The sequence below is a fragment of the Bidens hawaiensis genome, unplaced genomic scaffold, assembly GCF_021521415.1.
Source record: "Bidens hawaiensis isolate Kalapana, Puna unplaced genomic scaffold, B.hawaiensis_p1.1 tig00008407_1, whole genome shotgun sequence".
Taxonomy (NCBI): domain Eukaryota; kingdom Viridiplantae; phylum Streptophyta; class Magnoliopsida; order Asterales; family Asteraceae; genus Bidens; species Bidens hawaiensis.
In genome coordinates this window covers 1,923-74,011 of record NW_027491597.1, presented here as the reverse complement: position 1 = coordinate 74,011, position 72,089 = coordinate 1,923, and the positions used below count along the sequence as shown (strand labels likewise).

Here is a 72,089-nt window from a genome sequence, read left to right as displayed (position 1 = left end):
CTTTGACTGATCTTCAATTGAAAAGGATCTCGGGGGAAGAAAAGTCGGTTAAAACTGATGTAGTTGATAAAGAGAATGACCTGTGGTTTGGTTTTTCACAGGATGAGGTTATTGAATATGATAAAGAGGAAGGGATTAATACAACAGAGGAGGAGAACGCTTTAGTTGTGGAAGAGATAAGAAAGAGGTCTTCCTATACTTTGAGAGATTTAGGGTTTTCATCCGATGAAAGGTTTATCTTTGGTTATAGCAATATTATATTTTGTTGCTGATTTTGTAGTTTTTTTGATTTTTTTGTTAAGAATGCAATAGTTTTTTTATGTTTTTAAACTAAGTTCTGTGATTTTAAGGGAAAGTAGGCTTTGAAGTAAATTTTTTTATATTTTTTTAGAAGCAATGCTAATTTTTTTTTGTGTTTGCAGTTCCTAAGAAGCAGTGAGTTTTTGTTCAAGGGCGTTGCTGGTTTAGAAGTGTTATTTGTCTTCTTTTTACTGAAGCGGAATAAGAGACCGGTTGGTTTGTTACTTTGATGTTTTTTCTTTGAGTACTGCATTAAGGTTTTTGTAACGGGAAAAAAATGATTCATTGTTGAGCTTCTTTTAAAGCTAAACTGATTAGAAATTGTTCTTGGATAACTTGATGTACACATGAAAGTTTTATGCTTGATAATTCTTCAAAATCTTTAGATGGTTTACATCATAGAAGGCTACCTTTGAAATGGAATTTTGTTTTAACTAATAGATTGTGTTTTATGTTTATTACATGTTATACATGTTTGAGTTGTTTAATCTAATCAGAGTTGTTCTGGTTGACTCATTAGCTTATTTAGTTAAATCTTTCGGTTAACTCTTTAAAACTAAAAGGAGCAAAAATATTTTTTTTAAGGTGACCAAATTTTACGATCCATTTACACTTTATCCATGTTTTACAGTTGTTTATAATTTAATTTTAAAGCAACATTGTTACATGTCAAACCGTTTATGGCCTGTTTACAGCAGATTACAGGTCATGTACAACCCATTAAATTAAATAGGTCGACTCATATTAGAGTAAAAATATTTTAAAAAGCCAATCTGTTTGTTGCCCATTTTCAGTTGAATAAAGATAACACTTCATTTACTACATGCCAATCCGTTTATGGCTTGTTTAAAACTTGATTACCGTTTACAACTACTTAACTTTCAACATGTTTCTCGTTTATTTAAATCGGTAACAAGCGAACTTTTATAAAATAAAGTTGAAAGTGGGGATGACACTTTAAAAGGGAAAATCCTCAAAATGTCCCTTTGATAGAAGGAGATTCCAAATTTATCTCTTTAAATTCAAGTTTCTTGTTTTGTCCCCTACCTATCTCGTCTCCGGCGACGCGTTTAGTATTCCAAGCGATGTGTTAGTTAAACCAATTAGATAATGATGTGTGGCCAGATCAAGCAGTCCACGATGCGTTCTCCAACCCATCTCCCCGCCGACGACATGTTCTTGTTCACGTCGGGCTGCCATATCTGACACGCGTGTTCTCGTCAACGCGATGTGTTAACGTTACATGTCACCGGCGCAGAGTTTTGAAATGTGTCTCCCCCGTTTTATGTATAAACGACTAAACGAGCCGTTGCCACCGTGTTTGTTCCGGCAGCGGCGGTGGAGTACGTGACTGTGTAAAAAAAGAAATGAGAAAGTAGGTAGAAAATAGATTAAATATGTGGAGGGGAGATTGTTTAGGTGGGGTGGTGATTTCATTTAACTTATTATAGGTTTTGTATATTAAATTTGGTGATTTTAACTTAAACTTTATAATAAACAGTAAACAATCTATTTATTATATTTAACTTTTTAGTTTCAGCGACTAACAAATAAATTTTTATAAGTACTTGATATTCTTTTTCAAAAATAAATAAACTTACTTGATATTAAATTTTATCTAGCAATAACTGTAACATATATTAATTAGTGGCCGTTACAAATACCTATTTTTTTTATTTGAATTGAATATTAACTCTTAATAAAAAAATTTAAATGTTGCCTTCAAGATCAAATGGGAAAATTTTTAGACGGCACCATTATTACCATAGGGTGGTATCAAAACATGTCGTTGGCGATGCATTACGGGGAGATGGGTTGGAGAAAACATCGTGAACTGCTTGATCTGGCCACACGTCATTATCTGATTGGTTTAACTAACACATCGCCCGGAATACTAAACGCGTCGCTGGAGACGAGATAGGTAAGGGACAAAACAAGAAACTTGAATTTAGAGGGATAAATTTGGAATCCCCTTCTATCAAAAGGATATTTTGGAGATTTTCCCACTTTAAAAAGGAATAAAAACATTGACCACGGAAACATGATCGATGACGTTGTAGCTATAGAAGAGGGCTTTCGGGATTTGTAAATTGGAATATGGATAGATTACCCACTGGAAGGAAAGTTGATTTGAACTCACATGATTGCTATTAAACTTTAGCTCTGGCTCTTGAAATTATGTTCTTAAAAGCATGCACGAGAAACTGGGCTTTTTGGATTTGTGCTATGAATGTTGTTGTTAAGTGTGATTAGGGATAAGATCAGGACCGTACCGACCAGTTCCGGTCCCGAAAATCATAAATTTTTGGTAACGGTACCGGTAACTAAATATTCGGTTCAGTATCGGTATTGGGAAAGTATTGGTATTGAAAGGTAAATTTCGGGAACTATTGGTACCGAAACTCTCTTTGGTATCGATTTCGGCACCGGTACCAGTACCGATTATGCTCATCCCTAAGTGTGATTGATAGATGGTGATAATAGACCCATATGTTGAACTAGGGCTTTAGGCCCACATTATAATACCTGTATTCAAAACGATAACTTTGTTTGTCTGTTCGTTTCAACTGTTAAAATGTATATGTTAGAGCATTCTTATCACTTCCCGTCTCTCCAAATATATAATTACACTAAATATCACTATTTTGTCTTTTGCCAAATCAATTAAAATATCTTTTTTGTACATTTATCATAACCTAATCTCTCTTTTCTAATCACTACCACTTAAAAAAAATATTAAAAAATTTACAAGATGCTACAAAAACTTTTAAAATATAAAGAAAAATCACAACATTTTATAAAAACCTCACTTACATATTTTGATGGATGAATTGTGAACGTTGTTACATTTTATTGTTAATTTTTGTTATGTTGATTAATCTGGTTTTCTTCTATATTAAATTGTTAACTGTGCTTTGAGCGAGCTGGGGAATATGTGGCCTCATGGGCTTGAATAGAGTTTAGGTAAATTATAGAAAAAAACTTATGTTTTTTATTTTTTGATTGTGTATTATTCTATTCGGTCTGGTTAAAAGTGTTCTTATTTTCATTTTTGTTTGTCTCATTACAAATGTTTACTTTTAAAGTTTTTTAGCCAATTTCAAATTTACCCTTAAATACGCACAACTAACATTAATAAACAATATTGATAGACCCACTTTCTAAGGGCATTATTGTAATTTAGTAAGAGAAAAAAGTAATCATTCAAGCCACCATAAACTTTGTGTTTTTTAAACCATAACACTTATAATGGGACGGATGGAGTATTATTATTAATTTTTTTTTGTTATAAGTGGTTATGAGTGAATGTTAGAGACATGCAATAAAAGTAGCATAAATAAGTATGATTTAATTAGATACGGGGATGATATGTGAGATGTTTTTTTTTAAGATGTATAAATTTTATTATTTAGTTAAGTTAAAGGTATGGGTTTAGGGAAAATACTGAGATTGCTCTTAGGTCCCGTAAGCACATTTGTTATTGGAATGGAAGTGGCTCGCAGTTTACAATCCCTGTTCTTTCAACTTCGTTTCCATTCATGAGTTCATCTAGCGTCTTCAGAAACTTCTCACTAATTGTTTGTTTGTTTTGTTTAGATCGATATTTTGTGCTTGTATTTTGTATGGATTTAAGTTTGTAATACTTTGTAGCGATCTCACTTGAGAGGTTTCTTCTTAACATGTATATGGACAACGGATCAAGCTTTTCTAAAAGGAAGTTTAAAGGAAGCTACAACAATAATATTTAACTGTGAAATGAAGAAAAAGTGCCTATAAGATTTTAATAGCAAGATATCTAAATTTAACTTGAAATTTAATCTATAGATAAGCAAGGTAGTGATTACATCGAAATAAAAGACAAGTGGACAACAAGCTGTGCCGCTACCCCTAAGTGTTGTTATTGGAATGGAAGTGGCTCGCAGTTTACAATCCCTGTTCTTTCAACTTCGTTTCCATTCATGAGTTCATCTAGCGTCTTCAGAAACTTCTCACTAATTGTTTGTTTGTTTTGTTTAGATCGATATTTTGTGCTTGTATTTTGTATGGATTTAAGTTTGTAATACTTTGTAGCGATCTCACTTGAGAGGTTTCTTCTTAACATGTATATGGACAACGGATCAAGCTTTTCTAAAAGGAAGTTTAAAGGAAGCTACAACAATAATATTTAACTGTGAAATGAAGAAAAAGTGCCTATAAGATTTTAATAGCAAGATATCTAAATTTAACTTGAAATTTAATCTATAGATAAGCAAGGTAGTGATTACATCGAAATAAAAGACAAGTGGACAACAAGCTGTGCCGCTACCCCTAAGTGTTTTTATCCATTTCACCATTACTTTAACATGAAGTGGGTTTATGACTTATATAATGTAAATGCATGTCGATGTTTTGTACATGATATTGGGTAGAATACGAAATATATATATATTTTTTAACAACTATTTGTTTTTTTTAATTCTCCACCTTGACTCTTGTGAGGCTCCATTCTTAACTGAGTATTGAGTAACACCAATACCTTTACGACTTTATCATCACACCACAATAGACATGGCAAGAAAATATATATATAATGTAAAATGTTATATAAACCAATGTTTTTTAAATCGAAACATCAAATATATGATGTTTTAATTTAAATAGCGTTGGTTTGTATAACATTTTACGATATTTTTTTTCTCTAATAAACAATGTAGTTTACTAACAAAACATTACGTGAAGAGGAAGCAAAAACAAATACCCTTGTAAGAAATTGATATAGGGATTTTCTAACATATGCCCTAAAGCACATGTGAGAAACATTAATTAGATGGATATTATTGTTAAAACTATAATTTTATATTAACGACATTCATCTCTTAATAAGTATCATATTTAACATTATATTTTTCCATTCTAAATCTTCCCTCCATTGATTACTACTAAATAAAACTTTTCCAATTCTCTCTAAAATTACTATTATTCAGTTTCTCTCATTTTTATATTCATTATGTTTAAATAATATTCAAATATGAAAATAACTTTTTTTTTCACTTACGAAAATTTTGTTTTTAGGTATGCGTGCCACGGAAAAAATAAGGATAACAATTCATCAAGAAATGGGGTATTATTTTCGACCCATTACATTGTCTCTTATTGTCTCTTATGTATGGATTAATTGGGTTATGTTTTTATATCTAACGTATAAGTTAGAGGTTCAAATGGGGTTTGTATCAGTGTATCACTAATGTGTCAAAATTGGTAAACGTTAAAAGACCACCTTATTAACAAATGGGTGAACTGATTTGGGTTTTGGTTCTATGTGTAATGGGTCAAACAAATTGGTACAAAAAAAAAGCGTCGATTGTTTGAATATTTTTGTATGTTTGAATGTTATAGACTAGCTATTTTTCTATTCATTAAATGGTTCACTTGTGTATTAATTTTATTTATGTTTATATGATTTTGAATTAAGTATATTAATTTTATTTATGTTTGTATGTGTAATACCCGGTCTTTTCCAAACATATAACAATAGAACTAGAATTATTATTATCATCCGAGTTAGAGACAATTAAATTTAGATAATGTTAACTGTTTATATGTATTTTATAATAGTTATAGTCTTGCAATATGTTACTTTTGATGATCATTACTAAGGGATGAAACATTTATTTACATTCTCTAATTTTAAATAATAATACTATACTTTGAGTTAGTTTTGCATTTGAAATGTATTAAATGAAATTTGTTGTAGCCGTAGGAACGTTTACATCAAAATTGACATAAAAACTAATTTTTTGATTTAATTGTTTAAAGAGTAATATTTAATAAAGATGTGCATAATTTGAAGTCATCGGCTAAATAAAGAGATAAATGAAGGCTTTAAATTTTGAATTCAAGTAACCTACTACTTTTCCTATTATGATTTCCCTTTGGCTTTAAGAAACTGATATACATCTCTAAACTATTTAAGCACCGGCCATTCTTGTTTGATATCAAGCCTGCATCTCCCAAATACATATATCTCTAGCTATCTCGAATTCCGCTACCACTTGTTTATATATACAACCAACGATTTTTCCATCGCATCACACCATCACCGCCACCTCCACGTCAGTTGGAGCTATCGCCGCCCTTCGTCACCTTTCAAACGCCACTCAAATCCATCACCGCAACACCAGTCACATCCACCACGCCCGCCGCGTACCGCCACCCTTCTGACATCGCCGCCCCGTTAATAAACTGCCGCTATTCTTCTTCGGCTCCGTTGCACCGCCAGCCTCCGTTCGCGACTGAGTTTAACCCCACCATCGTCCCACAACGTGTCGGAAGCTACCGCCACTGCTATTGATTGCTGTCGGAGACGACTATCATCAGCCCGCACGCGTTCTTGAGTTACGCCGCTGCCGTCTCAGTCCTCTTATTCGCTTCGCTAAACCATTGAGGTGAGTTTTAATAATTTGTTTTGTGTGTTTATGTCATATACGTACACCACCTTGTTTGGTTCCGGCCGGCAACTAATACTCACTAATATGAAGCTTTGTTTTACAAAGGAGAAGTAAGGTCACGCTCTACACGTCTGGTAATCCGCCGCCTTGCACCGTTGATGTTGCTTCTTACCACCTGACTTCTCGCTCCGACGCATCCGTGTTCGATTTTGATACGTTCGGTCTCGCGGCTATTGAGGTAATAGTCGGCTCTCTGTTAATCGTTTGTTTGCATGAGTAGTCGGGTTGAGTTTATTTCAATTCGTTTCCGGCGACTAAGATGTAAATTTGATTTGGTGAACATAAACAAACATGATAATTATGTCACTCAAGAGTTTTTGTTTGTTCGTTTTATTATCAGTTTCACACTTAAACCCCCAACAAAGTTTTGATATAGAGTGTGTATATATATATACATGACTGTATAATAACATATAAGCTTTATATTTACGTTGGAAAGTATTTAAATCAATATATGGAGGAAGTTTTAATCCAATTAATTAGGAGCAATCACATTTAATAGGAGGATAAGTCAACGCCATGATCGTTGTATATATATATAATACATATATATGGTTACAGGTAATCTGCAGGTTATACGATAAATTGTTTTGAGCTGAAATATGTTATCAAATATACGATTTAATTGGAATGATTAAAAGCTACCTACGACTAAATATTTATATTAATTATATTATTCTAATTAATTGACTAGATGAAGCCTTAGTCAAAACTGAGAGGTTCAAATAAAGTACCTATAATGAATGTTTACAGACAAGAGTTCTTGTTTATGTCGTCGGAAAATCACTCAACAGATAAATAAGATATATAGGTTGAACTCCGTATATTTTAATCCGTGTAGGTTTTCTTTGTTGTTAAATGGCGAGTTGAGTTGTTTTGCTTTCCGTGCTAAACCAAGGTACGGATTCTGGTTTCTGTCACTCATAGTATAAATTTTATTTTGTTACATTGTAGTACGGTTACTGTTTTTGTTCACTTTTAGTATTGACTCTATTCCGTTACTTTGTAGTACGGATTTTCGTTACGCGTCGGTTATATTTTGAGTTCAGTTATTTTATATAATATATTTTAGTTATACGACTTTAGTTCAGTACTCTGTTACCCGAGCATTTCTGACTTGTCGTTGGGGCGTCAACGACATGGCACTTATCGTGACAGTGCGTAATCAAAGTTCACGGCGTCTCTGAAAGTACTCATGTAGTACCTTGGCCACTTAGAGGCGTATAGATCGATCTTAGCTCCGACTCCTGACTCCTGACTCCTGACATGGCACTTATCGTGACAGTGCGTAATCAAAGTTCACGGCGTCTCTGAAAGTACTCATGTAGTACCTTGGCCACTTAGAGGCGTATAGATCGATCTTAGCTCCGACTCCTGACTCCTGACTTCTGTTTGAGATGGAACAATGTGTGCACGCCACCCACACCGTCTCCTTGGTGCATGGACTAGCTAGCTGTGTACCCCTCTGTTTAGGCTCTGGGTGCTTCCGTATTACACGACCTATTTATTTTAACATCATCGTCGTGTATTTTAGTAATTATATTTTGTTTCGCTATATTTCTGGTCCGTTTTGATATGTGTATACGCATTTGGTTAAATTTGAGTATATTCAGATTACGTCCCGATCGTGTATCGGATTATGTTTCGCATTTAATTATAGTTCAGTTAAATGTTACACGTTATATGTTACACGTCACACATTATATGTTACAAGTTATATGTTTCTGGCTCTGGGTGTTTTTGTTATAGTCCTGATATATTTCCGCATGCGTTTGACCATGTTCTGGCCAAGTGTCGGATCATACATCCGAATTTTATTAAGTATATGTTTAGGTATAAAGGGTTGGTTTCGAGTTTGAATTGAAGTTCGTATATTTATTCTCTTACGTCTGTCCTTACCTATACTATTGTTCTTTCCGTTACTGGGCAATTTTTGGCTCAGCCGTGTTTTCTTGTTTTGTTTTTCTTATTTTGTTTTCAGGTAATCCGGGATTCTGGGAATTTAGTGATGAGAGATAAAAAAAAAATGAAGTTCAAGCTTCTTAAAGTTAATTCATTTTGTTTAATAATATGACGTAGGTTGCATTAATTTTTGTTGTATTTGGATTGTGGCGTTGATTTGATATCTGTAATAGTAACACGTTAGCCCGTTCCGAGTTGGGGTGTTACAGTATGATTTTAAATTAAGTCATAGAAATGGTGAAATGGTAAACTAATACATGAATTAAATATGAAACTGAATTACAAAGTAGGTTCAAAATAAGGTGGTTCTGTTTAAGTATTATTAGGTTCAAATAAGACGCTTTTGTTTTAGACTTATTAAGTTCCAATAAGGCGATCACATTTTAATAAAAAGCTTTTGTTTTAGTCTTACTAAGTTCAAATAATGCGTTCACATTTTAGTAAAAAATACATATTGGTTTTTATTAATCTCAACTATTGTCTTTTGATCATTGCTGGTCTCAACTAATGAATTGACTACTAACGGTCGCAACTTTTAACATATTTGTTCCTAACAATCCGCAATTAACAGAATCCTAATGTCGTTAGTTTCAGGTAGACGGAAAAACGTTTTTGGCCGGAAAAGTCAATTTTCTTGCCTAAAAAACATTTTCGTTCCAAACATCTTGGTAACTTTGTATCGGACATTTAGGAATATTTTTCTAGTAAAAGCCGCAATTATTGAGGTCGCCGGAACCCAAGAACCTTCGTTGGAATCGGTTGATGGTGCTCAAGTGGTGATGGTGGTGGGCTGGCGGTGACTCAATTGATGGTGCTCAGGTGGTTTTTTTCTGGCAAAAAATTTAACTTTTCCGGCCAAAAACGTTTTTTCGACGACCTAAAACTAATGGCGTTAGGATTTTGTTAGTCGTGAACCGTTGAAACAAATACGTTAATAGTTAGGACCGTTAGTGACCAAAAGATAATATTTGGGATTAATAAAATCAATACCTAAAAAAGACGCTAGCTTTTAAGGCGGTCAGTAAACCGTCATATTTGATTAAAAATGTCATATTAGCTCTTATTTTTTTACCTGTGATTTCTATAACTTAGATGATTCAATTACCATGAAGTACAAAGCTTGGTTATTATGTTTTCACAACAAAGACGTGAATGTTATTCGTTTATGAACATAATACATAAGTCCCACCAACATATTAAAATTAAAATTGGATAAGAAAATAAAATTAACCAACAGCAACAAAGTATTATACTAAATTAAATAATTTTATATCAAAGAAGTCCATGTTATATCCATACGAGAGGCCTTTTATGCATACACAGCATCTTCCTCGACTTATTCATCGTCCTCTTTCTTATGTCGCCCTTGGCACCGCTTCAACGCTCACATAAGCTTCCTTCTGCCCATGTCAAGCATTGCAAATGTACACAAACAAAAAAGAGACAATTTAGTATCGACCTAGCAATGGGTATATATCAAATTAAATAATATAGGGTTATGATAAAATAAAAAGTTATAAGTTGAGAAAACTCATTATCAAAAGTCTGAATCTTGTGGTTCACAACTAAAGTTACTAAAAATTGTAAAAGTAAATTTCTCTATTCAAAAAAATATGTTTAAAAGTTAAAAAAAACACTAAACATTTTTTTATTATCTTTCGATATTTTGTATTAAATTTAACAACATATATTACATATGGTTAAAAAAATGATATTACATTGGTTTTCATGAGTTTTCTCAACTCAAATGGGTTTTCATTCTATACATGCCCAATATAACCTTCGGCACCACTTTCACCTCTGACATGCCCTTGGCACCGCTTTCACCTCTGACATGCCCTCGGCACCGCTTTCACCTCTAACATAACCTTCCTTCTGCCCATGTTGAGCATTGCACGTGTACATAAACAAAAACGCGACAACTTAGCATCAACATAGGAATGGGTATGGTATATAATATATATGGGAAAATCATGCGAGAAAATATATTACAACGAGAAGTAAATGGATCTGGACCAAGAATGAGCAAATAGTACCAGTACCAATTCGGTACCGCCTTTTTTAGGTTTCGGGATCTGTACGATACAGGTATTTTATCAAATTTTTGCCTTCGGTTCATATACCCTTTTTTTTGCGAACTTCGGTACTAGTATATTCGGTACTGGTACCAAGCTCATCCTTAATGTGGACCATTGATTATGTGTAATCAATGAACTAAAATAATAATGGTAACCTTGTAACTAGCAAAAACATATATAACAAGATTTTATTAAAAATGGTAGTTTGGTATTTTGTGTGTAAGCTTTTTAAAGTCAAAATGAGTAAACTATAACATGTACATATATAGAAAAGACATAAAGATCAAACCTTTGCATTCTTCTTTCGTTCGTTGCAATGATTGTGATTATTATCATCATGATTAACATGAAGATGGGGAGATAGAAGGCTTCGAACAAATATACCAGCACGAATATAGCCTCCATTGATTGGCACAAGGTTACCATCATCAACACAATCACATCCCGTCAATTGTGAATTTGGCGTAATTTGCACGTAGTGTGCAACATCATACCTGCTCTGACAATGATCATCATTATATAGTTGCCACTTGTTGTTTTTCATTACCACCCATATCTTAGTTGATGAAGAGGAATAATTTGAATATATGCATAGACATCCTTCTATAACCCCTAGTATTTTAAACAAATAAGCATGATCATGTAACAAATCAGCACTAGGTATAGGTAAGGGGATTTTTTTAACTTCCTCTGTAGATAAATCCAAAGAAATAATTGTTTTTTTGCCACGTGTATCGCTCATGAACCAGTGAAGCGCCCCGCCGCATAAGATACCAGTTGCACCACCTGCACTCTTATAGTTTAAGCCTCCAATAACTTTCCAAGTATTTGACTTCAACGTAAAGATATAAAAAAGTGTCCGATTTGAATTACGACTTTTCTTGAACCCTACTATAACCTTGTAATCATCTGTGCACGAATCATAACCAAATCCCCAACATAATACTTGCCTGATCATTGAAACTTTGGGCATATGTCGTGGCGTTGGCAGTTTCCTATGTTCCCTAGTGGAAGGATTGGTTACTACAAGCTCACTGCCTCTAGGAGAAAAGCATAACAATCCATTACAAGAACCGACAATATGAATGCAGTCGAAGCAAAACCAAGTGTCTTCGTTGAGAATATAGGGAAGGCAGACCCTTCTATGGCCGAGTTCACGATTGTCACGATCACTCTTGATATTATGATTCAAGTGAGCTTTAACAAAACGAGGACTGGATATTAAAGAAAGCCATGACTTGCACACGCTCTTGCATCGGATTAGATCTTCAACATCCATTCGTACCAGTATCTGCTCAACCACATCAAACGCAAGCTCCGCCATTCCAAACCTTATATGCATACATACATACATACATACATAGTTTCATATATAAGCACAAAAAAGTGGGAAGCAGGGGTTTTTACTATAAATTTCAATTCGAATTGGGTGATTGAATCCAAATTCGATGAAGGTAGTTTATTTAAAAATACTATATGCAGAATTGCTCTTAATTACTGATTGAACAGCCAGCCAATAATAAATATATAAAATTAGATACCTGATTGAACTGCGGATCTGGGGGATCAACACCGGCGGATTAGAGTTTAGGGTTAAACAAATAAAAATAACAATACGAACTAGTCGTGAATAACAAGGGTGAATTTAATTACAAATAATGTTGGGCCTGGCCCAGAAGTCGTCAACATATAATGATATATCCCCCTCTAAGCATCTTCTTTTTTTTTTTTTTTGAAAATAAAGACCACGAGTGAGGCCCGTAAACAAACAGTATTCTTACTAGGAGTGTGTTTGGGTTGGTTTTGGGTCAAACCCATAACCATAACTGATATATCGGTTAATCAATAACCATAACCGAATTGTTATCGCAGTTTTGGTTAATCGGTTTTGAAGATTATAGCGAATCGGTTATGGATCAGTTAACCATGACCAAAACATTGTAATTGTGCCTAAAACTTTGGTAGCGAATATACCGTGTGGGCATATTTATTTACATTATTTCATCAAGTTTATATAAACTATGCAAGCATGCGTATATATGTGTGTGTGACAATACCTTATACGATTAAAAAACTAGTTTCTGAAGATTTTCACTCACGAAGTTCGAGTTCTTTTGCCAACCCATGAGCAACTAATATGCATATATATAGGGGTGAATTAATTGAGAAACTCCAAAAAAGTGAAAAACTAGGAAATTCTTTTCCCAGCCCTTGAACAATTCTTCACATCCTTATGGTGCATCATAAATCATCTACATCACATCATTTTTGTAAAAGAAAAAAAAATCTTCTATAAAAAATCAAAAACTGTTACACAAATTATAAAACAAAATAATAAAAAACCAAAATGTTTATCTAGCGTTTCCGGTAAAAAAAGATCTTCAAAGAAATCGAAAAATTAGTTTTAGAAAATAAAAAAAAATTATATCTAGCATCCCCCATTTAAAAAAAAAACCATCGGTTTAGCCTTCGAGTTTAGTTTAGTTTTTAGATATAGGTTTTCCAGGTTGAAGGTTAGGTTTTTTTTTTTGGTGTGTGTGTGTGGGGGGGAGGGGGGGTTCTTGTACACGTGATGATGGAAAGATTGCAGGAAAAGAAAATTGCATAAATATACTATAACCGTCACATTGAAACTCGCATTATGTTCTACAGGCGTAAAAACATAACTTGAAAATGTTCATGAACACTAAATTTCGTGAGATAACCGTAGGTTGGTTTTTAATATATATATATATATATATATATATATATATATATATATATATATATATATAATTGTTGAGTATGCATTAAAATTATAACGAAACGTGTGGTTTTAGATGTAAAATTTATAAGAACTGTTTTTTACATGTAAAATTTTAATGAGATGTGTTATTTTACGTATAAATGTTAATGAAAAATGTTATTTTACATGTAAAATCTTAAAGAACCGTTGTTTTACTAATAAAATGTTAATGAGATTTGTTGTTTTACGCGTAAAATGTTAATGAAAAGTGTTATTGTTTAATTGTTTTACATGTAAAATATTTATAAGTTTTGTTGTTTTACGTGTAAAATGTTAATAAAAAATGTTATTTACATGTAAAATATTAATTTTTACATGTAAAATCTTAAAGAACTTTTGTTTTACATGTTAAACGTTAATGCGATTTGCTGATTTACGTGTAAAATGTTGATTAAAAGTGTTATTTTATATGTAAATTGTTAATGAGATTTGTTGTTTTACATGTAAAATGTTAATGACAAGTGTCCCCCTCCCCCCCCCCCCCCCGGCAAGCTAAAAAAAACCTAAACCCGCTAAAAGCTAAATTAAGTTTGAGTTTTTTTATTGGAACGGGGATGTTATATGTTTTTTTTTGTTGTATTACTTTTTTTTATATATATTTTTCGTCTTTTTATTTTTCTTAATTAACTTTTTTGAGTTTTTGAAAGTTTTTTTTTGGACTGTGGATGCTAGATAAACATTTTGATTTTTTTACTTTTTTTTTATTTTTTGTTTTTTTTATTTCTATAATTTTATAATTATTTTTTTGGGTTTTTTTTTCTCCTACAAAAATAATATGATATAGGTGACTGAGGGTGCATAATAAGGATGTGGGAAATTGATAAAGGATTGAGAAAAAAGTTCCTCAGTTCCTCACTTTTTTTTATATATCAACGGTTGTTATTGATAAATATGATAACATTTATTTTAATAATGATACACATTTTATCATATTAATATAAATTAAATATAATCATAAAGAAAATGGTAAGTCCAAACAAAAGTGGATAATATATGTGCTTTGATTATTTGTATATAAGTATATAAATGGGGTGGTTTGTGGGTTGAATTTTAAGTTCATCAAGAGGTTTTGGTCTCTATTCGAGTTAGATTTTTTGAATCTTTTGAATTTCTTTCATAATTCTGCAGGTCTTAACCAAAAGTGTTGCTCCTCTTTCATTGCTTTGGTTCCCAAAATTCGGGACCCGTCTAACATCCAAGATTTTAGACCAATAAACCTCATTGGCGTGATTTTCAAAGTTGTGTCCAAAGTGTTAGCGAATAGGTTGAAACCTGTTTTAAAGACGGTGATTTCTAATTCTCAATCGGCCTTCATTAGCGATAGGTCGATATTGGACGGTCCTTTGATAATCAATGAAGTTATTTCGTGGCTGCAAAAGAAGAAACAAACAGCTATGCTATTCAAAATTGACTTTGAGAAAGCGTACGATCACTTGAATTGGAGTTTCTTGGATATGGTTATGGAAAACATGGGGTTCCCTCCGAGGTGGAGAAGTTGGGTTATTGGGATTGTGTCGTCAGCTCGATCTTTGGTCTTAATTAATGGGTCTCCAACTTTTGAGTTTAATTACTCAAGAGGTATTCGACAAGGCGATCCCATTTCTCCTTTTCTATTTATTATAGTTATGGAAGCCTTGTCGGTCTTGATTAGAAGAAGTTGTGAGTTGGGATTGTTTAAAGGGTTTCAATCGCCAAATGACGGCCCCTTACTTTCTCATCTTCTTTTCGCCGATGACGCATTCATTCTAGGAGAATGGTCGGTGAATAATTCTAGAGCGTTGGCTAGACTTTTAAGGGTGTTTAAACTGTTATCTGGGCTGAATATAAACCTGAGTAAATCTGTCCTATACGGTGTTAAAGTTCAGCCACTTGAGGTTAAATCAATGGCTGAAGTTTTGCATTGTATTTCTGGGGAACTTCCCTTTTTTATTTAGGGATCAAGGTGGGAGCAAACATGAAGAAAATAAATAATTGGCAGCCGGTCTTAGACACTTTTGATAAAAGATTATCGTCTTGGAAAGCCAACTCTCTTTCGATGGGTGGTCGTATAACATTGTTAAAATCGGTGCTCGAGTGCCTGCCCAGTTATTATTTTTCGCTTTATCAAGCCCCGGTTAAGATTATTCAAATATTGGAGGCTAAAAGAAGAAAGTTTCTGTGGGGGAGAAAATGGTTATAACAAAAAGACAAGTTGGGTAGCTTGGGATCTTGTGACAACTTTGAAAGCTGATGGGGGTTTGGGGTTGAGTCCGCTTAGAGACTCTAACTTAGCCTTCTTGGCAAGGTGGTGGTGGAGGTTCAAGGTGGAAGAGGGTAGCCTGTGGAGAAGAGTCATTGAGGCTGTTCATTTTACTTCAAGAACTTGGCCGGCTCTCCCATATAATAAAAAAACTAAGTGGAACATAGGGAAATATAGCAAAAGTCGATAACACCCTTGCGTCGCTTCATGTTTCTATCTCTAAAGAAATTAAAGGTGTTGTTGGAAATGGGTTGAAGATCCGTTTTCGGCAGGATGTTTGGCTTGATGAATATCCTCTAAAAATGTTATATCCAACTCTTTTTTCTTTGGAAACCTCTAAGTGATGTTTGGTGGCAGAAAGATGCAAAGAGAGAGGTGGTGAAATTACTGTTTTGGACAAAAATCAGCTAAGGATCAAGTATCCAAATCTGTTATGTGAGGTAAGGTGCCAATTCGATAATAATAAGTGTATAAGCGTGATATCGGTGAACACAATGGTTTGATCACGAGGGAAAAAGCCCTTAACCAAGATAGTCTTACTTCGGTCAAAACTTATCAAGGCAATCGTTGGTAAAATAGCTCCGGTCAATGATTAATAAGATAATCTTTGGTCGAAGCACTTTAGTCAATGATCAACAACGTAACCTTTGGTCGATGAGTATATGGTTATCTCGGTCTCCGGCACAAAAAACCCCCGGACGGTGAAAACTATCACCATCAAGTTTATTAATGAACAAAACGCGATTACAAGTGTGTTGGAGAACATGATCGAGATTACAATGAAAGCTAGTGTTGAGAGAGTGTTTAGTTCTGCTCAAGTGTGTGTGTAAGTACATGTGTGTTTTCTATTCGATCATTACTCGATTAAATAAGAAAATATCAATAACAACATTTCCTATCTATCCGGAAGTCTTCCACCTAGCCGCTCCACGACCTTTGACCACGTGCCAATAGTCACCCAATAGCGAAATAAGCGGAAGAATGAGTCACACAGCCGTTGATGATATTTAAACTTCAATCTTCTAGAGAGTTCGTCCATAATCAGCTATGTTGAATTAGGATCCTATATCCATGTTCCAGCTATAGGATGTCCCATGAGGATAATTGATGCAAATTCATCTTGGAGTTGATACACCTGTCTAACACATCACCATATTAAATGCAATCATTAGTTAACAAACAATACCGAGGATCGTCGATTCTTTATATCCTGACATAAATTTCAAGGATAAACTATCCATAAGATAGTTAAGGATAAAGGATCCTCAGTATAAAAATCGTGGCCTAACAATTTCCTCCAAAATGGCGGGTGACAGTGGAGCACAGCTGTCATTTTGAAATTCAAAATCCTGCAAAATAGTAGATGATTAGACGTGTGTCAGGCGGTTGATATTCATAAACCATAATTACAAGCCGCCTATATATGTGATAATTATAATCCTTTTATAATCACACACTTTAATCATCTCTCAGGTATCCTTTCATCTTTTTATTTATCTTTATCCGATAAGTCGACTGCTTCTACATCTTCTTCCTCCTCTTTTTTCCTTCATGATGAACTGTATTCGCAAAACATCCTTCAATCACCTTCTTCCGAAGTCTGTAAATTCACAGACTCGAAAGTTGATGAGATTCGATCATGTTTTCCAATCAACACGGTTTTCCGACCTTTCGATTCCACAGCTCGCAGTGACAGCATCTTGAAAACCTGGGTTTGCTTTCCGGCCCAGCCGTTTCTCATAGGTTATAAGTACCCGTTCCTCAATTTCACTCAAAGGTTCTTCAACTTGGCGGGAATTTTTTATATTCAGGCTATGCCAATGTTGTGGAGAGTCCTTCACACCATAGAAAGGATTACCGTAGAGGAGGGAATCGAGTTTGGCTTAGCGGAACTAGCGTATCTGTACAACCTTGTTACCCATGGTTCCAAACGCTTCGTCTTTAAATCGAAACCTAATCAAGAGAACCCCATTTTTAAAGTTACCTTTAAAAATACCCTCTGAAAAAATCAATTTTTCTTCGTAAGACGAGACTCTATTCCGGGTGGAACTAATCTTCCCAAAAAGTGGATAACAAAGGGTAGGATCCAGGATCCTTAGATAACATACATAGGATACTTTATTGTTTCGCTAACCACTTCTATTATTTGTGTAGTTGAAAACTTTGATTTGCTGATTGATCTTCCAGGAGTTGAAGATAGAGTAAGGAGGTTTTTCTCACTGGATCCTGCAATCAGAACTTTCCAGGCAAAGTCTGTTGAAGCCTTTCAAAGACCAAAGCCAGAATCAATCATGTCAAGTAAGAATAATAATATTCAATAAATGTAAGGCCCCGAACCCGGTAGCCCTACTTTAGCGTCGGATTTACTCATAAACACAGTCCTTCAAATCAGAGTTTATTAAAACTTTTCGCGGAATATAAAACATCAATCATTTGTTACAAAACATTAAATCTTTTCTTTGATACCATAACACAAATCTTTATTTTCAAAACATCTTTACTTCTTTCTTCAGGTGCCAGCCGTTCAATCCATGCCATGTGTCATCCTCATGCTAACTCTATAATCAGCTCACCTGCGTGCATACTAAAAGTCAGCTACGCTGAGTGAGTTCTAGTTAATCGATCGCCATACAATACATACACATACATACATATCCGTAGATGCATATCCATACTTCACTAGTTACCCTTCTGTTCTACATACATACTTGCTACCACACATACATACATATCTACGATTACTAACCTCAGTCTACCGAGAGTATGTTCATAGCTCACCGTCTATACCTGTACTCAAGGTCGTGAACACGTACAAGGTTCGCAGTCCTTACCTATGTTCACCATTTATGGTACGTACAAGGTTCGCAGTCCTTCCCTATACCATAATACATCCACAACACGTACAAGGTTCGCAGTCCTTCCCTATGTTGCAACCTAACTCATAGCACGTACGAGGTTCGCAGTCCTCCCCTATGCTACAAAACCAGCACGTATAAGGTTCACAGCCCTTTCCTATGCTGACATACATTCACAACACGTACAAGGTTCGCAGTCCTTCCCTATGTTGCAACCTAACTCATAGCACGTACGAGGTTCGCAGTCCTCCCCTATGCTACAAAACCAGCACGTATAAGGTTCACAGCCCTTTCCTATGCTGACATACATTCACAACACGTACAAGGTTCGCAGTCCTTCCCTATGTTGCAACCTAACTCATAGCACGTACGAGGTTCGCAGTCCTCCCCTATGCTACAAGACCAGCACGTATAAGGTTCACAGCCCTTTCCTATGCTGACGCCTGTCTACATTACGTATAAGGTTCGCAGTCCTTATCTACGTTTACATATATCATCTACTTCACGTATAAGGCTCACAGTCCTTAACTACGCCATCACCAGCCGAGTCTATGTCCGACAGAAGCTAGAGGGATTTGCCATCCTAACTTACTATGTCGAACGTAGAACTCACATGCCATTCGCGTACCTATACACACATACTTACATTATAACATAAGAACACTCTAGGCATTCTTTACCTCATTCATTTAACAACCATAACCCTTGTCGACACGTGCAATATCCGAGGATCGTTCACGCCCCGACAAGTATTCATTTGAAACATTCATACATCTTCGATATATAATATTCGTACCTTTATTTTTTAACATGACAGTACGCGCAATATCCGAAGATCGTTCGCGTACCGACAAGCAATCATTCATATCTATCACACATAACACATATGACATACACTTATCACTTAGGATAAATGTATTAACAACACATCGAGTATGCACACAGCCCCGAAAACATAACAAGGAATGGGGCTAGAAACTCACCTAGACTCTGCTTCTTCCTCTGGTAGTTGTAAATCTCTTCTTTAACTGAGCTCGGCTAACTGTACAAGTTACACGTATCAATACTCGCCTGACCTAATCTGGTGGCCTAGTATTAGCTTACTTTAACTTATCGCTTTTAATTTATTTTCTAAACGAACTTCACTTCAGGCGAAGTTAAACCTTAGGCGAACTTGGCTTCAGGCGAAGTTAAACCTTAGGCAAACTTGGCTTCAGGCGAAGTTAAACCTTAGGCGAACTTGGCTTCAGGCGAAGTTATCCTTAGGCGAACTTGGCTTCAGGCGAAGTTATCCTTAGGCGAACTTGGCTTCAGGCGAAGTTATCCTTAGGCGAACTTGGCCGTAGGCGAAGTTATCCTTAGGCGAAGTTACGCTTGAAGGCGAAGTTACGCTTGAAGGCGAAGTTCATCAGGCGAACTTAATCTTGCAGGCGAAGTTATCGCGCTGCAGATCTGTTTGCCCATAAATCCTTCGTTTCTTAGCCAAATAACTCGATTTTGGTACCCACGGAATCGTATGATCGGCGCCTACAAATCCCAACCATCAAATCGGCCTAAAATCGACGTTTTAGGGGTCCGATTTGGGCAGTTTGGGTTTCGGGTCCGGTTAACCCATCCAATCCTAACCATTTTCAGTAATATTAGCTTTGTTGGATTTGTTCTTACCTTACCAACTCAGATCTATCAACAAAATCTCGGGTCTCGGCTTCGAATCTTGATCGGTTAGAATGTGTGTGTTTTGAGTGTGTGAAGAAAGAAGGTGGAAATGAAAGATTGGGTTTGGGATGGGATACTTATATCCCTCTAAGCCCACTGACCCGAGGCCCATTCTCATTTAACCCATCTCAATTAATCCAACACTAGCCTGACTCATACCAACTCCTACTCTATTATTTATTTCCTAATAACCCGAGTAAACTTTCTCTCTAATATTAAGTAATATAATTAATATTACTTTGAAATTTCGGGATGTTACAATAAAGAGCGTTAGAAGTTGAAAACTTATCTGCAATTCATAGGTGCCCCAAAATCAGGAAAGTCAGCTTCCAAGTTCTCCTTAAAGGATATCGACTGCATGCTCAACAAGAAAAAGGCTCCGAACTCGACTCCAACATCCGAGCCTCGTCCTATCACAACTCGAACAAAGTCTGGGTCCAAGAGAAAGAAAAGCTTAGACACGAAGAACCCCTTTGATGCCGAAAAGCAGATCCTGGACATGCTTTCTTCTGTAAGGATCCTTTATCTTCACCAATTTCCATTATCTCAAACTATTTCCTTGGCTTATTCTGCTTTCATTTATAGACCATTGACTCTGCCCGACATCATTATGAGAAGACTGTTGCAGAACACGATAAGACCCTCGCCATGCTGAGATCGACAGATGTTGCTAATGAGAAGGCCCTTGCTAAGATGACCAAAGAAAAAAGAGAAATAGAGGCGCATGCTGCTGCCCTGGCCGTTCAAATGCATGATGAAATCAACCGGGTAGCCGAAGAGGCGAAGGTATGGGCAGCCAAGTCGATCTTAGAGGCTAGAATCAAGCTAGTTACCGAAGCCAATGATCCATCCTTTGACAAGTCTACATGGGAAATCAAAGAATGGAAGCAGGCCTTAATTGATTTAGGTGGAGGCGAGGAGGAGACTGAGGTTGTGATGGTTGACGTGGGCGAAGCAGGAACTAGCGGGGTGAAGGGTTTGGATGGAACTGAAGGTAGAAACAAGGGAACGATGGGCGATGAAGGATACAAAAGATAAGGCCCGAGCCTGTTTTATTTTGCTTTTATGATGTTTTTACGAACAATTTCTACGGTCTGTAATGAACAATAGTATTTAGGATAAAGGTTCTATGATCCTTAAGACAATATGCGGGAGTGGCAAAGGTGGAGGGATCCTCTGTTTGTGGGGATGAAGCCTTTGTTGCCCCTGTTTTTAATTTTCGTGTTCTTTTAAACTGTTAGTAACTCTTACTTAACCCGGATGGATGGTCCATCTTTTCGTATGGTGAAATCCGGGTTAAGGATTTTGGATACGTCCTTGTGGCTTATTTTAATTAATATATAAATCTTTTGACTATATACCTGTTATTTATTTTCAAAAACTTGTTGCATATAAGTTTAGCATTGTTAATAGTTGGGTAAATAATCTTGAGTAAAAGATTTTTAGGATAAAAGATCTTTAAAAATCGTTTAGAATAGAATATCCTTAAATCATAAATTTTTGGATAAGACATCTTTATTAATTAATAAAATTTATACAAAGAAAATTTTAGGATAAAGTATCCCGAAATCAGCTAAATATTTTATTAATCAAATTACCTTTTAAAAGATTAGCCTTTCTAACTGGATTATCCAAAGTTATTACAATAAATATCAAACTTAAGTTAATCAATAAAGATCATACGAGAAGGTCTGGATAGACCTAGGTTACCCGAAGTATTGAACTCTTATTGTTCCTTACTAGAATAGCTTTAGGATCCGGGATCCTTAGTTTCTTGATCTTCAATGATAACTTAGAAAATTCACTGCAAATAATTCATATTATTAACTGAGATCAAACCCATTAGACTGGGGACAAGCCCAACAAATATTCTAGGGACAAGCCCGTGCAACTGGGGATAAGCCCATGTAATCTGGGGACAAGCCCGTGTTACTGGGGACAAGCCCAACAAACTGGGGACAAGCCCACAAAATAAACTGGGGACAAGCCCAAACTGGGGACTGGCCCAAAGATACGGATGTTAACTGGGGTCTCGCCCGAACCGGGATTTAGCCCAAACGTGAGATAACGTGAAAACGTTATAAACCGGAGGTATGATACGTCTACCATATTTCGTAGGATCCTCCATATAGCCGGAGACAACGAAATTGTCAGCCACTAAGCGTGTACTGGTCCCGCTGCCCCGAACTATACGTTGGATAGCGTGCGCAACTGACGATCGTGAGAAAGGTGAAAACCTTTAAACCTTAGGGGATATGACCATCGGGGGTCATATCCAAACGTGGGCAAGGCCAAGGGAAATAGTAAAGTACCTTAAATGTAAAGGAGAGGTGGCCAACCTCTTAGACATTGAACCTCTTATTGCAATCTGCATTTTTACTTAAAAACTTGGAAAGGATAAATTGTTAAGAATATGTTATCCTTGAATTAATAATAGGAAATTGTAAAGAATAAGAGATCAGATAGATATTAACGATTTCGGGATCCTAGATCCTTTTTTGGATTATGTATCCACTCAGGATAGTGGATCCTGATCAGAAAAAATATTTCTTGAGATGGATGGCATTCCATGCTCTTGGTAACCTGTTGCCTTCCATTGTGAGCAAATGGTATGCCCCCTTATCTGCTTCCGATTCAATTTGATAAGGTCCTTCCCATTTGGGCACTAGCTTCCCATCAGCCGGATTTGTTGTATTTTGAAAGGCTTTCCTTAACACTAGATCTCCTTCTTGAAATCTTCTGATTCTGATATTTTTTGTTGTATGTCCCAGCTACCCTTTGTTGATAAGCTGCCGTTCTGATTTTTGCTAGGTCTTTGAGTTCTTCTATAGCATCCAAGTCTTCAAGAAGGGTTTCTTCATTGGCTTCAGGATCACGGATGCTGGTTCTCGCAGTAGGAACCACCATTTCTGTTGGAATTACTGCTTCTAATCCAAACACCAAAGAGAAGGGTGTCTGGCCTGTTGCATTTTTGGGTGTAGTTCTGTCTGCCCAAAGAACATAAGGAAGTTCTTCAGCCCATTTTCCCTTCTTGGATCCTAGCTTTTTCTTTAGATTGTTGATGATGATCTTGTTGCTAGCTCTGCTTGGCCATTGGCCTGAGGATGAACTGGAGTGGAAGTAATCATTTTGATGCCCCAACTGTCACAAAAGTTAGTGGTTCTATTCCCGATAAATTGGGAACCATTAACACAAACAATTTCAGCAGGAATACCAAATCTAGTTATAATATTTCGTTTAATAAAAGATATTACTTCCCTTTCTCGAACTTGTACAAATGCTTCTGCCTCAATCCATTTGGAGAAGTAGTCAGTCATAGCAAGCATAAAGACCTTTCCACCGGGTGCTTTTGGTAGCTTGCCCACAATATCCATACCTCATTTCATGAAGGGCCATGAAGAGGATATAGGATACAGAGGCTCCGCCGGTTGATGAAGGATGTTCGCGTGTCTTTGGCAAGCATCACATTTCCTTGAATACTCCACTGCATCCTTCTTCATTGTTGGCCAGAAGTATCCAGTTCTGAGTATCCTGGAAAATAACGCTCTTCCACCTGTGTGATTACCGCAATCTCCTTCGTGAAAATCCTTGAGTACTTCTTGGATCTCAGGATCCTCGATGCACCTCAGATATGGACCTGCAAGAGATTTTCTATATTCCATATCATCTAATAAAATATATTGGGATACCTTGAGTTTGAAGGACTTGGGATTTTCTGTGGCTGGAATTTCTCCAGTCTGAATGTAGTTCTTGATAGGATGGATCCATGATCCTCTGTTATTTGAGGATAAAGGATCCCAAAGCACGATTTCTTTATCATTCGTTATCTCTCCAACTTCCTGTTCTCCTATTGCTGGCGAGAGAATGTGGATTATTGGGATTTTCAAATCCTCAGGAATCTTCAGAGATGAGGCTAAGTTTGTTAAGGAATCTGCCCCAGCGTTTTCTTCCCTCGGTACCTGTGTAATACTAAATATTTTGAAGGATTTTGATAACTCCGTCACAACATCTAAATATTTCATTAGTTTCTCACCTTTAACAGCATACGAGCCATTAAAGTGGTTAGTTATCAATAAAGAATCTACATAAACTTGAAGATACCTGATCCTCATGTTTTTAGCTAATTGCAAACCTGCTATTAAAGCCTCGTACTCTGCTTCATTGTTTGTTGCCTGAAACTCACAAGCTATGGACTGGGGTAATATGTCCCCTTGTGGCGATTTCAGTAGGATCCCTAATCCTGTTCCTCTCACGTTGGATGCTCCATCCGTGAAGAGTATCCAAGGGTCCTTGGTCTTTTCCAGTTGTTGGACTTCCAAGTCAGCTTCTTTTTGTAGATCACTAGTGAAATCAGCCACAAAGTCCGCTAATGCTTGAGACTTTATTGCTATTCTTGGCTCGTATTGTATATCATATGCACTTAACTTTACAGCCCACTTAGCCATTCTACCTGATAACTCTGGTTTTCTAAGAACATTCTTTACATGAGAGTTAGTTCTCAAAATAATAGGGTGAGTTTCAAAATAATGTCTCAGTTTAGTAGAAACCATAATAAGTGCAAGAATTAGCTTTTCTAAATGAGAATACCTGGACTCCACATCTAAAAGACTTTTACTTACATAGTATACGGGATGTTGTTCACCTTCATGATCTTTTACCAAGACTGCACTCACTGCATTTCCTGAAACAGCAAGATATAGATACAAGGATTCTCCATCCACAGGCTTCATCAGAGCTGGAGCCGAGGATAAGTAATCCTTCAGGGCTGTAAGAGCAGCTTCATGTTTTTTAGTCCACTCAAACTTCTTGTTCTTTCTAAGGATATCGTAGAAGTCTTTGCACTTCTTGGATGATCTTGAGATGAACCTATTCAGGGCTTCTATTCTTCCGGTGAGTCTCTGGACGTCTTTGGCATTTGCAGGAGATTTGAGATTGACAATAGCTTCGATCTGCTCCGGGCTTGCTTCAATTCCTCTCTTTGTGACCATATATCCTAGAAACTTTCCAGCCTTAACACCGAATTGGCATTTGGACGGATTTAGTTTCATGTTATACTGGTCAAGGATATTGAATGCTTCCTCGAGGTCTCTGAGGTGATCCTCTGCCTTCTTTGATTTTACCACCATATCATCTATGTATACCTCCATAGTCTTGCCCAATTGGTCCTTGAACATCATGTTGACTAGTCTTTGGTACGTTGCTCCTGCATTTCTTAGTCCGAACGGCATAGCAGTATAACAATATATGCCGGTTGGAGTCATGAATGTTGTATCCTCTTGATCAGATGGTTCCATCTGAATTTGTTGGAATCCAGAGGAAGCATCCATAAAGGTGAGCATTTCATGTCCAGCCGTTGCATCCACCATGGCATCTATATGTAGTATTGGGAAAGGATCCTTGGGGCATGCCTTGTTAGCTAGCCATCGAGGATAATGAACCTCTCTGATCATACCGGCCTTAAGAAGTTTTTCAACTTCTTCTTGTATGATCTTGTTTCTCTTAGGAGTGAATTTTCTTCGCTTCTGATGGATGGGCTTAACAGATAAATCAAGGCCGAGTTAATGAGTAATTACCTCTTTCGAAATACCTGTCATGTCTGAGTGCTTGAAGGCAAAATTTGATCTCCTTCGCCCTAGGAAGGATATTATATCCTCCTCGATTTTGCTGGGGATACTGGATCCTAGGAACACTTTTATCTTTGGATCTTCGGGGTCCAATGATACTTCTTTGAGGTCTTTCTCCCGAGCTTCCAGCACGTTCCTAGGGTGTTGCTGTAGTTGCTATGCTATAATTTGCTTGGCTGCTGGCTTCATTGATAATGAATAGTAGTTCTTAACTTCCGCTTGGTCACCTACTATCTTTACAACTCCCCAAGGAGTTGGTAGCTTGATGCATTGGTGATAAGTTGAAGTTACGGCCTTCATTCCATGGAGCCAGGGCCTACCTAAAATAACATTGCAACAGGAAAGGTTATCTATAACACTAAATTTTTTGTATGAATTTAACCCTTCGATATAAATTGGGAGGTTGATGTCCCCCAATGTCTTCTTGGTTTCACCACTGAAACCGACTAGCACCGATGTTCTAGGAATGATTTCTGAATCCGGGATGTTCATCTTTTTGAGGACGTCATGTTGGATAATGTTGACCGAGTTGCCCCCGTCCACTAGGATCCTGCGTACATAATGGTTAGAGATAAATAAAGTAATAATCAAACCGTCATGATGAGGATCTTGGATGTTCAGCTTGTCTTCCTCATCGAAGAAGATTCTCTTGTCTATTGTTAATGTAGTTGAGACTATAGGATGATCTCCGTTATCCATCTTGATCTCCTTGGCGAATCTTTTTGCTGCGGAGAAAGAAGTTCCGCATATGTCTGAACCCCCCAAGATGAAATTAACTGTTGGCACATCTGGCTTGTTTTGTTGAGAATCCTGGATCCTTGAGTTGAAAAAGACTCTCTGATCAGTCACCCGAGTAGTAGGGATGGGTGGTCTTCTCTCATTGTCCAACTCGAATTCCTCTATGGGGTTTTCTTCTATGGCACAAGAGTCTCTGAATAATTCGTAGTCTCTGGAGACAAAGTTGATCACATGAGCATCTAGCGGTGGTGGTGTTGCTTTCTGTGGAAGGTCTTTAGGATCTTGGGTTTTGGATTTCTTCCTTCCCAAGGGTTCTTTAAAGTGACCCTTGCTCAGGAGGTACCCAATTTCTTTCCTTAAGCCGATGCGCTCGTCTGTCGCGTGGCCAAAGTCTTCGTAGAAGGCGCACCACTTAGACTTGTCCTTGAAGCCGACGACCTTCTCATTCTTTCGGGGCCACCTTTCTTTTTCTCCTAGATCCTTCATGGCACAAATCAAGCCATGAGTATCTACAGAGAAACAATAGTCGGAGATGCAAGGGTAGTCTTCATCGTCATCTCCTTCTTCAATTGTCTGTACGTTCTGATTGTTGAACTTGGCGTATGACTTCGAATTTTTGTTCCTATTCCAAGATCCTTTATTCTTCTCAGGAGTTTCTTGTTTTGTCTGTCCCCCGAGACGATCCTGGATCTTTTTATCTTCTTCCAAGTGGATGTACCTTAATGCTCTGCTTCTGACTTCATCTAATGTCCTGCACGGAGTCATCACTAAATCATCATAAAAAGGGGAGCTCTTTTGAATTCCCATCTTGAATGCTTCAACAGCAGTAGTCATATCAAGGTTTGGGATTTCTAGAGCTTCCTTTCCGAACCTGGTAACGAAATCCCTAAGGGATTCATCACTAGGTTGGATAACACAATATAAATCACTGGTTAACCTCTCAAATTTCCGACTACAGGAAAATTGAGTGTTAAACAAATTAACTAAATGAGAGAAAGATGTAACCGAGAAAGGGGGGAGACTTAGCAGCCATTTTAGCGCAACTCCCGTTAATGTGGCTCCAAATCCTTTACAAAGGCAAGCCTCCTTGAGTCTTTCAGAAACAGGATTAATTTCCATCATTTCCCTATATTGGGCAACATGTTCCTCAGGATCGGTGCTCCCATCATACGTCTTCATGTTGGCAGTTTGGAACCGCTTCGGAATTTCAGCATCACATATGGGCGGAGCGAATCTGGATAATTTGTGACTTCCCTCCGGTATCTCAGGAATTGGACGTATCACTCCCGGGACACTGGATATCATATCCTTTAGCTTTTACAACTCCCTGGCCATGGCCTGGTTGATACCTGAATCCTGCATGGGAACATGGTTAGTATCTAAAGATATAGGATCGTACCAGTTACCTCTCTGCTGGGTGGAGTTTGGTATTCCAGACGAGTATCTGGGATAAGAGGAGTCAGCAATAGGAGTGGGTCCTCCGGAAGCTATGGTCTGCATGGGGATTATGTCTCCATCATGGACTTCGGAAGATTGTATTTGCTGTATTCTTGAAGATCCTTGATCCTGAACAAAGGGTCCTTGAGGTTGGTAACCATAGGAGCCTTGAGCATATAACCCAGATGATCCCAGCTGGATGATTGACGACCCTTGCTGAAATTGCGAGGATCCTTGAGCCTGTAGACCCACGGACCCTTGTTGAAGGATATGTGATCCTGACTGAAAGAGCGAGGACCCTTGAGCCTGCTGACCTATGGACCCTGGTTGCAGGATAGAGGATCCTGGCTGAAACATTGAGGATCCTTGAGTCGGTCGACCCACGGATCCTAATTGCAGGATAGAGGATCCTGGCTGAAACATTGAGGATCCTTGAGCCGGTTGACCCACGGACCCTGGTTGCAGGATAGAGGATCCTGGCTGAAACAGTGAAGATCCTTGCAAAAGCTGAGCCATGGATCCTGGACTTGTGAAATCCAGCATCCTGGGCACCAGGGGAGTGAGATCTTCTGCTGACCTCTTATTCTTCCTGAGATCTTCTATCTCACGAAGGATCCTCTGGTTAGTCTTGTTCTATTGCTCCATATACGCTTTAACCTGCGAAAACATAGATGAAACATCACTGTTAGTGTTAACCGCTGGGGCAGCAGCAATGGTTTTCGAGCTCTGGAAGATTGGTAGTTGCGTTCTGCTTCCAGTAGTAGTTCGTTGTGCTGCCGTGATTGGCGGAGGCATTGGTGGCAAGGTCCTCGATGAGAGAGGAATTGATGAGGGCATGGTTGACGAAGCAGAGGTGGATTGAGAGGCCATTGTGAGTGTTCAGGGTATGGAAAAATGAAGCTTGATGAGAATAATATGGATTATAGCACCAATTGCCCCACGGTGGGCGCCAAATTGTTTTGGACAAAAATCAGCTAAGGATCAAGTATCCAAATCTGTTATGTGAGGTAAGGTGCCAATTCGATAATAACAAGTGTATAAGTGTGATATCGGTGAACACAATGGTTTGATCACGAGGGAAAAAGCCCTTAACCAAGATAGTCTTACTTCGGTCAAAACTTATCAAGGCAATCGTTGGTAAAATAGCTCCGGTCAATGATTAATAAGATAATCTTTGGTCGAAGCACTTTAGTCAATGATCAACAAGGTAACCTTTGGTGGATGAGTATATGGTTATCTCGGTCTCCGGCACAAAAAACCCCGGACGGTGAAAACTATCACCGTCAAGTTTATTAATGAACAAAACGCGATTACAAGTGTGTTGGAGAATATGATCGAGATTACAATGAAAGCTAGTGTTGAGAGAGTGTTTAGTTATGCTCAAGTGTGTGTGTAAGTACATGTGTGTTTTCTATTCGATCATTACTTGATTAAATAAGAAAATATCAATAACAACATTTCCTATCTATCCGGAAGTCTTCCACCTAGCCGCTCCACGACCTTTGACCACGTGCCAATAGTCACCCAGTAGCGAAATAAGCGGAAGAATGAGTCACACAACCGTTGATGATATTTAAACTTCAATCTTCTAGAGAGTTTGTCCATAATCAGCTATGTTGAATTAGGATCCTACATCCATGTTCCAGCTATAAGATGTTCCATGAGGATAATTGATGCAAATTCATCTTGGAGTTGATACACCTGTCTAACACATCACCATACTAAATGCAATCATTAGTTAACAAACAATACCGAGGATCGTCGATCCTTTATATCCTGACATAAATTTCAAGGATAAACTATCCATAAGATAGTTAATGATAAAGGATCCTCAGTATAAAAATCGTGGCCTAACAATTACAATGAACTGGAACTGGAAGTTCACACCGGTGGAAGGGTATGTGATAAATGAGCTTATGGGTTTGTTGGGCAAATTGTATGATTTTAGATTCAAAGGTGGAGAAGATAAATGGGTTTGGGGTGGTGACGGGTCCGTGAGTTTTTCGATTGCTTCGATCAAAAAACTTTTGTATCAAGCAACTCCCCTTCCTTCCAAGAAAATCTTGGAGTGGAACTCATGGGTTCCGTTAAAAGTTAACGCTTTAGCTTGGCGGGCCATTCAAGATCGGTTGCCTACTATCGATAATTTAATAAAAAGAAAAATCTGTTTCGGGCCAAATATTTGCAATTGTTGCATGGCGTCGGTTGAAACTGTGGATCACATGTTTACGTCGTGCTATGTCGTTATCGTTTGGCAAAGCATAAGCACTTGGTGTAATATTCCCCCTATTTCTGCCTCCTCTGTAGAGGACATTTTTGATATCAAAAATCATGTTCCGGATAACGAGTACAAGAGAAAGTTAGTTCATTCCATCATTATGATTGCTTGTTGGTGCATTTGGAAGGCGAGGAATGACTTAATCTTCTCCAATAAACCCATATATATTGGGAACATCCTCAGTGATATAAAAATTTTAAGTTTTCTATGGATTAAAAATAGGACTAAATGCTTGGATATTGAATGGGATAAGTGGAAATGTCCTGTATTGTAATATGTTATTGTTTGTAACCTGCTGCTAGCTTCTTGTTAGCAAGCGGTTGGGTTGTGTGTGTTAATGGATGTTTGTTGTTCAAAAAAAATATAAATGGGGTGGTTCGGTTATGGCGGATTTTGATTTAACTTTAATCAAAATCTACCCCTATTTGACGGTTTTCAAAACCTTATTAAACCGGCCCACTAGTTATGTCGGTTATCGGTTAAAATCAGTTCGGTTATGGTTCAATTAACAGGTTATAATGGTTAATTTGCTCAACCCTAATTCTTACAGTTTACAAACTAAACATAAACAACAAAAACTCAAAAAATATGAGTTACAAAAGAAAATTCATGAACCCAAATTTATACCAACTCTCCCAATCTAAGCTTGCTCTTCTACTTCTATTTTCCACACAAAAAAATGAGAAGGCTTCTATATCTACCAATACACAAATGATGATAGATATGATTATGAGATCAATACTCCCCCTAATTCTCTTATCATATCTTCATAAATCTTTAAGCTTCCGTTGACGGTCCTTGGCTTTTGTATTCACCTTCACTTTCGTCTTATAATTCCTCTTGATATTATTTTGATCTTCTATTCTTGATCCATCTTACTCCATGAATGTTGGTCCACATTTGGGTGGAAAGTCCTGAATCACAATCACGTTGATTTTATTGTGCATTGGCTTTGTGTTGCTTGTTTCACCCTTTTCTTCGGTTTCGGACATGACACCTTCCTTTGGTCCACTTACCACTTCATCCTTAAATAATTCATCATATCCATCCTTTATTTGGTAATAGTTGCACTTGGTTATGGTCTTGAAATACAACTCGAGCATGTTTATGTATTGAATATTTGAATGTATATCAAGTTGATCTGGTGCCTTTTATCAAACGGTATTTCATCTTGGTTGCGATTAACATCCATGTGGACCATGTTGTTCAAGATCAATGAGTCCACTTGTGGCAATTGGAACATCATGCTGTGAAACTTGAATGCTTATGATTCACAAGATTAAGGTTATAGACTGATAGAAATAAAAAAACTTGCTGATTATAACATGAGCATGCAAGGTTTCTAAAACCCAAATGAACAGTGGTGTTATTTAATTACTTTTGACGAAAGTAAAGACAAACAAAAAGGTGGTCGTGCCGGAGTGGTTATCGGGCATGACTAGAAATCATGTGGGCTCTGCCCGCGCAGGTTCGAATCCTGCCGACCACGTTTTCTTGTTGTAGATCTTTTTTATTTAGAATAGGACCGGTTCATAATGAGTTTCATGGACTTTGAAAAACTTTTAAAGTCTAGAACAAAATATGAATCCTGCCGACCACGTTTTCTTGTTGTAGATCTTTTTTATTTAGAATAGGACCGGTTCATAATGAGTTTCATGGACTTTGAAAAACTTTTAAAGTCTAGAACAAAATATTACTTAAATAGCAAATATATTATCTTTATTAAAGATTACATTTTAGATATTGTCAAATTCTAACTTCACATATCATCCGCTAAACACAACAATAGTTTTAAGGGTTAGGCTAAACGTACCCCCCTTGCGTACTTGTTATACCCCTTCCCCTAGACTTTCATTTCCTTCAACAATTTTATTTGACATATTATTACCCTCTAATAATTTTAGTCATTTCAAGTCTCCTTTTAAAATATTAAATCAAATACTATAAAGTTTTTTTTTTATTGTTTTTTTATTTTCTCTCTTTGTGTTTATTGTTCTTTATAATAATAATATTTATTATCATTATAAAATATTTTTAAAGAATAATGATATCACGTCTTTATAAAAACGATAAAACGTTTTGTATATATTTTTCTTATCATATGCATCACACCCGACAAAAAGATCATTTAAATATTTTTTTGATATGTTCGAAACATGAAATTAATGTCACATGAGAAAAGAACCAACTTGTTGTTCAAGTCGTATATTGCTTAATTGAAGAAAAAAATGTATTTCTTTTTTTAAAGTAAGTTATCACTAAAAATTATTTAAAAAGATAAACACACCCTAAAAGAATTAACACACTCGTAGAAAAAAAATATTTTTATTCTTTTTAATTTTAAAAAACGTTTTTTACATAAACAATTTTTTTTGTTATTTAAAAAACAAAACAAATGTTTTAATAATATACAAAAAAGGAAGATTAAAGGAAATGAAAAACTCTTTAAATAATAAAAAACTTTTTTTTTAATTAATAATGATAATAATAGATGACAAAATGACAAAGAATAAACATAAAGGTTTAAATTGTATTAATGTAAAACTTAAGGGAGGGGGTATGTTTAGTAAAAATGAAGGAGATGGGGTATGTTTAGCAACACCACGAGCATAGATTACATCCCATATCTAACTTGTATCTGTTGGAAGTAATTTCATACTACAAGTCGCAAGTCGGTGAACTTGAAGGATCAATACTGACAAGTCGGTCATAGTTGGTTATGTTTCATAATTATAGCATGTTTCCAAATTGTATTGTGATTATAATGGTAATGTCTTTGCTAGCAAGTTAGGGTTAGTTTATATAAACGATGTATGATTTGACATTATAGAATGTCAAACGTGAGGTGCAACCGAGTTAGGGTTCATCTAGGGACACACACGATATGTAACCGAATTAGGGTTCGTCTGGATGCAACCAAGTTAGGCTTCATCAAGTGTCACACCCCAACCTACGGCGGAAATGCCGGGACGGACTGATTGTCACAGCTCACAAGGTTACTATCATGCAATTATATAAAATTCATATATCTATTTGTTTCATTCAAATAACACCATTATTCATTACAAAAAGGAATCCAAAACAAACAAAACATCCAATAATTCAAATGAACATTTAAAGTCTCGAAATAAACTCTTATAACATAAGTCCTTAAACAAATCTTCTAAATCCACACTTCACATCAAACGGTAACCTGCATATGCGTGAAAATAATATATTTTGTCAAAACGAGGTTGAGTGAGCAACACACCAGTTCAGTTTACATATATAATAAAATACGTAGCTGCAACGCGTCAAATGATATTAACAAATCAACCAATGAGCAAATAAAATGAGATGTCGAAAAGCACAAAGCTAAATCGACTAGCGTATGATCATACTATTTTCTGAGATTATGCTGAACCTCTCCGAATGCGGTTCACATTGAGCACATAAATATATAGCAAGTATGGCATGAGATTAGTTAACACATAAGATAACAATTGCAGTTTTGTGTATAGATAAGGTGTGAAAATATAATAAGTTTCGCATATGCCCCCAAAACATGATAAAACGAGTAAAAAGGGGGAATGTGGTACTCACCTCAAAGATGAACGAGGATGGTTAAGATGATGAGGATGAGGAAACGAATCACACGCGAACGTTAAAGCCTAAGAGAATAAAGAATAATCGGACATGCTAAGTACGAGATCTAACTAGATAATTAACAATAAAGAAATATTATTTTAATATTTTATTTATAAGGATTTAATATTAAACTATCATTTTTAATTTATGAAAATATACTTAATAAAATGTTATTTTTTAGTTTTACTTGATATATATATGTATTTATTAGACGTTAGTTTTTAAGTATGTCTTTATTTATATCTATACATATATATGAATATATATATATATGTGTGTGTGTGTGTGTGTGTGTGTGTGTGTATGAAAACGAGTCTTAGAAAATATATGTGAACGAAAAACAAATACTAAAAGGGGTCGCTTTTTAGTTTAAACAATCTTTAGTCATAATTAATATTAATAACATAATTAGTTTTCTTGAATAATAATAATAAAACCCTTAAAAAAGAAAACGGGTCCAGCATGGTTCAAACCAGCGACCCACATTTTGATAAACACACAACCCAACCAACTGATCTGCAAGTTTAGATCGATTAAGACTCAGTTCGTTTTATTATAAACAAGATCTGATTTTTGCCCCCTTTAACCAAGAACCCTAGAATCTGAAATTAACCCAATATGATTACAATTGATTAAATCATGTTTAGGGTTATTGATTCTCATGCAAACGCGATCTAAACCCAGTAATTAATTACCTTAGATGATGAGCGGAAGGGGGGAAACGACGCAAGAACAGGGCCGACGGTTAAGGTGATGAACGAGTAATGAAATGGTCAAATGAATTCAATTAAATAGGTGGGTTTTGTCGGCGATCGAACAAGGAAGGTATCCTTTCAATTAATTGGAATAGTATCAACGATTTCTTGTTCATTCGCGTTTTATGGTTTTTCGGTTAGGTTAAAGAAGGAAGAACGATTAAGAATGATGTAATTAACATAGATAGATTGTCGGTGGGCCGCGTTTAATCAAAAGTAAACGATTTCCTAATATAAAACTCGATCACAAACAGATTTGGACATTCAATTGATTGATTTCTTGATTCGGGTCCAAGAAAGCTTGATTTTGGGTCGGGTTTGGATATGGATATCCACTTTAGGAAATGGATTATAACAAAGTTTACATACAGGCCCCTCAACTTTGAAGATGGATAAAGAAATGGATAGAATCTTATGTTTTGGGGTTAAAAGTGTCAAAGTTGAATAAGTGTAAATATAAATATAATAATAATTTATAACTCGATAAATACGGAATTTATTAATGATGAAACCCGGACCCGAAAGTGGGTCGGGTAATGGTTACAAATGATAAAGTGAAAAACCCAAAATGTTACATCAAGAGTCAAACCAAGTTAGGGTTTGATAGTTTGTAATCAGTTTTTTGAGTGATATTTTCTAATTAGTATAAAACGAGAGTTATTCGTTTAGTTTTTGTGTTGATTATCGATACGGGACTTGAGTATCAACATTTATTTCCTTGGTCACAAACAACACTAATGATTTGCGAAGTTGTATCGATAAAGACTAAAGCTCTCTACATTTGGCATGTTTCCTTTTTGGTTGATTCGTGTGATTTCACATGTTATATATATATATACTAGGTTATTGACCCGTGAGCGTCACGGATGGAAAAATATAAACTTTATGTTCACGGGTGGAAAAATATAAACTTTTTAACATGAACCGGTAATATAAAACGGGAAAACATAAGTTCATACATACATGTCGAGACGATAAAGATAAAAACTTTACTAAAGATTACTTCAAAAGCAAAATAAACTGCATTTTACAATCATTCTATAGATTAAAAATAACAATTTCATATATTACTAAAGAGTTCCTTATAAACAACATTTGTAGTTTTGCTTGTCACTTTTCCTTCCTTGTCTAATATAAGCATTTTAACACCGTCTCTACTCTTCACTCGTGATAAAGTAACATATAGTTGACCATGCGTAAACACCGGTGCTCGTAGGTATATGCCAACTCTTGCGAGTGATTGGCCTTGACTTTTGTTAATGGTCATTGCAAACCAAACCGAAACAGGAAACTGTCGCCGTTTTAATTTGAATGGCAGTTTCTTATCTGTAGGAGTTAGACCACTACGAGTTATATAAGTGCGAAACCCAATATTGGTACCTGAAATTACCTTGACTTCGATAAAACGCCTCCCCAAACTAATAACTTGTAATCTGGTCCCATTGCATAAACCGTTCTTCTGTTCAATATTCCTTAGTAACATTATTGGCACACCAACTTTTATAACCAATCTATGATTAGGCATACCAGAAATCTTTAAACCATTTAGAAAATCCGGTGAGTGTAATGCTGCATCGAATTGTCTAAACTATCAGAACTAAGATATTCAACTTCTTCTCTATGAAACATACACAAAAATATGTCATTAATTTCTTCGACAACCTCATTTAAAGGTGCAAGTATGGCCCTTTCTTGGAAATATGAAATATCATTACATTTTTCCAATAACAAAATCAATCAAATTAGAAAGAAGATCGGAAGATTCACGAATCAAAAGATTATCTGGTATCTCTATAATGGCGTTACCGTCATTGTCACCACCAAGTTTTCTTTCACCGAGCTCCAACAACCATTCAACAAATCTAATGGTGTCTTCCAAATTTGATGATTGACATCCGACAGTTAACCTCATATTTTTGGTTAACCTAAGAACCTTGCATTTGGTCCAAATGTGGGATGAACTAAGTGAAGCATTAACAATGTCACTACGTGACCCATGTTGTACCACGGGTAGGATTTGTCTGAAATCACCACCAAAAACAATCACTTTACTACCAAATGGATGTTGACAGTTGCTACGGTTACCATCTTTTATAACATATTTTAAAGCCCTATCCAAGGCTTCAAAAGCATGTTTATGTATCATAGGAGCCTCGTCCCAGATAATGAGATCAGTTTTGTTGATTAACTTGCAAATATCTGGATTTCGTTTTATTGAACATGTAGAATCCTCAGTTAGATTTATAGGAATTAAAAATCTAGAGTGAGCGGTTCTACCTCCCTCAAGTAACAAAGATGCTATACCGCTGGAGGCAACGTTTAAAACAATTTTACGTTTTGATCTTATGGAAGCCGATAATGTCTTCCATAAAAAAAGTTTTTCCCATCCCTCCATAATCGTACACAAAATAATACCACCCCTCTTTTGATCAACTGCTTCCATTATTTGATTATATACATCTCGCTGCTCATCTGTTAATGAAATAAAAAGACGTTCAAACTCACCAGTCATGACTTCTGTGTCATACGCTAGCTCCTTATTCATAAAACGATTTGTTGTTGCCAAAATACTATCATCATCAGGGAAAGACATTGTAGGAAAACAACGGAGAGTACAATTATTTCTGAGAAGGAAGTTCTCAATTTCAAGTAACGCGAGGTTCTTTAGTTGTGTCTCTAAAAGCACCAATTCTGTAACGATAGATAAAATATTTAAACTGACTATTTAACTTAACATTTTTATGAATGTGTGAAAAAAGTTCAAAAAATAACAAATTAAAAATAATTTGTACCTAGATTTTTCTGGTCATTTTGTTGTTTGTAAAGAATTCCATCAATTAAATAATGCCAACACTTTTCCCATACGTCGTCCGGTCTAGATAAACTGTATGTGATTAACATTGTAGCAAATAAACTACGTAAATAATAACCACTTGCAGTATGATTTGTTTCTTCAATAGCTTCTATATACTCATTGTCATCATCTAAAAGCCCTCTTTATAACACGCATCCTTATAAGTAGCACACACTTCACCATCAACAGTACGAATATCTTCAAAACACATAGGGCCTTTAACCTTGTTCAACAAAATTCTTAGATAGTATGCTTCATTGAAAGCCGGAGGGACATGATGAACACGGCCAATTGAGAAACCTCGTTTACGTAGGTCCCAAACCCTTTCATCGAGTTTCCAAACAAATTTTGTTGGAAACTCATCGTAGGTTAGCGTTCGAGCAAGACCATATTGCTGATTACACTCCATCCAAGCAATGAATTTTGAAGAACCAACACTCAATTTGTTTAAAACGTCTTCCACGTCGTCATCATCTGCGAAAACAACTGTTTGTTGTCCAGGTAAATGAAACGGAAGCCGAGTCACAGAAGGTACTCTGTAATGGACGTCAAAAGCAAAAATTCTCCATGCAGCCTCACATGCAAAGAGATATCTGCAATCATAAAACGCCTTAACTTCTTCGATCACTTCTCCTTGATTGTCAGTCCTGTCTTGCGCAAGAGATATAGTAGCACGATCCGGGACTTTATTAATGTACTTAAACAAATACTTAATCGAACCCTCTTGATTACACCATTCAACATTGATATGGGCCTGATATTTTTTTAAGAATCTGCTGTTATATGGAACAACATGTCTGTTGTCTAAATTCACCGCAGACTTGACAACAACATTACCCAAATCTCTTCTTCGGTAAACAGGAAACCCATTCGAATCAATTGACGTCTCGTTCTGAAATTTCTTTGGGAATTTTTTAGAACATGTGTTATCGTCCATACACGAGCATTTTGGATTAGCCACACCGCAAGGACCATGCATCATGTGGTCGCTTACAAGAGAATACAACTCTGGATCTTCATTCAGATATAGAATTTCTGCTGAATGAAATTTGTCTATATTCTCAGGATTATGAATTTTATGTTCGGAATGCAAAAACAAAGCCGTAGGAATTTCAGCCCTTAGGTTATATACACGTGTTACACACGGGTGGAAAAATATGTTAACAAACATAATAAATTTAAACAACAAATTTAAGCACAAAAAACTTCTTCAACTTTTGGATCAAAACGTTAACCATTTACAATGTCTAGATATTAAAATTAAAGTTACTATAAGTTAGTGTACACCAAACCACAAAAAAAAACATCAACAAAAGACCTAGACATCTTCTTTCATATTAAACCACCATCAACTTCTTCAAATATTATAACAAAAGAAACTCATTTTGCTTCACCACCTGAAAAATTAAAAAAAAAAACAATATAATCCAAATTAAATATACCATTAAAATAATAACATGTTTAATAATGAAAGCACGCGTTACACACGGTTGAAAATTATAATAAAAGTAAAAAAAATATATAGTATGTAATACGTAAATTGAGTTATATTATATAATGATTTTTATTTATGACTTTTATAATAAGTTTTTGATATATTTATATACTATTAATTATAAATTATAATTTGCAAACAAAACATTGGTGTTTGATTTATTTTAAAACAAAACATTCATACTGATATTATTATACATTTTATGTGTAGAAGAAAGATTTTTTATAACAAAATGTTGTCACATATTAAAAAAATGTCTTTCTATAATGTTGGAAGAACTGGAGACGAAGACTCAAACAATAATGTAAGATTTCAATATCTTTCAATGGCTAGTTACCTGTATATCATACGCGTGAAAATTGTATATAAATATATATAGCGAAAATGATAATAATAATAATAATAGTAGTAATAATAATAATAATAATAATAATAATAATAATAAATTGATATTGTAATATTTATAAGAACAAATACTTTTACATTCATTAGAAGGTATTATATTGTTTTTATTAAAATAAAATAACACACAATAACAAATTAATAACGTAAAATGCCAACTTAAAAACATCTTTCTAATTTAATCCATGAAGCCAAAAAGATATATCAATAAAAACTACATCATGATATATGAAGTCATAAAGTCTTGTTTATTAAACAATCATCAAAATAGTAAGAAATGCGTTGTAATTTTTTATACTTTTAAAGAAGAAAACTAAAATCACTACAAAATCAAATTCAATGTATTGTTAATAAGAGAAATAAAGGTACAAATACAATTCACAAACTTATAAACAAATCATAAATATCTATGTACATTCTTGGAATGAAAGAATGAATTTTATAATAAGAATTATATAAATATAGTTAACATATTATCATACGGTTAATAATAGAAGTTGTTTGATAAAATTATTACACGACTTTTATTTATAAATGATTTAGATAAACTTTAAGGATGTAATCGAATTAATTATTATGTCAGTTTTGTCTAAATTTGAATATTAAAGTGTGTAAGTTTCGGTTTAATTTAAATATTCATATTTTGTCAAATTTGGTTACGAAATAAATCTGACTATTAAATTTGAATATTAAAGTGTGTAAATTTCGGTTTTATTTAAATATTCACATTTGTCAAATTTGGTTACGAAATGATTTATATATGAAAAATGAATATGTCTATTTAGTTAAAAAAAATAGTATAACTTAAAAATAACTTGTGACGACACGAATTCATACCGAACAAATTTGATACTTTTTTAAAATTAAAACAACACGTTTCGAAATAGTTACAAAATATTTAAAAAAAAATGGTTAATTGGTCAACTTCAAAAAATTATGGAAAGGTTTTTGATTTTTGAAATATTATAATCGGGGGTTTATTTTAGACATTAATTTTGACATTTAAACATAATAAAAATGGTCAAATATAAGGAAATGAAAAGTTTGTTGAGATTGAAAACTATGTAAAGCTTAAAAGTTTGTGTTTACTTTGTAAAATTCCATATTTAATAGGGTTTAATTATATTATGACTATTAACCATAAATTAAGCAATTATAGTGACTATTTAAAATTTGAAATATAAATATAAATTCAAAATGATTTATTTCAAATTTCGTATTTAAGCAACAACTTACTATATTTTCAGTAACATTAAAACTAAAAGTATATGACTATCTAATTATATAACTATAAATAAATATAGAAGTTATTATAAACCATAGATATGTTCAATATTATATACATAGTTATGCATAAACTAAGGATCAGTTAAAAATATTTGTGTTTATTTTATACATTCATTTTGACATAATTAAAAGGTTTTTTATCTTCTTACCACTATTATATGCACAAATTAAGGACCAACGGTTTTTATTTTAAGCCATAATTTTGACATAATTAAAAGATTTTATTATAATCTTGCATTTAAATTCTAACAATATTATGTAACGATAATTTGGCATTTAAATAAAAATATGGAAAGTATTTTGATAATAAAAAAGTTTTAATACGAGTTTTATTTTAACAATTAATTTTGGCATAATCAAAAGATTTAAATTTTCATTTTACCATTATTATGCTCATAACTATGCATAAATTAAGGATCCGAGAGTTTTATTTTAAGCAACATTTTTTACATAATTAAAATATTTTAATATAATCTTGAATTATTACAAAAACATTAACCTACAAAGTATTTTAAGATTTAAAAACTTTTAATGCGAGTTTTATTTTAAACATTCATTTTGACATAATTAAGATGTTTTCATCTTACGACTATTATACTCATAATTATGCATAAATTAAGGAACAAATGGTTTTATTTTAAGCAGTAATTTTGACATAATTAACATATTATTATAATATAATATTGAATTCAAATTCAATTAGAATCGTATAACCATTAATTGGTATTTTAATGGAATTTTAAAAAAATCTTGATAGTATTTTGATATTGGAATATTTTTAATAACGGATGTTTAACTTCAAATAACATTATGTAACAATTAATTTGTATTATAATGGATGTTTAACCTTAAACTAGAAAGTATTTTAAAATTGGAAAATTTTTAATGCAGAGTTTTATTTTACGCATTCATTTTGACATAATTAGAAGGTTTTAATATTAGAACTATTATATGAATCTATAATTATGAATAATTCAAGGACCAAAGGGTTTTATTTTTAACCAATAATTTTGACATAATTAACATTGATAATGTAATATTGAATTCAAATTCAAATTCAAATAAAATCGTGTAACAATTAATTGGTACTTTAATGGAATTCTAAAAAAAGGTTGGAAAGAATATTGAGATTGGAAAACTTTTAATGCGATATTTTTAACTTCAAACTGTATACAAAATGGAAAAATTAACATAACAATTCAAATTCAACATTGTATTATGGCAATAGTTCAAAAAATAACAAACAAATACAAGAAAATATCAATACTTTACATATTAAAAACCAAGAGAAATTAAAAAACTGGTTAATTACAATACATTTCTTTGATACAACCTATTAAAAGAAAAAGAAAATATGATTAATTACAACCTATCAAAACATACATTTTTATCATATCTGTTAACAAAACATTACAAGATGACACCTTATAATGTCATCAAAACTAACAAATTTCAGCCCACACAAGTGGCCTTTAAAATTCGTAGGAATTTGATAGATGCGTCTCGGCTGTGAAACAAAGTTTGTGTGGGCAGTCTGTAACATCCTAAAATTTATAATGTTGAATAAAGAAAGTTACGTTTAGTGATTTCGCGTTATTAATTAATTAATATCGAGTAAATAACGGATCATGGACTTAGATTAATTGAGATGGGTTAAATGAGAATGGGCCTTAGGTCCATGGGCTTTAAGGGATATAAATATCCCCTAAACCAACCTAAAACCCTAAACCCTCATTTCATTTCCATCATAATCTCTACACACTCCAAACACACACACACACCATAAACGAGCAAGATCCGAGAGAGAGTAAACGTTAGTTGGTATTAGATCTTATTACACGAGATCTAGAGTGCATAAACAAGCTAACCAAGATCGAACGAGCGCTAAAGGTATGTTCTTGACATTTAAAGTTTACGTAGTATTGAACGTTTTTACTTAAAGGTCCAAGCTTTATAGTATATACGGGATATATATACGACCGAAAACGGTTAGGGAACGTAGTGGGTGATGTCGAACCATAACAAGGGTATTAAAATCACCAAAATGCTTGATAAAAGCCAAACCCGTAGCTGAACTGGGCAACTTCGCCTGCAAAACCATAACTTCGCCTGCAAAGCCATAACTTCGCCTGCAAAGCTTAACTTCGCCTGCAAGCTTAACTTCGCTTTCAAGCAAGTTCGCCTAACTAATTAACTTCGTCTGAGTTAAGTTCACTTAAGGTTTAACTTCGCCTAAAGCTAAGTTCGCTTAAGGTTTAACTTCGCCTAAAGCTAAGTTCGCTTAAGGTTTAACTTCGCCTAAAGCTAAGTTCGCCTAAGGTTTAACTTCGCCTAAAGCTAAGTTCGCGTAAGGTTTAACTTCGCCTTAAGCTAAGTTCGCCTAAGGTTTAACTTCGCCTAAAGCTAAGTTCGCCTAAGGTTTAACTTCGCCTAAAGTCAAGTTCGATTAGAAAATAAATTAAAAACCTAATGAAAAATGTGTTAAGACAGTTAATGGAAATAATTAATTTTCAGCTCGACCCCAGCCAGGGGCTCTGCCCCTTGGACCCTGCTAGGGGCTGCCGTCCCTAGACCCCGCTGCAAGGGGCGCTGCCCCCGGACCCCCGTTCGTTGTGGGTCATATAAAGATAGAAATACAACATGAGTAGTAGTAGTTAATTGATACGTGTAAATATTATACAGTTAGCCGTGCACAGCTCAAGAAGGGAATAACTATTAACGGATAGCGTAACAGGATTCAGGTGAGTTTCTAGCCCCACTTCTGTGTTATGTTTTCGGGGTTGTGTGCATACTCGATATGTTTATTAATACACTTATCCTAAGTGATAAGTGTATGCCTTATATGAATGATGTTAAATGTATGAATGATTGTCTGATGGTACGTGAACGATCTTCGGATATTGCACGTACTGCCAGGTTGTAACGCTGTGTATAAGGTAAGTATGATATGTACGCTTATGTGTATGAATGTGATAAAGTTAATAAAAGAAGGAAAGGATGGTTGTATGGTTGTATGGTTACGAAGAGGGTACCGGACCCTAATAATACTCGAGGTATGATGTATGGTTGTATGGTAACGAAGAGGGAATCGAACCCTACTAATATTCGAGGACTAGGGAACCGAACCCTAGTAATATTCGAGGAAAGAGGGTACCGAGCCCTAATAATACTCGAGGAAGGAGGGTACCGAGCCCTAATAATACTCGAGGAAGGAGGGTACCGAGCCCTAATAATACTCGAGGAATGTAGTGCGTAATGCTCTTTATAACGTAAGATATGAAAGCAAGTTAAAACAAAAGAAAGTATGAAAGTATGATTGAAAGAATATAAGTTTATGTGTATTGTATAATGTATGTTTAACTAGAACTCACTCAGCATAGCTGACTTTTAGTATGCACGCAGGTGAGTAGGATGAGGCAGCTCGCTTGAGGAGACACGTGGCACTGAATAAGAGGTTGGCATCGGAAGACTCAAGACGTTTAAGTTTAATGTTTTGTTTATTTGAAAGACAAGATGACGTTTTAAGACAAGATGTGTTTTGTTATGAAATGTTTTATGAAAGCTTTTATATTCCGCGAATGTTTTAATTAACTCTGATATTTAGAACTGCGTTATGAGTAAATCCAACACGAAAGTAGGGCTACCGGTAACGGGGCCTTACACAGTCGATGTATTTGTAAGTAGACATATTTGCACCGAGTGAGGCCTTCCGAGCAATCAAAGATTTATTTTCTGCCAGCCAAAAATCATGTTTGGGAATGCAAGGCTTCCTTACATAGGCTTGCATTCTGTTGCCCTGCCACATTATTATTAAGATTAGTAAATAGTTGTATGAATAATATAGTAAATCAATGAATGTGTTAATAATACCATTTCGTCTTGAACTACATTTCAATGGACCAATCTTGCCCGAGCTTTGAGTTGTCCTTCAGCCACCAAAGTTTCAAAATACGGACCTTTATGATACACTCACTGTTAAGAACATCGAGTTGGTTCAACATGGTGATATTTATTGGCTCCATCTTGCTAGTGGTGAAAAATTTTAAAAAACACAAAAAACTTAAAATTAAATAACAATAACACTTTTAAGCCTCAAAAATGAAATATGAAAATGGAAGATATATAAACAACAAAAACTAAAAACCTTGCCACACAAAACTACTCGTTTTTACTAAAGAGCCTTTGATGGTGTAACAATTAGGCTATCAACTGTACATATTTATACGCAAAGGATTTAGGGTAGAGTAAATTATATAAGGAAGGTATAAATGTAATTGATTATAAACATAAATTTAGGAAATTTTTCATAAATATTCAAAATAAATTATAGTAAGAAGGAATAGAATTGATATCGTAATTAATGGATTTTCAAATAATATGCAATTTTACATAATTAGATTCGAAATACAAATAATATATTTCCAAATTTTTGAATTTTATGTAATGGTAGTTCTGTAAAATGCAATGTTACATAATGTAAAAATGTAAGTTACTAATTATATAGTATGTATTGTAATTCATATAAGGTGTGAAAATAAAAAGTTACTAATTTATTTATATATATGTAACTCAATTGTTAATTAGCAAATCGTAATTCTAAGTCAATGTTTACAATAATAAGTGAATGGGTGAATAGGTCAACAATGGATTTGTAACTCAATTGTTATTGTTAAACAATAATAAGTCAATGGATTTGTATTTTAATTCTTAAAAGTAAATGACTGTAATTAAATCACTAGGTCAATGGGTCAACTAACCTAATTATAGTAAAACTTAATGATTGTTAATTAATTAAAATTTACATTCAAATTTAGACCATAAGTTATACAATAATTAATTCAAATAGGAATGGGGAATATCAAATTTAAAAATTTAGAAATCCGTAATTAAACATTTTCTTAATAAAATGGGTCATCTTTTCCTAATTTCCTTAATTTCCTTACAAATTTGACAAATTTAATTTAAATAATATAATATTTTAACAGAATTATAATATTTTAAATCGGTAATCTCTCTCTCTCTCTCTCTCTCTATATATATATATATATTATTCGTAATCTATATATTAAATACGTAATCTCTTATATATATGAAATAACAAATAATTAATTAAATTATTTATTATATATCATCTATAAAATTAACACAGGTGGCGAATGAAATCAAACAAAAAATAACAAAGGGGGTGAATAAAATCAACAAAAAATAATAAAATTTTAAAAAATAAATTTTGAATATTTCGTATTCAAACTATAGCTACGATTTTAAAATATTACATTAATTAGAATATTTTGTCTTGTTATATAATTAGTCTAAATTTACACTTTTAGGTAAATGTAATATTAAAATATTACATTATTATTTAAGTATTTAAAATGAAAAATTAAAGATTGAAGGAAAGAGAAAAGATAATAATTTAATAGCATTGATGAATTTTATTTTAATATATTATTGATTTATTTTATTCACTTGAAAATTAAAGAAGAAATTGATATATTTGGAAACTATGAGAATCAACCAATAAGAAGGGGGTATATGGACTTAAAGCTTATTGCTTTAATAGTATAGTTAGATTAGATTAATTTACAATTTTCTATTTCAAAATCGTGCATTACATGTTGTGCAATTGTCTTCTTTTGTTGTACCTGATGCTTAGCATGTTGGACCCTTAGGGGGTGTTTGGTACAGAGAATGGAAAAGGAGAGAAAATAGAAATGGAAATGGAATTGTAGAGAAAGAGAATTGGTATGGAGAATGAGAATCATTTCTCTTGTTTGGTACACGAGAAAATAAACAGAGAACTCTACCATACCCAACCCCACCTCCACCCAACCTGACACCACTCACCACCGCAGCCCCACCACCACAGCCCCACCACCACAGCACCACCACCACCACCAGCCCTACCACCACAGCCCCACACCACCAGCACCACCACCACAGCCCTTTCTTCAACCACAGCCCACCACCACCGGCTGCCGCCACCAAATCCCATTCTTCAACCACAGTACACAAGAAATTAAAAATTTTGGAACATAAGATATAGAAAAAGGAGGCTCAGATCTGTCATCACTGCCTCTTTGGAGATTTTGTGGTGGTGGTTGTGGTGGCGATGATGATGATGATAATCAGAAGCCACCTGCGACCACCGCCGATTTCCACCACCACTGTCACCCACCTGCAACCACAATCACCCGACCATCTGAAAACCCTAACCTACCACGAACCACCACTTGAAACCCTAATCTCCGTTCACCCGTACCACCTGCAACCTACAACCGGTTACCATCTCTGTGTCCACCACTGCGAACGGCGGAGACAGGGTGGTGGTTGCAGACTTGGAGACAAGGTGGCGGTTGCAGACTTGGAGACGAGGTGGCGGCCGGAGACGGGGTGGTGGCCGGAGACGAGGTGGTGACATGCTATGAGGAGGCTGCTGAGAAATGGATTTCTCTTTGTTTTAAAGAGAAATGGAATTCTCTAGTTTTAGAGAAATAGAAAGAGAAATAGAAATGAAAAGTGAAAAACAAACAAAAGAAATATTTCTAATTCCATTTCTCCCCAATCAAATCCCTCTACCAAACACCCCCTTAGTTTCTTTGATTGTACATGTCATTAATGATCCTGTACGCTCCACGTGTTGATACATCTGTTGTCTTGGTGAAACACACTTTTTATGTGATGACACATGGGATAGAAGACGAGCCATGAGGAACACTATCCCACTTATTCATTATTTCATAATTCATATATTTATTTATCTTTCATCTTTGTGCTGTCTTCCGTTTCTAAAGATGTCTTCCGGCCACCATCGTCTTCAACCTCTGTAACCACCATCCTCCACCACTAATGTCTCACAGCCGTCTACCGTTACCGGGTTCCATTTGGAAACCATAGGTGGCGGCGGTGATCTGATGGCCTTTTAGTAAGGTAGTCACTACCATCGTGTTTGAGATCCCATTTACGTTGCCGGGTTCCATTTGGAAGCCACTAGGTAGCGCCGATGGTGGTGTTTTACATGTCGCCGTTTCTAGCCGTAGTTCGTGGTGGGGCGGTGGTGTGATGAGACGGCCAAGCGGGTGGGGGATGTGGTTGAGCCTAACGTTGCCCGCTTTCTTACGATAATTTGCTCAGGTGAGTAGTTAGGGTTTATAAATTGTGTATTAATTTTTCTGTTTTGCTTATGTATAGTTGTGTGCTAAATGCAGTTTTTGTTTGTTGCAGGTGGTAGGTTGGTTCATGGCTAGCCTACTGAAGTGATGACATCTTTCTAATTTTAATGGCGATTTAAATGGTGTTCAACTTTCTGATCGAATCCATTTGCTTTTTCTACACTTTGTTTCCGGCTATGTACACGTTTACTTGATGGTCGCCGCTTGAAAACGTTGGTAATTGAAGAAACGTGGATCTACTCACTGGTAGCAAATCTACTTTCCTCGGGTGTGATTAAACTATTTCACCGATGGTTCTTCTGGATCCGAGTTCTTCCACCTACAAAATGAACAGCGCCGTTACTTACCCCTCAGAAAGGGACAGAGGGGTCCTCTTTGGGGTAACCCTCCGGCGTGAGAATCAGTATCTTTTGGAGAAGATAATAATGTTGTATGTAAGTGAATCTCAAGAGTATTGCTGAATCGCTGAATACCCTTGATGATGTGACTGTGTGTCTTTCTGTAACTGACTGTGAGTGAGTATGATTCAATATGATTGAATGTGATATCACTGCTTGTAACTGTCAATGATTGAGTGTGAATGAATGTGTCATCAAAGTGGAGTTGATGCTGTATTTATAGTGCTAGGGTTTCCACTGGTTGGGCTCAGCCTCGTTGGCCTCCTCCAACCGCACTGCGCCATGTGTCCTCTGGGACACCTGGCGCTTTCTCGTTGGTTGTAATCATGTGGTAGCACATGTGTCATGCTGAGTTGTCGACCTTTCATTTGGCAGCTGTCAACATCAGCATATTCTTACTCCTTAAAAAGATGCCTTCTAGAAGATTGTCTGACGTGCACAATCAAGGTTGCCCTAACCCTGATTTGGATAAGGACGAGGTTGATTATGTGCACGTGTGATATGCGCCCATCCTGAGGATGCGCGAAGTCTTCTTTTTATTCTCACGCGCAGATATTTCATGCGCAGGTGTGATATGCACGAGCGTGTGATATGCGCCGCGCGCTGGTGCGCCACGCGCATATGTGACGCGCGAGCATATGTGATGTGCAAGAGCATGCGATATGCGCCGCGCGCATATGTGATGCGCGAGCATATGATGCCTGAGCATGTTTTGTATGCGCCATGCGCCTGGGTTTTGGCTTTGTGCCTTCATAATGTCTTTATCTTGCGGGTTGACCCGCCTTGATTGGTGTTGAGGCGGGTACATACCTCTTCAAGCCCCCCCAGTCTAATGTGTGTCTTATCTCGCGCGAGCGCGGTAAGATAGATATTAGACTCACTGAATTGTCCTTTTGTAGGGGGTTTTGTCGTTTTCTTGGTTGTTTCCATCGTCGCGCGAAGTTCTATCCATTTGGTTGAAAACGAAAGGTCCAAACACGTGGTTGGTTGGTGATGACGTGCGCCGTAAACGGGTCAGACTTTTCGTGTGCTCGAGGTGCTACAGTTGCCTTTCACGTCCCCTCACAGCTGTCTTGAACACGTGTCGCACTCGCATTGGTTTGTACCTGCGAGTGAGGGCGCGTGTCTGTTCCGTGGCAGGTCGGTTACATCTTTTTGTCCCCTCACACAGCTGTTAGGGACACGTGTCGCGCCTTCCTTGGGTTGCCCCTGCGAGTGGGGGCGCGTGGAATCCGATCAGCTGCCACTTTTCTCTCTCCTGGTCCTATAAAAGCAGGCCCTTAGGAAATTTTTATCTTCATCTTCATTGTTTCTAAAATTCAAATTTCTGCTTTCAATTTCTGATTTGAGTGTTTACATCGATTGGAATCCTCGATTATCGGCTATTATAGTTGTATGTCTGATAGTTCATACTCGTCTAGCCCTTCAATCACCTCCGTTGCCTCTCGAAGACGCCGTGTGAAATCTGTGGTGATGTCGACATTGAAGCAAAAAGGAAAGGGGAAGAAGGTTGTTGAAACCACATCGGAGGAAGTAGGGAGGACCAAGGCCACCAAAAGGTGGAATGAAATCCCCTGCAAATTGAAGCAGGCCGATCTCGACAACCTCATCGCCTCTCAGGGGTTTCCCACCCTGTTTGGCTGCATGTTGCCTAGGTCCGGGCAAACGGCGGCGGACCCGCCTGCCGGCTATATATCCCTATATAGCCACTTTTTCACCCACTGCAACCTTCGTCTCCCGATGACAAGGTTTGTGGGTGCACTGTTGAAGTTCTATGGGATTCACATATCCCAAGTCCATCCGTTTGGACTCGTGCGCGTGACTCACTTTGAGTTCATGTGCAAATCCCAGCGCGAGGAACCCACTCCTCGGCGCTTTCAATATTTTTATAAGGCCAAGATCCAAGACAATTGGATCTCTTTTATTCCTCGCAGTCAGAAGGTGAAGTGCTCCACTGTTTCATTCAAGAGCCTTCATGACTGGTCTGAGAGGTTTTTTTACATTAAGGCCGGTGTGATCCCCATCCGTATGACCATGCGCTCTATCACTTCTGCGCCTGCGGATGAGGATGTCCTCAAGAACCCAACTGGCGCATGGGTTAAAAAGCTGACCGCCGAACCATCCCCCGCGAAGAAAATTTGCGAGGAGTCGCTGGTTGGGGTCGGGATGAGCAGGCTCTGGGCCGACAGCGCGCTTGAGCCCGTTATCCAAGTCGACGGGTTGTGTAAGTGTTTTTGTTATTTTTTTTTTGTTTTTTGTTGTTGCGCGAACATCGTTCTTTTGCTGATATCATTTAACTTGTCTTTGCGCAGTCACCAAGGATTACATCCTTGCCGCTTATGATGAACATGTGGAGGGCGGCTCCGTCGAACTTGGCGTTGGGGAGGTTGGTTTCCCGGATCGCTTCGATGACATGTTCATCCCAGTGGATCTGGATTTTGACTTTGACGGTGACGCGCCTGGTAAGCCTTCGCAATCCTGCTCATTCCTTTAGAATACCCAAGTTTATTAACAGTTCTGTCGCTTGTTTTTGTAGATGCGCTTGAAAACTACGAGCTAGAGCTCGCGGAAGAGGAGGAGGAGGAAGAGGAGGTGCCTCTACTAAAGCGCAAAGCTAAGGGGAAATCTGGCGCAGGGGCCAGTAAGAAACAGAAGAAAGAGGACACCCCTGTCGCTCATCCCCATGCTCAAACGAAAAGACCTAAGGAAACCACAAAGGTTTCTTTAAGTTCTCTGCCTGTGAGAGTGGGCAGACCTCCTGTCCACTTGAGGTATGGTGCCGTCGCCTCCTCCGTTCGCGCTGCTGAAGAGAGAAGCCGCGCCGCGCCTGCAACAGGTATACTTTGCTTATCTTCATCTGACTGAGTTATTATTAAACCGTTGGTTATTTGAATGATTGCAGAGCCGGCGACGGTAACAGATCAGCCGCAGGCGCCACAAGGTGCTACGGCTGCGCCGGGGACTCCATCGAAGTCCCCTGTTCTACCCTCTGAAAAGGGTAGGATGAATTTTATGGCGATGTTCGACGCGCGAACAGAGTTGCGCCAAGGTAAGTGTTGCACATTTGTCTTCTGAATTTTTCCTTTTGGACTTAGTCATAAACCCTTCCTTGTTTATTTGTTCATAGGAGTTGTAGCTGGTACAACAGTTGCTGATGATACTCCTGGCGCAGCTGCCGGCGCCGCTGGTTCTGGTCCTGCTCCTGCTAGTGCTGAGTCTCCCCTTGTTGGGATAACCAAGGAGCAGGAAACGGTGTTGCGCGCCGAACTGGCGGCGTCGAGACCTCCTTCGCCTCCTCCTGCACGTAGCCCTCCCCGCGAGGCTGGTTTGGAGCCTTCCAGGTCGCAGCAGAAGAGGCCTGTTGAAGGAGACGAGGAGGACGAGGGGGTTCAAGGTGAAGACTCCTTAGGAGATCGCGCCAGCCCTGCGATGCCGCAAGTGTTCGCAGCGCAGACCTCTGGTGGGGCTGGCGCTGACTTTCCTGCTTCATCCCCGCAGGTATGTATTGATTTGTTGGTCCGCTGCGCGTATCTCCCTATAAGTATGTTTTATGACTTAGAACTTTTCTTACATTTTTGCAGGAAGGTGACCACGTTTACCGCCCGAGATGGAATATTAATGAAGAAAGTTCCTTTCAATCCATGGGCGTATGCGAGGACTTCTGGGCTCATGCCGTGCCTCCTACTGAAAGGAGGTATCAAGAGGAGCGCACTCGCGCGGACTTGCTGAACGACCATGTTTTCGCTGGGTCGGCTTTTTTCGCTGCTTCCCAAGAGCTTCGTCGTGTTATATTAAAGTACGCGACGCTCTTGTGGAAGCCCAGCGAGAGGCTAAGGTGGCCGCCTGGAACCTGTCTGATGCTCGCGCGCGAGCTGAGAAACTCCAGGCGGAGCTCAGTGAAAACCGAGCAAGTGCCAACACCGCATACATCAAGCGCGGGCATGAGCTCCAGGCTGCGCGGGAGAAGCAGCAGTTGGCGGAGGCCGAAGTTGCCAAGTACGCGCGCAGAGTGCGTGTCTTGGAACAGCAGGCCGAGGCGCGTGACCAAGCTATCATCAAGAGTATTACTGAGAAATCATCGTTGGAGAGCGAGGTTGCGCGCCTGAAAAGGGATTTGGCGGCCGCGCAGGCCGATAGAGATGAGGCCTTGGCCACGGCGGCGTCCAGCCAGGAAGCACTTGGTGCTGCGCAGGCGGAGAAAGAAAAATTTTTGGCAGCAGCAGCGTCTGACAAGGAGGAACTAAAAAAGGCTAAGGAAACTGTTGAGTTATTAAACTCTCAGGTTCCTGCCCTCGAGACGTCTGTTGCTGGCCTCGCGCAGGATCGCCAATGGCTGGTGTCACAGGGCATGGCTCGCTGCGCTTTGGCGATGAAATATTCCGCCGAGTTTCAAGCCCTTGTGATGGACTGCAATGCCGCCGCGCGTTTGGTGGGCCGAGCTGAAGGGTTTACGGATGGGTATGAATATGGCATGTTGAGGAAGAACCCATCCGAGTACCCTTACAAGTTCGATGCGGCCTGCGCGGACATGGCCGCGGTGGGGGAAAAGTATATGAATACTCCCATCCCCATCCTTATGCAGGTACCTTGATCTTAATGAGTTTTACTTTACTAACATTTCTAAGTGTTTGTACTCATTACTTTTCTAATGATTTACAGATAGCTGCGCTTGCTGACCAGCCCGACCTCGGCGCACTAAAGAAGTTGCTTGATGATTGCGAGAGGGCTGGTGGCGATGATGGTGGCGCGGGGGATGTTGCCCCTGCCAGCGGCTCTGGCGCGGCGAAAGAATCTGCTCGTGACACCGTTGTGATCGAAGACTCCAATGAGGAGGAAGAACTTGACTATGGTCAGTTCGGAGATGAAGAGCAGACCGCGCCAGATGCTGCGCGAGATGATGAGGATGATGAAGCGGCTGACGTCGACGTGGAGACTTGAGAAGCCCTTCATCAAATTTTGTATATTTATCTTTTATACTTGTAGTTTGTAACTCATCATACTTGTAAATTTCGATCCAATGAAATGAAACTTGTTATCTCCTTTTCGTATCTTGCGCATTTCCATTCATCTCTTCATGTTTGGTTGTATAGATATAAGATATGCTTGAACGTTAAAATAAGAACAAGGTTGTAAGGAAATTATTCACTTAACCTCTGTTCTATTTTGTTTGTGGCTCTCGCAGTATCTTGCTCATGCTGACATGCACGCTAATTTTTCGTTATTTCTTTTTCGCGCGTTGGTGTCACGCGGTATGGAAGTATGAGTTTAGCCATTACATGTCAGCTTGTGTTACTCAGATATCCACTATGGTTCCGCGCGCGGCGTCGACCTGAGACCTTAACATGATATGGCATGTACTTTGCCTTAGTTTTGTTTAAGGATTTTTATGATCAGGCTGCGCGGGGTGTAAGATGGATGTATGTGAGTGTTTTGAGCTAAGGCTCTTTGTTTTGGGCTAAGGCCCTGACGATTTTAGAGTTAAGACTCATTAACGTGTTTGAGCTAAGGCTCGTAATTTTGGGCTAAGGCCCTGACGTTTTAGAGTTAAGACTCTTTAACGCGTTTGAGCTAAGGCTCGCGCATGTATGTTTTACTTCGCTTTATTTTGTTTTGAAGTCAATATAATGTTGTCATATTGTTCCAATTTAATAAAGGAAGTGTGAAACATGTATGCAAAGGTAATAGAACCAATATTGAAAGATAGCGCGAATCAGCATTCATGATGGCTTAAAAGCCTTGATTACAAATTTGAACTTTTTACATGAAGCATTTTCTAAGTTGTGCCGCGTTCCACGCGCGCGGTATCTTTTTTCCGCTCAAATCTTTTAAAGCGTACGCGCCTTTCCCCAGATCTTCTGAAATTTGATAAGGTCCCTCCCAATTGGGGGACATTTTTCCTGGGGGTATTGCGCGACTAGCTTCATTGTTTCGAAGGACAAAATCATTTTTCTTGAAGTGGCACTCTTTAACGCGCTGATTATAATACTTTTCCAGCTTTTTCTTGTATCTGGCCTCAGTAATGATAGCCGCTTCTCTGCGCCCTTCAAGCAAGTTAAGGTCCAATCTTCTTTCGCGGTCGTTATCAGTTTTGCTCATCATGAGTACCCTATGGGATGGGCATCCAATTTCCGCTGGGATCATAGCCTCTGTCCCATAGGTTAGGCTGAACGGGGATTCGCCATTGCTAGTTTTGCTTAATGTCCTGTGCGCCCACAAGACATTAGGTAACTCTTCGAGCCAAGAATGGGATTCTCCCTCCAATCTTTTCTTCAGCCCATTTAGCAAACTTTGATTCGCGCGCTCCACTTGGCCATTCCCCTGAGGGTGGTAGACGGACGTGAAGATTTGGTTGATGTGCAATTCTTTGAGCCAGCTTGACATCTTCCTGTCAGTGAATTGTTTGCCATTGTCGCTCACAATTTCCATAGGAAGGCCAAAACGGCAAATGATGTGGCTCCAGATAAATTGCTTCATCGCCTCCGCTGTGATTTTTGCTAGTGGCTTGGCTTCAACCCATTTTGTGAAATAGTCTATCGCCACTACCAAAAATTTCACTCGCCCTTGCGTTTGCGGCAGGGGCCCCACAATATCAATGGCCCATTTGTGGAAAGGCCATGCGGAGGTGACTGGAATCAAGTTGTTCTTTGGACGCATGGTGTTTGGCGCGTGGCTCTGACATGCCTTGCATTTTTGGATTTCTTTTAGCGCATCCAAGTACATGCCTGGCCAATAGTAGCCTGAGCTCATCGCCTTGGCAACCACCATGCGCGGACCAGCGTGAATTCCACAGATTCCTTCATGAATCTCCCTAATCACATAGCTTGCTTCTTCCGCATCCAGGCATTTCATGAGCGGTCCAAGATAAGAGCGCCGATACACTGTATCATCAAGTAGTTCATAGTTCTGCGCCTTGTGTCTTATCTTTCTCGCCTGTGCGCGATCATCCGGTAACTTCCCCTCTTTCAGGAATTCCATTATTGGAGTTATCCAGGATGAAGGAGTTGTATGAATTACCAGGACCGATTGCGTTTGCACTGACGGGCTGCTCATTATTTCCACCCTGACATCTTTGCCAAAGTGATCAAAATTAGTTGATGCCATTTTACTCAACGCGTCTGCGGACTTGTTTTCGCTTCGCGAGATGTGTATGATTCTGAAGAAGTCAAACTGCTCAACGAGCTTTTTTGCCTGCTCTAGATACAGAGGCATTGTGTTCTCCTTGGCGTCATATAGGCCGTTGACCTGAGCAGCTACCAAGTAAGAATCAACATGCGCCTCTAGTCTTTTAACCCCAAACTTGCGCGCGATGCGCAGACCAGCCAGCAGGGCTTCATACTCAGCCTCATTGTTGGTACTCTTGAAGTCCAACCTGATAGCATAAGTATATTCATGATTATCAGGGTCCACCAGTTTGAGACCTGCGCCAGACCCTTCGCTGTTGGAGGCTCCATCAGTGAACAGCCTCCAAACATCTTCTTCATCATTTTGGTCGCGGAGGGTCTACCTCGCGCTGAGCTTCTTCAATCTTTCCCTCTGGGATTTCCGTGATGAAATCCGCCAAAACTTGACCCTTTATTGCTGGACGGGGCTTATAAGTGATCGTGTGTTCACCTAATTCCAGCGCCCACTTTGTCAGCCTTCCGGAGAGCGCGGGACGTCGCAAGACTTGCTGGATGTTGTAACCAGTCAGTACTTCAATAGGATGACCATTGAAATATCTATGTAGCTTGCGCGACGCGTGTGTTAGTGACAAAACTAATTTTTCCATGATGGAATAGCGCGTCTCAGGGTCTGTGAGCACTCGACTCACATAGTATATTGGCGTTTGGATCCCCTTGCGATCCACCAATAATACTGCGCCAATGGCGCGATCTCCAGCTGACAAGTACAATGTAAGGGTTTCGCCAGGAAGTGGGGCTGTGAGCGCGGGCAGCTTTATGAGACATTCTTTTATCTCATTGAAAGCTTGCTCAGCCTCAGGCGTCCACTTGAATTGGCTCTTCTTCAAACAGTTCCTCAAGGTGTTAACGAATGGAGTAGATTTGCTGGCGTGGTTCGCTAGGAACCTGTTGATTGACACCAATCTACCATTCAGCTTCTGAACCTCTTTCATGGTGGATGGTGAAGGCATGTCAAGGATGGCTTCCACCTTCTCAGGATTCACCTTGAAACCCTCCTTAGTGACCATTACACCAAGAAATTTCCCCTCTTCCGCGCCAAAAGTACATTTGCTCGGGTTGAGCTTCATGTTAACTTCCGTTAGGCGCTGAAGAGTTTCCTCGATGTCGTTGAGCATTTGTCTCTCCTCCCTGCTCTTGATCACCAAATCATCGACGTAGACTTCTAGATTTCTTCCGATTTGTTCACTGAAAACCGAATCCATAAGTCTCTGATATGTTGCGCCCGCATTCTTTAAACCAAAGGGCATTTTTGTGTAACAAAAAACACCCTTGTCGGTTCTGAAGGCCGTCTTGTCTTCATCCTGTGGTGCCATTTGAATCTGGTGATAGCCTTTGTAGGCATCCAGGAAACATTTGAGCTTGAAAGGCGCCACGGAGTCCACCTTTGCGTCGATGTTTGGTAGTGGGTAACAGTCTTTCGGACATGCTTTGTTGAGGTCCTTGAAGTCAATACACATCCTCCATGACCCGTTGCTTTTCTTTACCATCACAGGATTGGCTACCCACGTCTGGTATCGGATCGGGCGGATAATGTTTGCGCGCAACAAGTCCTCAACTTGCTCATTCATGGCCTTCGCCTTTTCATCCCCCATGATTCTCTTCTTCTGAGCAATTGGCTCCACCGACTTGAACGTGTTAAGAGAGTGTTGCGCCAAGTCTCGCGGGACCCCAGTCATATCGGAGTGTTGCCACGCGAAGACCGACATGTATTTTGTGAGCAACCTTTTCACTCTCAATCTCGTGTCGTCTGAAATGGTAGCGCCAATTGTGACCGTTTGGTCGGGGAATTTTGGGTTTAAAATCCACTTCTCTGGCGCATTGTCCGCCGTTGGAAGTTTCATTCTCCCTTCCCGCGGCGTGGTTGTCACTGCGCACAAATGATCGCGGTAAACAAATGCTACGCCTGTTGGTGTAGGGATCCCCAATGCGCCGTGCGCTGGCGATGGTACAGCATTAAATTGGGCAATTGTTCCCCTACCCAGGATCATATTGTGGCATGACGTGGTGGGCAAGACCAAGAAGTTAACAACTTCGGCTCGCTTGTGCTCATCATCCCCCATAGTTAGTTCAAATTGAATCTGGCCTAGGGGATGTATGATTTCATTTGAGACACCACAGATTGGTGCGTTCACAATTTCGAGCCGAGCTTGGTCTGCCGGGTCTAACTTTCTGAAACACTGCTCATACATAATGTCAGATTCGCTTCCAGTGTCCACCAGGACCTTTGACACTTCGTAATGAGCAATGTGTGTGGTAATAACGAGAGGACTGCTTATTGAAGGGCCTCCCCTGATTCTTGGGAAGATGACTTGCTGCTCGCGCCAATCTCCGTGAATTTGCGCGCTTCTCTTTCTTGACGTCTGCCCTTGTCGTCCCCCCTCAGCCACACAGATTCTTTTGTACTTCTTGCTGGCAGAGGCTCCCTCCGGTTGCTCATCTTCTATTCTTTGGTTTTTCACCAAGTGAGCCAGCCTGCCAGACTTTACATCCTTCTCGATCGCATCCTTTAAATGATGGCATGCGTCGGTGTTGTGGCCCGGGGACCTGTGAAATTCACAATATTTACCACTGTTTTGCGGCCCCTTGTAGTGTAGTTGCTTGGGAGGCTTGAATTGGACATTCTCAGTACTTAACACCTGTGAAGGTGTTTTAGTGAGAGGAGTCCATATTCTTGGCAGAGGTCTGCTAGGATCTCTGCCGCCCTCCCTCTTGTCACCCTCCCCGTGTTTACGAGCATCCTTTTGGGGCTGGGGTGAGCTTGGTTGCGCTTGTTTTTCCGCGGAAGAAAAACTTGTTGGCTGCAACCTGGACCATACAGAGTTCTGTTTGGCCCTCTTCTCTTTGCTGCGCGGTGATTCAGCCTGATGCGCTCTTTCTCTTGCCCTATCTTGGGCAATCTGTTTCTCATTTCTCGCGAAAACTCGCGATGCCTCCATTAACTTGGCCCACGTGGTGGGCATACCATCTTTGCTTACGAGAGCTCGTCGTAACTGATCACTGCGCGCGCCTTGTATAAAGGCCACGCGCAGGAGCTGCTCAGTTATGCCCCCGATTGCCAGGGACTCCTGATTGAAACGAGTGATGTAATCTTCAATCGTTTCATCATTCCTGCGGATGCAGTGCATGATGTCATCAGGATCGCGCGTGTGCCTGCGCTGCTGTACGAAGTGGGCCTGGAACTTTTCTAATAGTTCCTCGAACCCATCAATTTGCCCTGTCGGCAAGCTCTCGAACCATACTCGCGCTGCGCCCGTGAGGCAGCGGGCAAACATATGACACCACGTTGGCATCGTCCAGCTCTCTAGGTTTCCCGTGTTATAGAAACCTTGCAAAAAGTCATCTGGATCTGTCGTGCCATCATATTTCCCCAGACCACTTGGCATCTTGGTCTTATGCTGGATGGGAGCCTGCGCGATGCGCGCAGTAAACTTTGAGTGTTTTACCAGGATGGCTGGTCTGTAGGGTGTGGTTACGTCCACTTGCCCTCTGACCGGTGGGCTGTATGGCATGTGCAGATCCGGATCTGCTCTGGCTCCTGGCGCCATGTTCACAGGCGCGCGGAGCTGCGAGCCTCCTGCATGAGTATCCCTTGTCTTTCTCATGCTATGCACCTCTTCATCACTGAACTCTGTGTGTGCAGTGTGAACAGAATGCCCTTCTTCCGGCTGCGCGCGGCCTTTTTGTGGGCTGCTTCTCCATCGCTTGCCTTTGTGTTTGGTCGGCTAGCTTCTTCTGTTTGATCATTTCAGTGTACTTTTCCATCAGACGCCGTTGCTCATTTATGAGCCATTCATTCGGATCGTCTGCTTCATCTTCTGGACCCATTGGTCCCTTCAGCTTCGCGCCGGCCATATTTTGTAACGTGCGATCGTCTGGAGGAGTTTCAGTCTGGCCGTGAGGGGTTGTGACGAAGGGACGGTTGCTGGTGGTACGCGTAGAATCACGCGGAACCCTCAGAACCTGCTGTCCGTCGTTAACACCCTCACGTTCAATATCCTCCAGAGCTTGATCAACGTTACGAACTCCAGAAACCATGGTGATTGAATTTTTAGATCTGGATGAGATCTGATTGCCGTTTGTAACAGTGGATGGCGCCAATGAAGAAACGTGGATCTACTCACTGGTAGCAAATCTACTTTCCTCGGGTGTGATTAAACTATTTCACCGATGGTTCTTCTGGATCCGAGTTCTTCCACCTACAAAATGAACAGCGCCGTTACTTACCCCTCAGAAAGGGACAGAGGGGTCCTCTTTGGGTAACCCTCCGGCGTGAGAATCAGTATCTTTTGGAGAAGATAATAATGTTGTATGTAAGTGAATCTCAAGAGTATTGCTGAATCGCTGAATACCCTTGATGATGTGACTGTGTGTCTTTCTGTAACTGACTGTGAGTGAGTATGATTCAATATGATTGAATGTGATATCACTGCTTGTAACTGTCAATGATTGAGTGTGAATGAATGTGTCATCAAAGTGGAGTTGATGCTGTATTTATAGTGCTAGGGTTTCCACTGGTTGGGCTCAGCCTCGTTGGCCTCCTCCAACCGCACTGCGCCATGTGTCCTCTGGGACACCTGGCGCTTTCTCGTTGGTTGTAATCATGTGGTAGCACATGTGTCATGCTGAGTTGTCGACCTTCATTTGGCAGCTGTCAACATCAGCATATTCTTACTCCTTAAAAAGATGCCTTCTAGAAGATTGTCTGACGTGCACAATCAAGGTTGCCCTAACCCTGATTTGGATAAGGACGAGGTTGATTATGTGCACGTGTGATATGCGCCCATCCTGAGGATGCGCGAAGTCTTCTTTTATTCTCACGCGCAGATATTTCATGCGCAGGTGTGATATGCACGAGCGTGTGATATGCGCCGCGCGCTGGTGCGCCACGCGCATATGTGACGCGCGAGCATATGTGATGTGCAAGAGCATGCGATATGCGCCGCGCGCATATGTGATGCGCGAGCATATGATGCCTGAGCATGTTTTGTATGCGCCATGCGCCTGGGTTTTGGCTTTGTGCCTTCATAATGTCTTTATCTTGCGGGTTGACCCGCCTTGATTGGTGTTGAGGCGGGTACATACCTCTTCAAATTATATACATTTTAACTATTATTCAATGTTTTCTAATTATAAGTTTTATATATAACATGATAGATATTATTTATGATAACATTTTACAAAAGTTATATAAATAATAGGTTAATTTAGGCTCACAATAAGTGAAATCCGAACATGAGCTCAATTATTAAACAAGTTTACTTAATGTTTGGGCTTGGACTCGAGCTTATTTAAGCTTGGCTTGGTTTTGTTTTTTTCATAAAACTTTTCTTTTTGATGAAATAATAAAGAGTCGAAATTTATTTACAATATTAATTTTTGTCAGGGACTAAAGACAACATATAAATAAAAGTAACTTTTGAATTTATAGTATTGATCCGTCGGAAATCTATCCTAAATACTGTGAAGAATGCTTGAAGTTGAAGACATTAGTTTTAAAGTTAAATATAAATTGTTCATCCCAAATTCATCTCTAATTTATAGTGGATTTATAGTAGGGATGACAGTGAAATCCAAACCTTATGGGAATATTCGAACCCAACATAATTGGGACATGTCTTACCCATCCCATTAGGTTTTGAGACTAGTTTTGAAATTTTTAGCGGGTTTGGGACGGGTCTGGGATTTCTAATATATCTGATTACCCGACCCAATTATCCGATATATGAGCCGATTTACCTGATTATATACCTGACATAATTATGTGTGTGTGTATATATATATACTAGTTTTTATCCCCCGTTTTACGGGGGCTGTTTTACATTACTCGTTTTTAATATTTATATTCATTTTTGGATTTTATTTTATTTATTGTAATGAAATTTATAATATACTTACAGTTTGATGATAAAAAAATATTTCATAAATAACTAAGATGTTGTAACCCGGTTTAAAAGTTATTTCGGTTTGGTAAGACCCAAGACCCGCTTATTTTTGTTACTATAAAATTGTTTTCTTAATTATAAATAATACTTTAAAGAAAAATCATATAATAATTTTTAGTATATCCTATTTTATAGGATTTTTACATCAATAATTTGGTGAGAATAATTTTTAATTTAATGAGATGTTATAACCCGTTTAATGAATATCTGGGTTTGGTAAGACACATACCCTGAATTCGAGTCAAATGCATGAGAAGCTTCCATTTAAAAATCAAGCAAATCTGATGACTCCAAAAAAATGGAGAACGACCACATCGCGACACATAAGATTTTTATGTTTTCATTTATATATATTATAGATATATTATTTATTAATTTTTATATACATTAACATAAAGAAAGGTATTTGTTTTAAAAGTAGGAAAGTATAATAATCAATTATTAAAATATACCAACGGGTATACCTGAAACCCACAGGTATACCTGATACCCGATAAATATCAGACAGGTCTGGGATGGGGTTTTATAATCGGGTATAGGTCTGGGAATACCTAGACCTGTCCCAGACCCGACTCATTGCCCTCCCTGATTTATAGTGTTGAACGTGGTGGCCTATTAGTAAAACTGCAAAAGTAACGCCTTTAAACACTTAAGTTTTAGAAGAGGAGGTTTTAGAGTCAAGTCTTAAAAGCGAAGGAAAAATAATAGTGTTCAAGCTTCTTTTAAGAATAGTGTTGGTAAACGTTGGTGGAGAACTTTTTGTCGGTCACATGTGTAATATTCACACGTATAAACAACAAATTGCAACGAATCAATGATGTTACAACACATGATGGTTTTGTTTAACCAAAGCGCTTGCCAACTTGCATATGAAACATAATGGATCATCATGGTTTTGTTACAACACATCGGTGGATATATATTCATATTGCTAAGTAATTAAGGATGGGTTGCTTAAGATATAATGGTTCAAATAAATATCAAAGAGTATAGACTGTATGGTGCCAAAATAATCTCCGAGGTTTTGGTCTATTATGCAAATTTCGTCCATTTATTTATTTATTATTAATTTTTTTTTGCAACTGGACCATTGGCGTTTCCGCTTCTTGCCAATTACGTTTAAATTGTTAACTCCGTTAGTTTTTAACGTTAAGTCAAGGGTATCTTCGTCTTATTACCTTCTTTTTCTTTTATTTAAAGAAAAATAAATACTAATAAAAAAATAGTAAATACTAGGGATGAGCTTTTTTCCCCGAATACCTATACCGTACCGACCGATCGTAAACGGTACGGGTATTGGTATTTTTTTTCTTAAATTCAGTATCGGTAAAAAGCGGTATCGATACCGTTACTTTGCAGTAAGAATCGGTATTGGTACCGAATTTATATAAATTATATCTAGAGATTTTTTAGGTATTCTAGTGCAACTTTTAAAAATCACATATGTTTACCTATTTTATGCTAATTTTAAGCAACTGCTTATTCTAGTAAATGTCAATTCTTGATTCTCGATTCAGTTTTCCTTTTTTTCCCCTTGAAAACCCATCGATGAAACCAGGATCCTCATTTTAAGATTTCAAAACACCAACTCCATTCTCCTTGACCAAAGAACAACTCGAAATAAATGGTAGGATACTATTAATTACATAACACCATTATTTATTATTTACTTGCAATCATAATATTTTATTATGTTAATATAAAAACTAATGATTTTGATGCATATAAATTTAAAACTTACCAGTAGAGGTGAAAAAAAAACCGAACCCAAAAAAAAAATCCGGAACCGGTTTTTTTAATACCCGACCCTACCCCGTAGGGTACGGATAGGGTATGCATTTCGGTAGTAAAACCCGAACCGGACCCAGTTTTGTACCCGGTAATACCGAAAACCCGAACCGGTTCCATACCCGGAACTGGGATTTTCCAATACCCGAAACCATGTATTCCAAATCCGATGTATACCCGAAAAATACCCCTAAAATATGCAACTTTTTAAAAATCCGATTATACCCGAAAAATGCCCGGAAAACCCGAAAATAGGGTTTTTTCAATACCCGAAAATAGGGTATTCAAATACATGGTTTTAGAATACCCGATTCTATACCCGACCGAACCGATGCATAGGGTATGGTTTTTAGAGACAATACCCGAACCTGAACCTGACCCGGGTATTACCAATATCCGATTTTTCAATACCTGGTTATACCCGAACCCGAGCATTTGAAAAACCCAATTTGTGAACCTCTGATTACTAGAAGGCTAGAAGCCCATATAATAATTTTAATTTTGACGAATTTAAAACTTACTAAAAGCCCATATGACCCAACTTTATTATATTACTTTAGCTTTAAAATTACTAAATAAATTAATTAATTAAACCGTCCAACACCCGCCGTCACCGTCGCCGTCAGCCGAAAGCTCTCTCGAGTCTGTCTCAGTTTACCATCTCTTCAGGTTCTTAAATTTATTATGGTTTTGTTAATATGCAGTTAGGGTTTGTAATTTAACTGTTTGGTGTTAAATGCTCTATGTGTTGCAATGTGGTTTAGAATTTAGAATTGTTTGTTGTTATGTGTTATTATATGTTATAGTGTTTCAATTTGGTCATGGGTTTATGGGTTTCATTCTTGGTTGTGAGTTGCACACCAAGTGTTTGATGAAATGCTTCATAGAGATGTGAGACATTCATAATCTCATTGCCAAGCTTTCATTTTTAACCAGTGTTGTAAAAATCAGGATTAATCGCTAACGGTACTTTACCGATGCAATTTTATCTATACGGACCTAAAATCAGTTTTAACCCGTTAACCCGAGTTTTAAGCTCCGGCATCGACCCGTTCAAGTTTTAAGCGATAAAAGATGATCAAACGAGGGTTGGAAATGCGTATAATGTTGTGTATACTGTATATATATAAGTTTGAAAAATTACATATAAAGTTCCAATCCGATTAGTATCTATTAATCGCTAGTCTTTACATCACCTCCCGATTAGCGCCTAGCGATATTTACAACTCTGTTTTTATCAATTGATAAATTACCATTTTAATCTTTTTTACAGGTGCAGTTTGTTTTAAAATAAAGGTAAAATAATCATGATCAAGTGCACACTTTTTAACTATATGTCAGTGTCAAGATACTCAACTTCATTACTCAAAACCGGAGACAAATTGAAACAAACAAGAATATTTTCAAGTCAAGATCTTGTTGACTTTTCAAAGGTGACTCTTGATGCAAACCCGTTACATCTTGATCCTGAATATGCGAGAAATGGTGGATTTAAAGATATAATAGTTCCTGGAATGCTCGTCGCCTCTTTTTTCCCGAGGATCATTGCTACTCATTTTGTAAGTTGTTTAATCTTTTCTTTTATGCATACGCCACAAAGATTTTAACTTTTTTAGATTTAAACGCAACCTGTTTACACTAATGGTTATAAACTGTGGTTTTTGTAGCCTGGGGCGGTATATGCATCACAAACGTTGCACTTTAGATTACCTGTTTATGTGGAGGAAGAGATTACTGGTGAAGTTGAAGCTACTAGCATTAGAGGATCAAAAAGTAAATACATGTGAGTTAAAAATCCAAACTTTTTGTTTAATTTGGTTCAAAGATCAAAATTTTAATTTTAATTTATTTAAGCGGGTTTTAACTTTTAATTTGTAATTTGTTTGGTCGCTTTGATTAGTGCCAAATTTATAACCAGGTGCTACAACAACACTGGGGTTCTTGTTCTTGATGGAGAGGCTATGGCTGTTTTACCAACATTATGTCCGACACAATCGTGAGCTTGGGTTGATTATGGGCTACCCTTTTGCTGCCTTTGAAGCGGAATTGAACCATTTGTGAGATTGTCCCGCCTCACGGATGGACCAAGGGGGGTATTTTTCTGTGTGATCTGAAACCGGTCAACCAGACACAAAACTCACGTCTTCTTTTAGTTTTATAAATGTATTAATATCTTAAAATCATTGCAAATGAAGAATCTTGGTAGTGAAGAGGAACTCACAAGGGTAAAAGACAAAAAATTGTTTTAAGATCTTAATTTTTCAGGTCATAAATGTTTAGGGATAGAAGTATTATTACATGAACAATAATTGTTTAGTTACTTATGTCAAGATTTAACAGTTAACTTCTGTAAATTAGCTAACAAAAACAAGCACCAGTAAAAAAAACAATTGAAGCGGAGTACCGAGCTGCAGCCGTGGGCCTCAGACAGCTCAAAAAGGTGCCTAGCTTCTTCAACTATTGAAGGGATTTGGGCCAACGTGTGAATTACAAGACCAGTCTAACGATTCAACTTGTAGAGAACGCTACTTTCCATGGACGAACTAAACATTTTGAGGTTCTTTATCACTTCATTCCTGAGAAGGTATGTTCACCAAGAGTTTGCACAACCCAAAGCTACTTCAATCTTGTGACAACTTAAGTATGGGAGAAGTTGTGGTTTAGAGCGAGTTAAAGATGCAATTTACACCACAGCAGTGAACCCGTCTCCCATCCATGGCTCGTGCCCTCCTTGCATCTCCAGCCGCATCCCCATCTCTAACTGCAGCTCAAGTCCCCCAGCTTCGGCTCGTTTTGTTTACTTAGTTTTTTATTAGATTGTGGGTAGTTTACTTTACATTTATTTCGGCATTAGTAGGTAGTTTCCGTTTATGCTTTCGTGGTAGCTCGTGTCTCATTCATATCGTTTCCATGTAGCATATATAACTTTGATTATTCATAAAGTACACAACTTTTGGTGCCATCTTGTGTGTGAAACTTCCTTGTGTACTTGTCTCCAATGTTTTTCCTTACCCGCATACACTTTGTTTTCCACTTACTACAATCTACAGCAACAATAGGTTTTCTATGGTAGAGTGTGCCAAACTTAACGACCTGACGTTGAAGGATAGTTGTACCACCGCGTTTACTTCAGCATCGAGGAAACACCTGAACAACTGAATTTACAACATGCAACAGGTCATTAGAAGGGAAGTCGCTACATTGGCATCAGTCTTATATGCATATTCGGAAAGGTTAATGCACCAAATTGCCTTGGGAGTGAGTATGCCAGATAAAATGCAGCAAAATTTGGGCCAATGAGCATATCGTTGAAGTGCCTTAAAACAGGAGATACATTGCCAGTAAGAATGTTCAAACCCAAGAGTTAGGGATGTTGGGCAAATTGGACAATAGCCAATATTCAAGCGTCTATTGATCGCAACCAACTTCAACCTAGTTTCAATTATTATTGTCGAGAAGCTGCCATTGCCGAATACTATTGTTGAGAAGCGATCACCATCGCCGATTGCTCAAATCAATGTAAATAGGACAAGTTTCAAGACATTTTGTGAGCCTTAAGAAGATTGAAGGCGAGAGAGCATGAGTGCTTTGTGTATGAAAAAGGTTTATCGAATCGTAAATGCCAGAACAAACTGTTTCTTATCAAAGTTGAAAACGGAGACAAAAGGTTTCATTGAGCAATGGGTAAGAGAAAGTAACTATATAAGTATTATCACATCAACATAGAAGCATTAAGCTCACTTACTTAATTATAGGGATACTGAAAGATACCGATTATACTTGATAATAAAAACAAGCGATAAGACGCGAGCAGCTGTAATCTAAGAAAACAAGTAAAGAAAAATTAACACGAATACCGTCAAGCCATAATATCTCAAACTGGTACAAAAAACAGACCCTATTTGGTCCAATACCGCCTCTAAATTTCTCAATCATACAGTAAGCCCTTGTGGTGCAGCAGCCACTGGTGCCTTAGGCTTAGGCTTCTCAACCACAATAGCCTGTGTGGTTAGAACCATCCTGCAACCGAAGCTGCATTTTGCAGACCACATCTGGTCACCTTTGCTGGATCAATGACTCCAGATTCCACCAAATTCTCATACTTGTCGGTCATTGCGTTGTAACCAACCTCCCATTCGCTCTCCTTCACTTTCTCCACCACCACTTCACCTTCAACTCCAGCATTTTGAGCTATTAAAGATGCCGGTGCCACCAATGCCTGCAAAAATACGTTCGTTTATGTTCATCCGTTTACGCTTGTTTAAATGATCATGCAAATTATTTGAAATTGTTTACTAATTTCAAATCAAATTGATGTTCATATGTTTGTTCGTGAACCATTCATTTGTTTTGTTTGTGAGCTGTTGGTTTATAATGTTAACAAACGGACACAAACAAACACTTCCATTTTCTTAATGAACAAATATGAACAAGAACGTCTGTTCATTAAATGCTCATGTTCGTTCCGGTAAAGTAAAACGAATGGACATGAACAAGCCCCAATCGTGCTTGTTCGCTTCGTTTACAAACTTAGCAAGCATGAGTCAATTTGGTTCAATTATGAGCTACAACCGAAAACATAATGATTTCTATACTTTTAGATTTTTATAACTGATTGGTTTTGGATAATTTTAGGTTATTGAAAAAGAAGGTTCAATTAACTCAGATAAAATCATAAAATATTATTCCAGTTAATAAAATTTAAAACCCGGGTCAAATACAATATTATTAATTTTATTCTCTTACAAAAAAGACAACTAATATGTTATAAGAAATTATATAAACTTTTTTTTGACATGGTGGTTCAGTTAATTTGGTTATATAAACAAATATGACCTTACCCGAACCATAAAAATCGATTGTCAAAACAACCATAAGCGAACCAATCGGTTTATTAATTTGTTCATGTATCTCAATTCCGTTTTTTATTTACTTCATTTTGGTTGGGTTATCCAGTTTTCATGTACACCCATAGTTATGATGCATGACTTACCTTTTGAATGATGTCAGCACCTAACCGTTCATCTGCATCCTCAATTGTGTCTTTAATGGCTGGAACCAATGTCGATAGATGAACAAATGCAGTACCGCCACCTGGCACTATACCTTCTTCAATAGCAGCAAAAGTTGCATTTTTGGCATCTTCAATACGCAACTTACGGTCTTCCAATTCGGTTTCGGTTGCAGCACCAACTTTAATCACCGCAATCCCACCCGATAACTTTGCAATTCGTTCAGACAATTTCTCAGTATCATAGACAGAATCAGTCTCAAACAATTCCTTTTTTATCTGGGCTATTCTTGATTGAATCTCGTCCTTCGTTGCTGCGTCAGCAATTATGGTTGTTGAGTCCTTGGTAACTGTGATTTTCCTCGCAGTCCCGAGCTGATCCACTGAGGCATTTTGAATTAGCAGGCCCATGTCACCGGCTAGATACTCGGATCCTGGTCAAACAGGTAACACGGGTCAAATGGGTCAAACAGGTAAAACGAGTCAAAACAGATCAGAAGGGTTAAACATGTAAAACAAGTTAAACAGGTCAGAAGGGTCACACAGGTAGAACGAGTCAAATGGGTCAAACAGACAAAACGAGTCATACGGGTCAAGCAGGTAAAACAAGTCAAATCTCAAAACAAGTAAAACAAGTTATACAGGTCAGAAGGGTCAAACAGGTAAAACGAGTCAAATGGATCAAATAGGTAAAACGACTTAAATGAGTCAACAGGGTCAAACAGATAAAACGAGTCAAACAGGTAAAACGAGTCAGATGGGCCATAAATTCAAATGGTTCAAAACTCAAAAGTCTACCTGTCACTATGGCGATATCTTGAAGCAAAGCCTTTCTTCTCTCACCAAAACCGGGTGCTTTAATGGCAGCGACGTTAATAATACCGCGAAGTTTGTTAACAACGAGTGTAGCCAAAGCCTCACCGGTAATATCTTCAGCAATAATAAACAAAGGCGCTCTTAATTGAGTGGTTTGTTCAAGTATAGGAATAATATCCTTTATTGCTGATATCTTTTGATCCGTAATAAGAACCCTAGCATTCTCGAATTCAACAAGAAGCTTCTCAGGGTTGGTAACAAATTGTGGAGATATGTATCCTCTATCAATCTGCAAAAAGATAACCAATATCATCAAATATTATTAATACGAAATTACAGTTTATAATTCACAATTTACAATCTACAAACCTCCATTCCTTCTTCAACATCAACAGTTGTCTCAAAAGAAGATGATGACTCGATAGACAAGACACCGTCGGGTCCAACTTTGTCAATAGCATCAGCAATCATGCTTCCAATGACGTCATCATTACCCGCAGAGATTGAAGCAATGGCTGAAAACAAATTCAAGAATTTGATCAGTTGATGTGAACATGTATGGTGAAAGTTGGGAGTAAAGTAATGAAGCATGATGTTACCTTGAATATCTTCGCGACCTTTAACGGGCCGGGCCTTTTTCTCAAGCTGCTCAATTAAAGCCGCTACCGTCTTATCAATACCTTTCTTTAATGACACCGGGTTAGCACCTGAAGTGACACTCAGGAGACCGAGTTTAATAATCTCACGGGCAAGAACCGATGCAGTGGTTGTACCGTCACCAGCTGAGTCATTGGTTCTGCTTGCCACCTGTACAAATCAGTTGATAAATACATGAATGATGTTACAAAATTGATCTATTGATTACAGTTTTGATAATTGTTTTTAAATATTGTAATTGTTCTTAAACTTCAGCTGCTAATAGCAATGAATCTAAGAACAAGCAACCGAAAACCGATCGAACAGTTATAGAAACAGAAACATAATGCAACAGTGCAAGTCCCAAACCTCTCTGATAAGAGCAGCACCAGCATTCTCCATGGGGTCAGGTAGCTCAATAGCTCTAGCGATTGTAACTCCATCATTAACCACCTTTGGAGAACCATATTCATCCAATACAACATTTCTCCCTGACAAATTTAAATTCATACACTTAATGAACATTACATTGCATAGTATAACCTGATTGAACCCTAAATACAAACAAATAGGCCTCTAAATGAACCAAACGTTCAGTGAACTGTTCATTTAGATTTTTATCGAGCAAACATGAACATCTGCATTTATTAAACGAATGGACATGAATACAAATATTTGTCCGTATTCGTGTTCGTTTTAAGTTAAATAAACAAACACAAACATGCCCATGTTCATGTTATTGGGTTCATTTACAGGCCTACAAACAAATCCAACAAAACATGAAATAGCAATACCAAAACGTTAACTGAAGCAAACTGAAATTAACGAATAACCAAATTAACAAAAAAGCAGTTATCGATTACTTTTTGTACCCTCGGTTAACCAAAATTAACCGAACTAAACCATTCAAACTTTCATATATTTCTAGGTTTTATATCTCCAATTCCATTTCATGTATTTCATATTTTACATATATGCCTCCATGTTATTATTCATATCTACATTTCAATTTCATGTATCATATATTTTCAACCGAAAAATTGAAAATCTAACTGAATAAAAACCGATTGGTTAATTCAGTTGAGGCTATTCTATTCTAATAACCGAAAAGTAGAATAGAATATACCTCTGGGGCCAAGAGTAAGTCCAACAACATCCGCAAGCTTATCGATTCCGGCCTGCATCTTCGCCCTGGAACGCTGATCAAATTCGATATCTTTGGCAGCAGCTCGAACCGCAAACCGCCTGTTGGAGTGTCTCACCTTGTTCACTTTCTGAAACTGAACACTCCTCTTGTTTCCATCAATCACACTCCCCTGCATAATACATTAATAACACAATTCAAGGGTAATTGAAGTGGAAAGTAGTAGTAGGTACCTTGTTGTGTGAAGAGAGAATTGAAGTTGTAGAGATTGCATTGGCGGATGCCATTGAAGAAGAAGATAAAGATAGATTCTGGGATGTGGATAAGGAAATGGTTTGTTATTGTGAGAAGAGTTGTTGCTAGCTACTTTTATATTAGGGTTTTGGGGTTTAGCGACAAAACGAGTATTCAATAATAATATTATTACTACGACGTCGTATGGAACGTTTGAAGATTGGTATTGGTCTAGAAAGTTCTCTCCTAGTGTGTAGAAAACCGAAATGTATGCCGAAATATTCTTGGCTTCGTCACTGGCTACGATATACTCTATTACAGTATCACCATCCACTTGTATCAACACATAAAATTAAATCAGAAGATACATAGTATATATTTTCTACCGAGTAAATTCAAACATAAATTATATAGAATTATAGTAGTTAAAGTCTTGTTCTTGATTTTACATCCACTTCCAACTTTTATACAACTTTAACCGACTCTGAGTGTGTAACAATCTTAACAGACTTGCAATTGCCTCATAACAATAGTAGCATTTACATAATGAGACTTGATGTGTACACCAAATGATCAGCATGGGCCATTTCATAACGAAAGGTTACTATTCATCTATAAACTCAAGTTCGATATATGATAACTAACAAAAACACAACTTAAAATAAATGGACTTTTATTATAATAAGGAATATATAACTCAAAAATAGAAAACGTGCTCAGTAGTATTTCCATCATCCTCATCAATATTATGAATACTGTCACTCTACCGACATTGTGAGATTAATCAGTGAAACTGAAATGATATTGTTGAACGGTATAAAATAACGGTGGGTTAGTTAAATGATTT

The 72,089-nt window shown here is 37.6% G+C and overlaps 5 protein-coding genes, 1 non-coding gene and 1 pseudogene across 6 annotated transcripts; 3 read left to right on the top strand and 4 right to left on the bottom strand.

Moving 5' to 3' along the window:
• Positions 1-11,111: 11,111 nt before the first annotated feature.
• LOC143529019 (F-box protein CPR1-like) lies at positions 11,112-12,161 on the bottom strand. Its single transcript, XM_077024909.1, has one exon. It carries the CDS (start codon positions 12,150-12,152, stop codon positions 11,112-11,114), a length of 1,041 nt encoding a protein of 346 aa, XP_076881024.1. The 5' UTR covers positions 12,153-12,161.
• A 17,923-nt stretch (positions 12,162-30,084) lies between these two features.
• LOC143529018 (uncharacterized) lies at positions 30,085-30,774 on the top strand. Its single transcript, XM_077024908.1, has 2 exons — positions 30,085-30,581; positions 30,723-30,774. The coding sequence occupies exons 1-2, from the start codon at positions 30,085-30,087 to the stop codon at positions 30,772-30,774; spliced, it is 549 nt and encodes a 182-aa protein (XP_076881023.1).
• Positions 30,775-31,907: 1,133 nt separating this feature from the next.
• Positions 31,908-31,989, top strand: TRNAS-AGA (transfer RNA serine (anticodon AGA)). Its single transcript has one exon. It is a non-coding gene; the product is annotated as a tRNA-Ser (tRNA).
• A 3,892-nt stretch (positions 31,990-35,881) lies between these two features.
• On the bottom strand, positions 35,882-37,783 carry LOC143529017 (ATP-dependent DNA helicase pfh1-like). The gene is made up of 3 exons (XM_077024907.1): positions 37,675-37,783; positions 36,612-37,573; positions 35,882-35,902 (listed from the first exon to the last, which is right to left on the bottom strand). The coding sequence occupies exons 1-3, from the start codon at positions 37,781-37,783 to the stop codon at positions 35,882-35,884; spliced, it is 1,092 nt and encodes a 363-aa protein (XP_076881022.1).
• An 83-nt stretch (positions 37,784-37,866) lies between these two features.
• Positions 37,867-38,718, bottom strand: LOC143637744 (uncharacterized). The gene has a single exon (XM_077105061.1). The coding sequence runs from the start codon at positions 38,716-38,718 to the stop codon at positions 37,867-37,869; it is 852 nt and encodes a 283-aa protein (XP_076961176.1).
• Positions 38,719-64,668: 25,950 nt separating this feature from the next.
• On the top strand, positions 64,669-65,474 carry LOC143637723 (3-hydroxyacyl-[acyl-carrier-protein] dehydratase FERN, mitochondrial-like). The gene is made up of 3 exons (XM_077105043.1): positions 64,669-64,960; positions 65,069-65,184; positions 65,302-65,474. Exons 1-3 carry the CDS (start codon positions 64,709-64,711, stop codon positions 65,399-65,401), a joined length of 468 nt encoding a protein of 155 aa, XP_076961158.1. The 5' UTR covers positions 64,669-64,708; the 3' UTR covers positions 65,402-65,474.
• A 1,796-nt stretch (positions 65,475-67,270) lies between these two features.
• LOC143637746 (ruBisCO large subunit-binding protein subunit alpha-like) lies at positions 67,271-71,313 on the bottom strand (annotated as a pseudogene).
• Between the last annotated feature and the right edge of the window lie 776 nt (positions 71,314-72,089).

Bases quoted from the DNA above. Each gene is read 5' to 3' on its own strand.
- LOC143529019 (XM_077024909.1), bottom strand. From the start codon at position 12,152: ATGGCGGAGCTTGCGTTTGATGTGGTTGAGCAGATACTGGTACGAATG.
- LOC143529018 (XM_077024908.1), top strand. From the start codon at position 30,085: ATGAACTGGAACTGGAAGTTCACACCGGTGGAAGGGTATGTGATAAAT. The intron at 30,582-30,722 runs GTTAGTTCATTC...GATTAAAAATAG, and splicing joins GATAACGAGTACAAGAGAAA to GACTAAATGCTTGGATATTG.
- LOC143529017 (XM_077024907.1), bottom strand. From the start codon at position 37,783: ATGTTAATCACATACAGTTTATCTAGACCGGACGACGTATGGGAAAAG. The intron at 37,574-37,674 runs GTACAAATTATT...CTATCGTTACAG, and splicing joins AAATGACCAGAAAAATCTAG to AATTGGTGCTTTTAGAGACA. The intron at 35,903-36,611 runs GTTATTGGAAAA...TGTAAAATGCAG, and splicing joins TTTCTAATTTGATTGATTTT to TTTATTTTGCTTTTGAAGTA.
- LOC143637744 (XM_077105061.1), bottom strand. From the start codon at position 38,718: ATGATGCATGGTCCTTGCGGTGTGGCTAATCCAAAATGCTCGTGTATG.
- LOC143637723 (XM_077105043.1), top strand. From the start codon at position 64,709: ATGATCAAGTGCACACTTTTTAACTATATGTCAGTGTCAAGATACTCA. The intron at 64,961-65,068 runs GTAAGTTGTTTA...TGGTTTTTGTAG, and splicing joins GGATCATTGCTACTCATTTT to CCTGGGGCGGTATATGCATC. The intron at 65,185-65,301 runs GTGAGTTAAAAA...CGCTTTGATTAG, and splicing joins GGATCAAAAAGTAAATACAT to TGCCAAATTTATAACCAGGT.